General features: G+C 32.2%; 2 protein-coding genes across 2 annotated transcripts in view; one reads left to right on the top strand and one right to left on the bottom strand.

The window, feature by feature from the left end:
• The window catches only part of LOC115880692, a 20,300-nt gene extending 18,141 nt beyond the window's left edge, over positions 1-2,159 (bottom strand). The window contains exon 1 of the mRNA XM_030897974.1: positions 1,764-2,159. Coding sequence (XP_030753834.1) covers positions 1,764-1,993 — 230 coding nt within the window. The 5' untranslated portion in view covers positions 1,994-2,159. The remainder of the gene's footprint in view (positions 1-1,763) is intronic.
• Positions 2,160-15,278: 13,119 nt separating this feature from the next.
• LOC115880691 (insulin-like growth factor-binding protein complex acid labile subunit) lies at positions 15,279-60,711 on the top strand. The gene is given in 5 exon segments (XM_030897973.1): positions 15,279-15,545; positions 29,707-30,075; positions 59,549-60,368; positions 60,418-60,512; positions 60,514-60,711. Coding segments are annotated over 5 exon segments (1,749 nt in total).
• The last annotated feature ends 7,987 nt before the right edge of the window (positions 60,712-68,698 follow it).

Consider the following 68,698-nt stretch of genomic DNA (forward strand, 5'->3'; position numbering starts at 1 on the left):
TAAAGGCGATGTAATAATAAATCAGTCAGGTTAGTATACCACTAATAGAATTTTCGCTTTCAAACTGTGAATACTACTTGTTCTGACACATGCCAAATTCAATTACTTACCCAAAGACAATTTAGTCCCAAACTAATTTACTTACTAAATTGACAGATATAGATTGGAAACGTCATTTGTTCGCATTAAATTGAAATTTATCTAATAAGATAAGAGATAAGATTGGGAAACGTAATGAAACTTGTAATGGAGTCTGATGTAAGTAGGGTAGGTTGGCCAACTGTCCTCTATTCTAGAGAACAGTCCTCTTTTTGCCAGTAGTGTTTTCCTTTATCTCCCGCATTGAAAAATTTATCTTTTTTATACACCAAACTCAAAATCTAAAAAATAATCGTCTACAGCCACAATTCTTAATAAAATTGTTAATCTGGTAACAATGAGTCTTGAGTACTAAATTCCCACTCGTTTATTCAAAAAAAAATTAATATAGTAATTAATAATTAATTCTTTTATAAGTAGTTGTTTTGATATGTTAAAGAAGCACAACATTTATTTCGTTCAATGATACGGAAAATGTTATTATAAATTTTATGCTTCTTTAACCAAAATAACAAAAAATAGCGATGACGTTACTCAAAATTTTGATATTACCGATTAGTTTTTATCATCTGCTGATGGGGCCTCGAATTTAAATTATAATAACTATCTATAGGTAACTATATTACCATAGAAACGCGTTTTGATTTTGGGATTTTCAACTACCCCCCCATTTTCATATTTTTATAATATTTCCTTAAGATATTGGAAGTTTGGAAAAGCATAAATGGAATTAACCATTTTAGATTAAGCAATAACTTTTATGAAGAGTGCATTTTTCTCAAAAAAATAATATTTAAAAATGCATCCTCTTGTAAAGACCTATTGGGGCATATTGTATACAGGGTGGTCCGAATTGTATTCGAGAAACTTGGGCAGCATATTCTGCAGATCAAAAAACAAGATTTTTTTAGTTTGAGATACAGGGTGTAGAAACTTCATTTTTATTTCGATTTTTTCCAAATAATTTCTGAACTATTCTGTCGATTTCTGGAGTAATGGTTCTCGAGATATTTGGACTCGAAATTATCAATACCTGTCATCATTGACATAAATTAAACATTTTATCTAAATAATTATTAGACTGAAGTAACAAATTTGAAGTATTTTTGTGTCGAAAGTTCAACACAAACTGTTTTTTCATACTTTTTGTTATGACAAATTTAAAAAAAAAAATAGAACTTTTTATTTATTTTTTTAACCAAATTTATAATTTCAGTCAAATATCTATTTACTCATCTTTACTTTCTGCCAATAATGACATGTATTGACTATTTCCATTCTAAATATCTTGAGAACGGTTGCTCGTAGCGATTTTTACCAACAGACATTTTTTACGTAAAATATTACGGAAATGTATATTTTTTTACTCGGTATTTTTTACAGGTTAGCTCAGTTAAGTCAGGTTAGACAAAAAGTTATTTCTTTTCAAAACAGTGAAAATACATGTAGAGGATGCCAATCTATTCAAATATCGACTATAGTTCAGAAAATATTTCGAAAAAACCGAAATAAAAATTAAATCTAAACACCCTGTACCCCCGAAACGAAGTATTTAAAACATACATTTATACAAACTTTTTTTATTTATTTTCATTTGCAGAATATGCTGCCAAAGTTGCTCGAATACAATACGGGCCAAACTGTATAACATAAAATTCTTTTACCTGTAAATTAAATCTCCAGTATTTCCATCTCTGCCATCTTGCAAACTCTGCCTCCCATCAACCGCCTCACTCTCCACCCCATCTTTACCAGCAAACTCCTCAAGTACCACATCTAATTCACCCTGTTTCAACACCCTCACGCTTGTCTTAACCCCCTCGTTAGCTTGGCAACATCGCCACATACAAACCAAACCCACCAAAAACACTCCGCTATTTATAATTTGCTTCATACTGCCTCGATGTTGATTCTGTTTTTGTCGAACGATGTTTAAATGCGCTACAAACGCAACGCTGCGGCCCTTTTAAATGTGAAACGAATCAAACTGTTTATACTGTAATCTAAAACCGGTCAAACGCGCCACATTCGAACTTCATTTGCTCCGATAGGCGGCTCATTTATTTTATTAGGTTTATGCAAATGTAATGGCTTTTTTATTTCGAATGGAAATGGGTCGAACTATGATAACGCTGTTTTCGGTAACGTGAGTGAAATCGCTAAGTAATTTCCGGCTGTTGTTATAAACAGGTTTATGGTTGAAAATATACTGTTTTTTAAATAATAACCAGTCAACAACTTTACGTTCTACGTGATTTGGTTATTATCAAAAACTATTTAAATAAAAATACGACCTAAAGGTAGATCTAGAAAAAACGGCGTCCATTTGATTTAAATTGGCATTTACCATACAATTTTTGAAATGAAATTTTTTTATGCGCGCTTCTTGTAATGGAGTTCTTCCTTAAAGCGCTTGCACACACACCGGCAAAATCGGTGCCGGAGCCGGCGCCGGCTTTGCACCCGTTCCGACAGTTGCATTTAATTCTATTGTATTTGCCGGTCCACGACTATTTTGCCGGATCGGAGTATATGTGAAGGAGCTAATTTATTTACATTGCAATCGATTACACATTTTTTGTCCAATTTTCTGTTATGTCTTAGGTTGTGCGTTTCATTGATATGGAAGATGCTCATGACGTATCCATAGTAGCCACTTGTGATCTTGAAGGTTTCGATGAGATCGCCACAATTCTTTGTTCACGCAGAGTATAGTTAGACTCGCCGCCATCTCCAAACGAATCCTAGTGACCCTCCACTGAACATGTTCAAATATTTCAGTCCTTGGCATAATAGGGATTCCATATGCATTGTGCATATTCGATTTTTAGCCTACTGTATGACCTATACAACTTGAGTATCATCTCGCCTGATTTGTTTGCAAATGCTGCTTTGATTATGTAGATCATAGTATTGGCTTGTTTAACTATGCAATTTATATGATACTCCCACTTCCAAATATTCCGCAATTTTAATGCCCAGGTGTTTTTGATGTTTCACATTTGAGACTTAGTATCTTTTATGTGGGTTATTATGACCAATGTGGAGAACGGTGCATTTTGAGTTGTTCAGTGGAATTTTCCAGATATTTATCCACGATTTAATTGTTGGTTGTTTTTTTTAAATAAACTTTTCAAATTTCAATCCTTCATATTTTCTCAATGATTCGACCGATTTTCAAAAACAAAGCGGAGAAATATAAAGACAGAAAGCTCTTTTTTCATTGCGGTGCCACTTGACCCCCTTCCCATTTGAAAAAGTTGGGGGATGACACCCCCGCTTAGAGGGTGGAAGATTTTGCAATCATTTTTAGGGCAAAAGTTGTCCCCCTCACAAACAAAATTGACGTGTTTTTGAATTTTCTGAAAAAAAAAATTACCCTGGTCTTTATGCCTTGCGGAACGTTTTCGATTACACATTTTTTGTCCAATTTTCTGTTATGTCTTAGGTTGTGCGTTTCATTGATATGGAAGATGCTCATGACGTATCCATAGTAGCCACTTGTGATCTTGAAGGTTTCGATGAGATCGCCACAATTCTTTGTTCACGCAGAGTATAGTTAGACTCGCCGCCATCTCCAAACGAATCCTAGTGACCCTCCACTGAACATGTTCAAATATTTCAGTCCTTGGCATAATAGGGATTCCATATGCATTGTGCATATTCGATTTTTAGCCTACTGTATGACCTATACAACTTGAGTATCATCTCGCCTGATTTGTTTGCAAATGCTGCTTTGATTATGTAGATCATAGTATTGGCTTGTTTAACTATGCAATTTATATGATACTCCCACTTCCAAATATTCCGCAATTTTAATGCCCAGGTGTTTTTGATGTTTCACATTTGAGACTTAGTATCTTTTATGTGGGTTATTATGACCAATGTGGAGAACGGTGCATTTTGAGTTGTTCAGTGGAATTTTCCAGATATTTATCCACGATTTAATTGTTGGTTGTTTTTTTTTAAATAAACTTTTCAAATTTCAATCCTTCATATTTTCTCAATGATTCGACCGATTTTCAAAAACAAAGCGGAGAAATATAAAGAATAGAAAGCTCTTTTCATTGCGGTGCCACTTGACCCCCTTCCCATTTGAAAAAGTTGGGGGATGACACCCCCGCTTAGAGGGTGGAAGATTTTGCAATCATTTTTAGGGCAAAAGTTGTCCCCTCACAAACAAAATTGACGTGTTTTTGAATTTTCTGAAAAAAAATTACCCTGGTCTTTATGCCTTGCGGAACGTTTTCGATGGGCCACCCTGTATATTATATAGATTATAGATAACTGTATATTTAATTCACATGTACATTTAATACACAAACAAGTGCTCATTGGGTAAATTTTCTTTTTATGAAATATTTCTTAAACTTTTAAAGGAAAGTTTGTTTTTTACTTATTAGTACGCGTTTTAAAATATTTTTTCTTAATTGTTTTTTACTACTAATTTATACACATATTATCATCCAAGGGGGTCCAGATTATTGTTTCTTTAAACATTTTTTATAGAAACCTTTTATAAAACACTTTGAGTAACTGATCTTCAAAGTATGCTGTCTCTTGATATTAAAGCAGAAAAATTCCAAAACTTTCGCTAGCTACTTATTTTGGTAATAAAATGCACCGCTTCTTAAAAGATACAGAAAGGCTGTAGTGAATATATCTAATTTTCTGCCAAAAGATAAGTTGGCTGATGAGAATTTCGCTGATAAATAAAATTACATGGCGGCAACGAAACTGTGGATAAAAACCTGGAGTTCATCGCGTAATACGATTCGCAAAAATTAAAATAGCACAGCGAATAATTTAATATGCCGAAGTTTTTCGCTCGAGATAACTTTCACATTTTTATTTTCTTCTAATTTTCGTTTAATGAGAATTTTCCGGTGTAATGTTGCTCATTTCATTGCTAAATTTAAAGGAAAAATTAATTCCATCAAAAGCATAGAATGTAAAATCATGCCAAGTCTCGCCAAACAATTATTTTACTATAAAAAGTTGTTAAATCTCATGTAAAACCAAGTCAATTTTTTATATTTAGTTTCTATTTAAGCATCTATTAAACAGTTTTGTAAAAATAAATTGTTAGTATCGAGGGTTGCCTCACTATTGGAATTACATGTACATTTTCTTGGCAGTCGCTGGCAATCATTGGCAGTCTTATGGCAGTCGCCTTTAATAATTACATGGCAGTTATAGGCACTTTTCTTTGTAGTCATTGGCAGCCGCTTGGCAGTAGAAAGATATTTTGGCAGTACGAGTACATTCTTTCCCGGGTGAGATACCTCTCGGTTATACTCTGTTTTTTTTTTCTCAGATTTCGACAGATAGTGACAGAGGAAAAGCGGATGAAGTCCCATATCAATCTATTTATTTTACTAAAAAAAGTTTCTAATATTTTTAACTACGGATGGGTTTAAATATAAATCCGTCATGCGTCGTCTTCTTGTTGTTTTTAACCAGTTTATTGGTGTATTTCAAAAATGACAGATCATATTTCAATTTTATTGGTTTGACGGAACGATGAACAACAAACGGACGCCGATGCGTATGGACTCGCCTTTAGATTTTTAAGGCTTGTCAAAGTCTTGCCAAATTATAGGTTATAATTTTGTGTCAACTTATGTCAAATATCTGCGTTTTGGAAGATGATGCATTTTGATTCGTGTTATTACGTGTGCTTTGTGTCTTTTGAAGTCAAGTGGAGGAAAAATAGAGGGAAAATAACTGTAGACCCAGAGCACAGTTTATAGTTAATACTCGATACACAGATTACTCAGGCAGAAAATCTTATATACCAATAAAGTTACCATTAATAAAGTTTGTATACCATCTCGTCGTAAATAAGTGCATCTCGACATGCTACAAGGATCGTACTAAACATACTACATACTACTGGAGTAGCTGTAAAATATCGACATCACACGATAGGTAAATATAATGCATTTTAGTACTGCAGAAAAATAATGGCAAAAGGTACTGGTTTAAAAAATTAAGATTAATGCTAATTAATCAGCCATTAAAGTATAAAACTTGGTAAGTGTTATTATTAATAAAATAGTTTGTTTTATTTATGTTGTTTTATTTATTCTTATGGGATATTACAAATTTTTATTTGTACATAAGTTATTATGATAAATATAATAATAAATGCGGGAAGTTTCTTGAAGCTTGAAAGTAAGAAATAGTTCTTTTTTATATTTTTTTGGTATGTGGTGTTTTGTTCTTATTTGTTTTGTATTAATACATACAGTTTTTTTAAATAAAATAACTCGATTAAATTTTTAAGTTTTATACAGTTTTTTTTATAAATATTTTGAAGTATTCACTTATCAGTCAAATTTTAAATATATTAATTTCCTGCTATGCGTTCCAGTTGTACCAACTTATTTCTTTGTAAAATAAAATAAACTACTTTGCAATTAAAATCGCAGACACATCTATCACTGTCAATGATCTTGTCGTTGGACAGACTATCGTATCAATTGCACGGCACCATAATAAGTGATACAATAAGTTTTGAATTAATAGAAGCTATACATTGCGATATAAAAACGCAACAAAACGTAATAACAAAATTTGTCCAACGCTGCCGGCGCGCCGTTTTGAATTCTGTCCCTCTGCTATTTTACGAGCGAAGTTTCGAGGGCAAAGTGTGCTACAGTATGAACTTCACCTACGTTTTGTTTAAAATGATTTCCTTGTCTGGAAATTATATCATCGTAAACGTCGCCGGCAGCTGCTCGTTTTCTAAACTAAACGATTCTAATAGTCGAACTGCGCGACGTTTTGCAGTCCTGGAATGGATGACTTACTGTGACGAACTGAAAAGGGTTAAACTTCGGTTCTTGCAGTGTAAGCTGGCTTTTTATCTAGGGTCACATTAACGAGTATAATTAACGCGATATAAATTAAATAGTTATAAAGGGCATATTAGAAAATAAAAGTTATAATTAAAGAAGTCTTTTTAAAAACAGGCTCTTATTTAAATGCTCTAAAAAGAATAAAATAAACTTTAAATTAAATGAAATCCATCAATTTATTATACAGGGTCAAAAAACAATGTATCTAACTTTGGTGAGTTATTTTACAGATAAAAATAAAACAAAAAGTTCCTATGAACATATGCCCTAAAATGCTTGCCGAGGAAGTTACAGCCCTCAATGGCACAAATATTCCTGTGCAAAAACCATTGCTTTTGTTTGTTAAAGATGGGCGAAATTATGAATATGTCGCTAGGTTAATACACACTCATCGCTCTAAAATCAAAAGGGTAGTGGAACGTTTTATACAATACATCATTGAAAAACGGTGTTAACAAGAAGTCGGCAACATTAGGTTCAAGACGACAATGTGAATGTATTAACAACATTGATTTTATCGATGATTAAATGCCTATCATAACTTACAAGATTATGAAATATTATTCAGCTGCATTATTTCAGATTTTATTATAACAAAATCTATGACATTATAATGTAGTTAATACATATATTTCAGACAACTAATACTAATATACATCTCAAGATCTCTACTACCAGAAATCAACCGAAGGATTAAGTTAGCATGGAGTACTTATGGAAGAACCTCAATCATATTTAAATCTAGAATGCCACTTTATCTAAAAAAGAAAACATTCGACCAATGTATACTACAGTCATGGCCTATGCGTGCAAAACCTGGACATTTAAAACGGATATCATAAAGAAACTGCAGGTCGCACAACGCTCAATGGAATGAAATATGCTGGGAACAACCTAGAGAGATCGTAAAAGAATAGAGTGGATATGACAAAAGACCCAGAATCGGTCACAGAATCAAATCCCTCAAGTAACAATAGGCAGGACAACAAAAATGAGAGCATGGTACCCACGAGGAATTAAAAGACTTAACACTTCTTCAGAGACAACACTTAACAGGTCTTCCTCTTAAGACTTCTTAAGAGGAAGACCAAACCTGAGATGGGACCATGATATTAGAAAATTGGCAGGGATAACTCGCACCTGCATAGCCAACAATAGACAACAATAGACTCATCTCAAAGAGAGTATCTAAATATGTGAGGGAGGCTACACAATATTTAGAAATAGGTTGAATAAGCTGAGAATGATGATGATAATGTACTTTATAAATTATAGAGATTTGATACATCAAGTTAATATATTGGATCATCCAATTTAAAATATACAGTTGAATTTAAAAATAATTTTAATTTTTTAGGCAATTTTAAGTATTGTACTTGAAAAATAACTACAGATAAGAATATTTAGGGTAAGTTTCTCGGTTATGACATATTGCCTGTTCGTTTTACATTAATAAGTTGCAGCTAGTGGAGGTTTTTTAATAATTGCACATGCGCACGTGAACTTTTAAATTTATTACCTCTTCTTCAGAATAAAACTAATAGTTTAAATGTGTATAAATTGGTCAGTGAGTCTTAAATAAGTGCAAATATTGTCAGGGGTATAAAAAACATATTTTCTCTCTATCATTTTTCAAATGAGTCCCAAATAACCGAGATATTTGACTTTAAAAATTATTTTTTGCTTAAATTTTGAGAACTATTAAATCTTTTCTGGGTTTTCTTCCTTCTAAATTTAATCTACTATCCATGTTTCCATATTTTGAAGATGTTATCTTTTTTTACTAAAAATTAAAAAAAATCCGAAAAGCTTTTAAAAAAATTCGCAAATTTAAAATTTCTTTTTTGGCGAAAAAAATGTTATAGATGTGTTTCTGGGGTCGAAATATACTACTAAAATATTTGCACTTACTTAAGACTCATCCTGTATTACATCCCTTTCTTGATGAGTGTAAAATTATTTTCTAATGAGTACAATAAACCATTTGAATTTGAATTTAAACAAAAACTAAGAGTGACAAGTGCATCGTCATCAGCTGAAGTTTATCCTGTTTAAACTAGACCATCCTATACAAACCGATCCCATTACTTGTCATAAATTAAGTACCGATAGCCAGATGGATGGCGTAGTATGAAGATATTTGTTATCAACAATGAAGCAATGCAGCAATATGCTATCGATATTACGGCTTTTCAAACATCTATCCGTTGTTGGAGCCGCCCTGCGGCAACACAAATCAGTTAATTGATTGTAGCTAGCTGCTAATTAGCATAGAGCCTATTCAGTTCACGTGATTTAGAATGTCTCCTACATATTTAACAACAAGGGCCTGGCTAAAATATCTACGTTCTTATCGATTATTTATTAATGCGATCGATTGACAAATTAAGTAGAGTGTACTCCGTTTCTTATATTTATTATAGTTTTTAAAGTGAAACTTCTATACGCGCGATAGGAGTAAAAAAATCAAAGCCGTGTGTGACACGCCACGGCCTTGACATGACACATAGACTAATGTCACGTACTAGAGATAGATTGGACACTGATATAAAATAAATGGGTCCGTCATTTAGAGCTACCTGGTGATCCGGAAGAAACTAATGGAGAGTTTTGGCATAACATAATTTTAACGTTCCGTTACTTATTAACGCTAATTAAAACGGTAACGTCATTCAAGCGCAAAATTATTCCTTGTAAAATATAAAATAGTAAATATAGACTTTTTTACTGCCCCAGTTTATGTTTTATTAGATCATTAGAAGTGTAATATAATTACAACAAAATTAAAATTATAAATACATACATTTTAAACACCAACAATAGATCACATAGCGCCTATTTTTTTGATTTAACAACTAAATTATAATATAGTATAAAATATTATAGACTACTAATTAACTGTTACTAAAAATACTATATATTACCAACTATGTACTTACTTATTTATTATTAAACTATTTTTTTATTTGGTTTATAAATTATTATTTCTAAAATGTCAAAATGATTTTAATAAAAAAGTTTAGTATCTAACACGAAAATCATGATCGACTATAAATACCAGAATGCACCAAAGGAATGCACAAACTAATAAAAACACAAACTATAAACACAAATCACTCAAATCCCTGAACTTTCCGACAAATCAGGAATATCTGCATTAATAATTATTTAAATAATGATTTAAAAATAACTTGACGGATCACCAACATTTTGTCAACTAGACAACAACTAGACCATAGACAGTAGTTAACATAGAGACTGTCATGTCATCTTCATAATATAAATTAGAAACCTGTACTTTAATGTCTTTTGCGCCGTCTGGCGATGCGGAAGAAACTAAATTTGTAGTTCTATAAAATTACCATTAAGTGTCTAGGGCATGACATGACATGACCTTGAACATGTCTTGATGCACGAGCTAGCAAGAAAAAAAGTGGTAGAGATCGCACAAATACCAAAAAACTGTTTTGATTTAAAGCTAATATACTTGATACTATACGTGGGTACCAATATCCTCTGGTTGTCTGCTTAGAAGTAAATTTTCACTAGTAATACCACTAAATTATTTCCGGATTTAATTTAACCTCCTGTCGTATTTGATAAGAAAATTCCACACCAAATTGTGTTTGAAAAACAAATAATTAAAATGTATTTTTCTATTTTTGGTCGACTTGATTATTTAGTTACTATGGCAACTAAGTGACACCCAAACCTAAAAACTATTTCAATTTTGAAGCTGTCAATAATAGCTGCGATAATTCTTAATTTCTACTCTTTGTAGTTGCATTAAAATGGCAACCTAGAGCGTAACGTAATATATTCTTCTGTTTTATATCATTTTCGAGTTACTATAAGTGGGAGAAAGTTATAATTTTAACAAATGGTAATGGCTTCTCAGCCTGCCCTATGAGATATTATTGATTTTTACTTGTCGTAGTTACACGATAATGCAGTTTTTTAATGGAACATATTACATTCTTTGATTTTGTATTTACTCTGGGCTACTACAAGTGGTAGAAAATAAAAATTTTATTAGTTCTATAGATACATACATGAACAGATTCAGTTTGTCTTGTTACCAATGGATTCTTAGCCTATAAACTGTTGATTTCTACTGATTGTAGTAGCTCAAAAGTGCCATTTTAGGACCTAAAATATTATATTCTTTCATTTTATAGTTACTTGGGCTTACTACAAGTGTTAGAAAATCATAATTTAAAAGGTTTTTCGGAACGCTGCATGAACAGATTTACAGCCCGTCACAGTTTTAGCAGCTATTTAGACCTTTAAATTGTTGACTTCTGCTCCTTGTAGTTACATGAAAATACCATCTCAAGACACAACACAATATATTCTTTAATTTTACATAAGTTTTGAGTAACTACAAGTGGTAGAAAATTGCTTTTTTGCATTTTTATTAACTTTTTGTAAACGCTTTATTGGTATGGAATTCATAACCAGCGCGCAGCGTCAGCAAGCGTTAATCATAAAAGGCTGTGATCATCGTATTTTGACAGTTCAAAATATCAGAAAAACTCGCATTTTGTTGTAATAAAGAATATTTTGCAGCTTGAAAAACCATCAAAATTCTTTATTTTAAAAATGAACGCTTTGAAAATCATACCACATGCAAAATATGCGTGAAATTGTCTGATGTAATGATCAATCATCGTGCGATGACTTATTTACCCGTATTAATAGAGGATTGTGGCTCCTACTTGAAGAAAGAAAATTTGTTTCGAATTGTTCACGAATATTTGCATCTAAACTACTCAAAATCCGAAGTACTAAATAGAAAAAAGGTGAATAAAATAGTGTCTAAATATTATATATATTTCATTAGACATAGACATTTAATTTAGTCCATTCCAAGTCCTACATTTTCGCCATTAAGAAGAAAAGAGGTGTCCAAAGAATATAGAAAACATTTTAGCTTTGTAATTGAAATGTATCAAAATTATCATATAAACAAATAAAAACCAGACTCTCAAAAGGATATTCTGTCATTATAAACGTCAAAAAATTTCCAGTATAATTCGCTGTTGGATGCCCACAAGGAAATTTTTTTCATTAAAATTTATCCATTGACATGGTGATTGGTCAAAAAAACACGTTTTGATTGGTTAAAAATTACAGGTGTGGAATTTTTATGCATATTTTTATCGATAGTGTGTAGCTTCTGAATAACGGTCTAGGCACAGCATTTAGCTCATTTGCTAGCTCAGATTGAGAATTATTAGAGTTAAGCAACTCGCATTTTCATTGGAGGACATCGTAATATGTATTTCAAATCAATAATCAATGAGAGTATTCGTATAATTTAACAAAATTACTGTAAACCACTATAAATACGAATTGTTGGATTGTTTCGGGTTCAAATTTGTCACTGAGTTGTTGTAAAATCCGTTTCAATGTGTATGTCTTTTTACAAAAATTGTGACGACTGTATCGATATGTTTATGTTATGTGTGTGAATGCCAATGTTGGATATTGGATTATTTTCTTCGCTAAGAATGAAAATAATAAAATTGTAAAAAGAAAACAATAAAAATTAAAATAAAAACTAAAACAAAACGGCCGAAATCTACGTTCAAGTAATAAATTTTGATAAAGACCCTACCAGGTCGAAACGTCAATGAAATTTTTAATATAAAAAAACCGTTTTTCTCATTATTTACCTGACCTAAAGCCAAGAAAAAATTAAATAAAATATATTATTACATTTTTAGTTTCTACGATTAAAATAAAGGTGAATTTGATTAAGTTTTTTACACTTAAACCTTGCCGTTTTTTAAATATTTTCAATTTTGTGAAATTGCAGTATAAATTTTAAGGCTTCATTTCTCCGAGGGTATAAAAGTTTTTAATACTAAATATTTACTGAAGTTTATTTATTGATCAGTTATTGTGTTGCAATAATAAAAACTTTACTACCTTATACAGAGTGTCTAAAAATTTATTTTAAATAATTACTAGCTTTAAACGGCAATAACTTGTTTAATTTAAATGGAACACCCTGTATATTTTATGAGAATCAGATGCACCATTTAATTGTCTATCAAATTGTATTATACCATTTTTACCTATCTCTTCAAGTTTCCGTAGAAAATGCATTTTCTTGTAATTTAGAACTCATTTATCAATATACCCATGGAATACTGACATTTTAGATTATTTTTAAAGTGTACAGATACTAATATTGTCGATATAGTTCGTTTATTTCATTAAAAAAATTAAAAAAAACTGTTTAAATATTTGTTAAAGAGGACCAACTAATATGATTCCAGTATTCAAACTACATTAATTGACTGTTTGCGTTGATTAATAATAATTGCTCCAAATACTAAAAAACTGAATTATGTATGTGTATTAGACAGTGTGGTAAAAAGTAACACATTAAAAATGATATTTAAGTTTTTGACAAATGCTTATTTATAACAACAGAGACGTTCATTTTCATAACTTATATATTAATTGATTTCTGATTCAAATCCACATATATTTATACTAATTTATTAACGAACATAATTAAGTATGTAGTTAATTACTATTTGGGCGGATATACTGGTGGTATATTTAATTAATGGTATACTCTTTTATAAAGATTTAAATAGTTTTTTTTTTGTATACAAATGGGCTAGTAATATTATCGTTTTACTAAAAACTATAATATTACTAGCCTGTACATTTTGTACATTTGTTATTTTAAAAACAATCTAAAATGTCAATATTCCATGGGTATATTGATAAATGAGGTGTAAATTATAAGAAAATGCATTTTCTACGAAAACTTGGAGGAATAGGTAAGAAGTGGTATAATACAATTTGATAGTCAATTAAATTGTGCATCTGATTCTCATAAAATATACAGGGTGATCTATTTAATGTAAATAAGTTATTGCCGTTTAAAGCTTGTAATTATTTAAAATAAATTTTTAGACACTCTGTATAAGGTAGTATAATTTTTATTATTGCAACACAATAACTGATCAATAAATAAACTTCAGTAAATATTTAGTATTAAAAACTTTGATATTATCGGAGAAATGAAGCCTTAAAATTGATACTGCAATTTCGCAAAATTGAAAATATTTCAAAAACGGTAAGGTTTAAGTGTAATAAACCTCAATAAAATTTACCTTTATTTTAATCGTAGAAACTAAAAATGCAATAATATACAGGGTGTTCCATTTAAAAAATACAACTTTGATATTTTTTATTTATTTGGGACACTCTGTATCTTGTAATTTTTTTTTTAAATTGTAGCTCTAATAGTCCTCCAACGAACCCAAAACTTACAATTTGTAAAAATCTAATCATTTAGCTACAATACTCCGTGTCGTATATGGTGAACAGCCCTGTATATTTAGTTTAGTGCATTATTTCTATTTATCATAAAAATTATAAAAAAGTATACCTAATTCGCGTATACCTAGTTCCAAAAAGTATTCAAACATATAAAAATATTTATATTTTCAAAATTTTCAACGAAAATTATAAAGTTACGCTTGAGCGATGTTAAATATGCGGAAATTTCATTCTCGAATTATAAAGTTAGCATTTGGCGTTAGTCAAGCTTCGGTAAATGTTGACACTTTTCTATCAAAACTTCTGGAAACTCCAAAGTTCATACATAAACGAATTTGCATGTGCTTTTAAGTAGATAACTGAATAATATCTTCGATTTTCTACACCACTCACTTCCTCTATGAACTTTCGTTCTTGGTGGCTTCTATTAGAAACGACAAATATTCTCATATTATATACAGGGTTTTCCTTTATATTTAAATAGATCTTTGTAGACTGCGTTTAGGCTTGGTGTATTTTAGTTGATATCAACAAATTCTGACCGCAGCGCTGTATATGGCAGAAATCAGAAATTTTCGCAATATATGTCACGCCGCGCCGGCGCCGTCCCGGTTACAGTTCATGTTGATTGCATTAAAATAATATTGAAATCGTGGCTGTGTCATAATATTTAACCATTTTAGTTTTTGCTAGTGCAGTTATTTTAAAACAGGTACGAGGTTTCAGGTAATAAAAAATAAGCAAAAAAGAATCCGAACTAGGCATCGTGTTGTGTTGTGACAAGGTAGCAATCTATAAAATATATTATTGCTATTTATTGAAATGTGTTTTGTAGTAAATTGATTATAATCCAAGATTGTATCTGCATTCTTGAAATTCCTTTTACAGACACACATCCAGTAGACGTACTTTACGTATTCATTTTTGTAGCTCACCGTGGCACAGTTGCGGGCATTGCTTTTGGGTTTCTACCTATTTACGCATCTTATTGCATTTCTCTTTTGCAGGATGCTGTTGTCCTGCCGGCGTCTGCACCTGCCCAGTCTCGTGGTCATCTGGCTCGTTTGTAGCGGTGTGGCGGCCGGCACCAGCCCCCTGTGTCCCGCGTCCTGCACCTGTCGACCTTCGGACAGGGGTAAGAGAAGGATCTCCTGTTTGGCGGGCGGCCTGACCGATCCCATACCCACCGGACAGATGGACCCCAGGACGGAGGTGCTGGAGATATCGGCGCCGGAGGATAGGAAGAACTGGTTGAGCGTCACTAGTATGTTCCAGGTAATGATATATAAATATGTTATTTGGTAAATATATGAACATAATGGTTGATAACCCCTATAAAAATACATAATTAAGTATTGGTTGACGTATTCAATTAATATCGGTCACTTCAGCTTCATTTAGAATCGCTCGCAATTAGTGGAATAAATTAGGTTTCAATTACACTTCATACTTTTTAGTTTACGATCATTGACACAAAAAACAAAATAAAAATTAATAGAATATCCTACAAACAGCTTCCAGTAGTCAGTTGTATCCATAAAGAAAGCCTAATTTTTAGTTTAAAAACAATAAACTTTTGATGTCTAACTAAATTTTGTCTTGACGGATGATAATCAAAGGCCAAAATGACATTCGTCGCAAATTTTGAAGTATAACTAGTGAAAAAATTAAAAGTTTGTTAACTTTTTCCACTAATTGAAAATTTCTAGCACTAATTTTGATGTTCTGATTGCTTACATTTAAATAACAGGAACAAACTTCGATGCTAATTGAAACCACTAATTTATTCCACTAATTGGGAGGTTCTGAATGACGGTTATCTTTTTAACCGGAAATGGCTAGAACTTTTGATTTTTAAATGGTATCCTCAGAATTTTTGTTTTCTTTATTTGATAGAAAATGATCTTTTGAATAGAATTGCATACCATATGTCATCTTTTGACATTTCCATTTAAAAATCATATTTTAAATTTCAGTTTCAACATGTGAGTGCCACGACCATAAATGTAAAGACAATTTGACGTGAAATACCAAGTACGTGGTACCAAATTATTCGTAAAATATACTAATTTTAAATATACTAATGAGCCACTCTCGTTCTATTTGAAAAAATAGATGAGTTTAATGAGATATGATTAAAAATACGATTTAGGCATCTACTAACTGGTCTGGAAAAAAAATACCGACCATACCATTTAAAAATCAAAAGTTGTACTCATTTTTGATTAAGTTCTCAATAGATTTTTCACACCAGTGTTTAGCATGCTAGCAACTCTTACTTTTGGGCCGGTATTTACATATGTGGAATTCACTTCTACACTGCTTAGGGTTCTTCTTAAGTCGGAGTGAGAAAAACGCGACGGTGCACAGTGGTTCCCAGATAGGTCATTACTTAGAAATATTAATTTCAAAATGTTTGCATGAAACCGTTGCTAATACTTTTCTTATATTCTCCTGTAAACAATACATAATAAATAACAAAATCAAGTAAGCCTAGTGTAGTGCTTTTTTTATTAGAAATGTCACATTTTTGCTACTGGTATCAAGCTGACATAAACAGTTTTCAGATAACGCCAATTAATTACTTATTTTATTAAAATTGATAAAAGCTGTTGCCTTTTCTGTACTGGACGTTCGAAAAGAAGGTAAAAAGAACTGTTTTTTCTTTTTTGTACTTAATTAAACCTAAGTAATATTAGGTTATGGCAATTTATTTGAAGACAACAAAAATAGTATTTTTACATTTTTGCTTGTCACTCTTTAAGACTTTTAACTACTTTCCCTTTCAAATCCTCTTAAGCAGCATGATAATACTTGTTGCTTAAAGTATATTGCATATAAATTAATTGCCACTGGCTGCCGCGAATTGCCACCGGATCTTATACCGGGTGGTTAAAGATTGACTTTTTGTCTTAAAATAAAAGTAACTTATTTTTTTCTCTTCGTGTCAACTTATTTCGTGGACACACTATATATCAATTGACAATAAAATTGTATTTATAAAATGGAATAACTGTCTCTTTTATTTTTTCAACATTTAAAATAAATTTGACCTCTTCAATATGAAAAAACATGTAAATATGTGCAAACATAATCTGTAAACCTTTTCGAATAGTTAGAACTTAAAATTCAAATCACACGAACTGGGCCCAATTTTTTTAATACATATTACATTAAGTTTTTTATATACATTTATTTAGCATTTGTTATAAATTTCTATTAAAAAAGGTGCAGTCAAGCTATATCTAGATATCTAACAGTTATGACCGCGCAGCTAATTAAGGGGAACCACTGTGCGGTGTATTGTTGCAGCGTTGCAATATTCTCAGTGATACAAGTACGCCATTCCCTGTCTAGTGTAATAAAATCACGCTCGAAAGGCGCTTATTTTTAATTCTTTTTTTTTCCGGAAAGATAACTATATAAACTCATTAGATATGTTTCTGGACATCTGAAATCTATGAAGTTATAGAATATCGTTAGGGTGACCATTCTTTTTATAATGAAAAAAGGTCAGTAATCGTGGTATTTTGAAAACTCAACTTCTTAACATATAACACGCGATAACTCAAAAACTACTTTGGATATTGAAACTTTCTTTTTTTTATTTTAAAATTCGGATCTTTGACAAGATGTTTAAATTAAAAAAATTCGACAGGTTTGTTTACTAGAGCTTAAGCTTGTCGAGCACTTAACCGAACCGAAACGAAAAGAGCAGAACGGAAAAAATTCGATTTCTGTTTAAGAAATTAGTAACCAAGAAAAAAAAATCGAAAAAAAGAAACCAAAAAACAGACTTATTTGTTAAAAATTAAGTTTTTTAAATCGTTTATTGTCTTTAGTTAGTTGACATGACTATGGATAAATAAAAGAAATAAAATATCTCTAACATACAGACTATATATCCAAAATTTCCTCTTTTAAACTCGTTCAAAAGTTTATTATTATGGTAGAACAGAGTAAATATTAACAAATAGACTAGAAAGCTGTATGCATAATATATAACGCTTTATGCAAACAATCCACTCTTTGCTAAAAGTAATCATATTCTAACGTCATCTCGTATAAAACTAATTTCCATATAAATGTCAACGGAAAATTCTAATTTTTAGTATAAACTTACCCAATGATATTATCGTCTAATTTAATACTGCCAAGTAAAAACCTAATTAGTCTGTCGTATGGAAAAACTAATTTTTTAGAAATGCTTTATTCGGAAACAAGAATATTTAACGAACAAAAAACGATTTTAATTAGAGAGATATCTGAAAAATCCGATCTCTGCTTTGTACAGTAAAATTTCTGATTAGAATTTTGTCTGCAGTGTTTTTAATTTGTTCCGATTAAATTTAAATATTTTTTACTCATGTTTTAGATAAAATTAAACTTTTCAATAAAAAGATCAAGATGGTGATTAGCATAGCTGACTTACATTTCGTTTCATCTGTGCCGAGTTAATTTTGTTTAATACCTGTTAAAATACAGGGTGTTTCAAAAAACATATGTCATCTCTTGCGGGAAATTCCTCATGTAAAAATAAGATTTATTTTTCATATCAACATAGGTCCGATTCTGCTTTGTTTCGTAGCTACAGGATGTTAAAGACTAATGTTTTTTTTTATTTGTTATAATTTTCTTCCAAGAACATTTAGCGCTTTCAATGGAATTTTGAGGGTAAAAGTTACTATAAATGCGACATATGTTAAAGCTAAAAAAGTGTCGACATATTCACCAGGGACGTGCCTATGGGTTATCACTGGAATATGTTTCTAAAAAAAGCATTTGGCGCTACTGATTTTTTTTCTCTTGTTAGCGAAATAGTGTAAGCAGTTTAAAGCCAATTAAAAAAAAATTAAAGCCAATTTTGTTGATTTCGGCCTCCTTGAAGAGATAACCGCAATTTTATTAATTTGCCTTGATCCAAGTCTAATAGCAACCTTTAAAAAAATAATATCATTAACTTGCGATAATTCTAAATAAGTACTCATTGATTCCTTATCAAAAAATATGAAAAAAAGTTCCTATAAACATGGGTATAAAAATGCATAGTTTTAGAGATAGAGGATGTTAAAACTTACAATTCGGTTTTGTGTAATTATCTTAAATACCATTATTTTTTTATTTGAAATTGCTGTAGGTTTGACTAATAGTAATATTAACTAATAGTAATAATATTTAATACTAAATAGGTAAAATAAGTATATAATTTATTAATTTTATTTTTATTTTAATTTTATTAATTGTTACTATCTCATCAAGGAGGCCGAATTCAACAAAATATCAAGAAATAACTTTTCATTGGCATTAATGGGCCTATACAATTTTGATATGAAAAGAAAAAAGTTGGTGGCGCACCTGTTTTTTTTTATATATATATATATAATATTTCAGTGATAACCCATATGCACGTCCCTGACGAATTTATCGACGCTTTAGCTCGTTTTGAGGTTTAACTTTTACACTCAAAATTTCATTCAAATCACCAAAAGTTGAAAAACTAGAACTTGGAAGACATTTATAATAAATCGAAAGATTATTAAGATTTTAACACCCTGTAGCTACGAAACAAAGCAGAATCGGAGCTATGTTGGTATGAAAAATAAATCTTTTTTTTTACGTGAGGAATTTTCCCACGAGAGATAACACATGTTTTTTAAAACACCCTGTATAATATACGGTAGACTCTTATTAGTGTTATTTTTCATACAATCAATGACATTAATTATTAAAATTGTTAAAAAATATTAATTGTATTTATTATTATTTCAAATAATAATAGATAAGTTTTAATAATTATTTAATATCAAAAATATCAGATACGCTACTGAAATAATTGTATCAAATTGACGTATATTAATTAATTTTGACAAGTTTTAAATAAAATCAAAAATGCAAGAAAAGATAAAATTCCATGGCTATATTAAGAAATGAGGTCATAATTATTATTAATCAACGCAAACAGTTAATTAATGTAGTTTGAATACTGGAATCATATTAATTGGTCCCCTTTAAGAAATATTTAAACTGTTTTTTTTTATTTTTTAATGAAATAAACGAACTATATCGACAATATTAGTATCTGTACTCTTTAAAAATAATCTAAAATGTCAGTATTCCATGGGTATATTGATAAATGAGTTCTAAATTACAAGAAAATGCATTTGCTAAGAAAACATGAAGAGATAGCTAAGAAATGGTATAATACAATTTGACAGACAATTAAATTGTACATCTGATTTTTGTAAAATATACAGGGTCTTCAATTAAATTAAACAAGTTATTGCAGTTTTAAGCTAATCATTTAAAATAAATTTTTGGATACTCTGTAGGTAGGTAGTATAATTTTTATTATTGCACCACAACATTTAGTAAATAGAAACACAATATTTGGTTTTAAGGACTTGAATACGCCTAGAGAAATAAAGCATTAAAATTTTTACTGTATTTTTAAAACGGTAAGATTAAAGTGCAGTGGTAAACCTTAATTAAATTGACCTTTATTTTAATTGCATAAAACTAAAAATGTAATAATATACAGGTTGTTTCATTTAAAAAATCCAACTTTGATATTTTTTTATTTATTTGGGACACTCTGTATCTTTCAAAATAATTTTAAATTATAGCTTTAATAGTCCGAGAATGATCTCGCAACAAAAGTGTATATATTTATTAACCCTAGAACTGGTATTCTGATACACTGATTAAAATTATCAAAAAAAACTTTAAAATATCTATAAAATATTAAGATTTATGTTACGTGTATGATTGACGTGTATGATCAACGTATTACAGTACCACAATTTTTCATAGCGCCAAGAAATATTTCTATTCCAATGATACAGACAGCGCCGCAATTGAATTTAAACGTAGACTTTTGCCTCAGACATTTAAAATTCAAAAAGTCTCAAGCAGAATCCGCGCCTGTCTTTGTCATTTTGCACTGGAGATATAAAACGTCTATATATCATCTTTATCAGATGTTCTTGAAAAGAATAGAGAGCAAACATTTGCATTTAAATAGCACACTATTACGTACGTTTTGACGTTAGCTGTCGAAAATCATCAGTTCGACTCAACCTTGTACCTATACCGGGTGCGTCTCAAAAGTGGCTCACCCCTATAACTTTTTTATTTTTATAGTTAACAAAACAAGATTTGGTATGTTAGTATATAACATAAATTAGGATTGATTGACGTATATAATTGTCTTCGGTCACTTCCGGTTTCACCGGAAATGACTACAACTTTTGATTTTTAAATGACACCCCTGGCATTTTTTTACTTTATTCGATAGAAAATGTCACTCTGAATAGAATGACATATCATATGTCAACTTTTGACATTTTCGCATATGGTTTATTTGAAATTATAACTTGCGGTTCGTAACGAAAATTTTACTCGAAATACCAAGTGTGTGGTATCAAATTATTCGTAAAAAGAGTGATTTTTCCAAGTATGCTGATGAGCCACCCTCGTTCCATTTGAAAAAATTGAGATATGATTAAAAATACGATTTGAGCATTTTCTAACGCACGAGGACAAGACACTAAAAACATTAGACGATCAAATCTATTTTTCCAGAGCTCCTTGATGAAGAATTAGTGTTTTTAATATAGCCATGACACTCTAGATTGAATTTTATAATACAATTTTTTATTAAGCGAGAATGTCAAAAGTTGGTATATGATATGTCATTCTATTCAGAATGTCGTTTTCTATCGAATAAAGTAAAAAAATACCGAGGTTGCCATTTAAAAATCAAAAGTTGTAGTCATTTCCGGTGAAACAGGAAGTGACAAAAAACAGTTGAATACACCAATCAATCCTAATTTATGTTATATACTAACATACCAAATCTCGTTTGTTTTTATTATTTATCTGAAAAAAATAAAAAAGTTATAGGGGTGGGTGAGCCATTTTTGAGACGCATTATAACATCTTGTTTATTTTCCTCTAGATGCATATAACGAGTGTCGGGTTTTGATAGTGTCTGTGCTAAAAGGTGATCCCATCAAAGTTCGTTGTTTAGAGTCCCTAAATAATATACCGGGCAGTGCATCGCCGCGCGCCGTAAAAAAACGTGTTTCACAAAATTTTCTGTGGGCCCTACAGTTCAACCAAAAAATTAAATCCAAAATTGTTTTTGAGTTTCTCAAATACGGTGGGGTGGGGTTTTAGAATTAGAATAAGTGGGAGGGGGGTTAATCACTGCGACTTTACAGATCTATTGTGTCCCCTTTTACTGAGTTATAACTCTCGTACGCGGCGGCGCACAGTGCTTCGAACATATGGCTCTAGAGGACAAAAATCCAAAACTTCTCTTTTATTGTAAGCAATTTATTCAAACTAGGTTTATTTGACACAAATGATGAGTACTCTCGTTGTACTAAATGATGATGTTCTTAGTCCCACGTTTATGAAAAAAAAATCTTATAAATAATAATAATGTTGGAGCTGTGTTCCATCTAAGCAAATAATAAGTTATAGTATGAAAACGGTGTAAGTATTAAATAAATTCCTGTGATAAAAAAGAATTGAAATAACATTAGAACATGATTCCTACAATATAAGCCTAATATAAGATAAAAATGTTTTTTTTTAATGAAAAAAAAAACATTAATGTTATATTTAATTAAAAAAAAACTTAAGATACTATAAATTTACTTTAGGACAACAAAATGCATAGATCGTAACCACTCTGATTCAGGAGAATCACTGCTGACAGAATCTTCCAAATTTATAGTATCCAAATCACAGGTAGATGAAGTATCCTCACATATAAGATATCATTTCTAATATGTTACTTTTTCGCGTTGTTACTGTTCATTTTGTCGGTATGAGGGGTTCGAATGTTAATAGTTACCTCTTTAATAGATCATATCCATATATTATTTTTTCCTTTTCTTGGGTATGAGATTTTATAATAAATTGAAAGATGGACACTTTTTTTTTTTATGCGACGTTTCGCTCCAACATAGTGGACTTTTTCAGGCACAAGTGGTGTCTCATTTGACTGGAAGGTTCATCAATATCTAATAAGAACATATTTTTTGAAATACAAATAATTTTGAGTTCTTGTCCTTATGATCAAGCCAAGTATTAGCCAGATCGGCATTGCTTATCAATTTTACTCCATCTGAAAAGTATTATAAAATAAAGTTTGTCGCTAGCAGACGCAGGTGAACTATACAAAAATTAAAATGTATGAATATGGCAACAAAAATATTCAATAAATACGATATGTTTTGATATGTTTTTTTTAAATGCCTTTTTGAAGTTTGAAAACGTAAAATTTTTATACCCATTTAATAATAATCTTAAAAAATAAATAAAAACTAAACAATCACGAACTTGTTTAGAAATAAATTTAAAGTACATACCTTGTTTAACAATATCCATAGTGGCTTTCAATTAAGTACGTACCCGTTTAACTCCATAATATACAGAACTACTATGAATGTTATTCTTTTCACTGATGAGATAATGATCGCAAAATTTATTTTTAGTGAAAATATTTGCTAACAAAAACGCTGTTTATGAAAAATAATATACAGGATGGTTGAACATTGCTATAAGTATAAAATTATATATTCAGATATTAGTAAATTTTAACTTATTTTTTGATTTTTGTCCATGGGACGAAGCACTGTGTGGCGTGAACTATATATTGATAATTTCTGCTTTTTGCCGTTGAAGCACTGCGACAGAAATTTGTTGAAATCAACTAAAATGCACCAAGCTTTTTAAACTTAATAAAACCGTATACTATAGTCTGTCCAACGAGAAGATCCTTGACAGTGATAGATGTGTCTGTCATTTTAATTTCAAAGTAGTTTATTTTATTTTACAAAGAAATAAGTTGGTACAACTGGAACGCATAGCAGGATATATTTAAAATTTGATTGACAAGATGACAAGTGATTACTTCAAAATATTGTGAAAAAACTGTATAAAACTGAAAAAAATGTAATCGAATTATTTTATTTAATAAAAACGGTATGTGTTAATACAAAACAAACAAGAACAAGACACTACATACCAAAAAAAAAAAATATGAAAAAAGAACTATTATTTACTTTCAAGCTTTATGAAACTACCCGCATTTATGATTATATTTATCAATATAACTTATGTACAAATACAAATGTGTAATATTCCACAGGAATAAATAAAACAACATAGGTAAGTAAAACAAACTATTTTATTAATAATAACACCTACTACTACTACTAAATGTTATACCTTAAAAGGTTGATGAATTAACTTTAATCTTAATTTTTTAAACCAGTACCTTTTGTCATTATTTTCTGCAGTACTAAAATCCATTATTTACCTATCGTGTGATGTCGATATTTTACAGCTACTCCAGTTTTTAGTATGTGTTTAGTTTGATCCTTCTACCATATACACGAGATGCACTTATCTACGACGAAATGGTATACAAACTTTATCGATGGCAACTTCATTGGTGTATAAAACTTTCTGCTTGGGCAGCGTTGAATATAAACCATAAACTGTGCTCTGGGTCTACAGTTAATTTTCACTCGATTTTCCCTCCACTTGACTTCAAATACACAAAAACACACGTAATAATACGAATCAAAATGCATCATCTTCCAAAACGCAGGGTATTTAACAAAAGTTGACACAAAATTCTAACCTATAATTTGGCAAGACTTTGACAAGCGTCAAAAATGACAAAGATCTAAAGGCGAGTTCATACGCATCGGCGTCCGTGTGTCGTTCATCGTTCCGTCAAACCAATAAAATTGAAATACGATCTGTCATTTTTTAAATAAACCAATAAAACTGGTTAAAAACAACAAGACACGACGTATGACGGATTTATATTTAAACCCATCCATAGATAACTTAAAAATTATTAGAAACTTTTTTAGTAAAATAAATAGATTGGTATGGGACGTCATCTGCTTTTCTTCTGTCATCGTCTGTCGAAATCTTACCTGAGAAAAAAAACAGAGTATAGTCCGGTAAATAAAATATCAGACTTATTACCGTAAAACTTTATTTACCGGTCTGAAATATGTAAAGGTATGTTGTACGATACAAGTATAAAATAAAATATTACATTTTATATGGAAAATAAAGACGAGTTTATGTGTGTATCCGTAATACTTTTCTTGTCATTCAACATGTTGTAAGCATGTAGAAATAATGCAGTTTTGTTATGAATTAACATTATGATTCTGAAAGGTTAATTGTTCTTAACATAATTTTGTATTTAGATTTGTAATTGTACTCAAAAATTCCAGCAGAGTGATTCTGAAAAATGTTTTGAAAAAAATTCTGAAAAAAATCTGATTTTCTGTTTAATACCATAATATTTAAATACCGAGTTATTAATTTTTATATCAGTAATTTCTTAAAATTACTTAAATTTTATAAATTAATAATTATATTTGACAAAAATGTAAAATTTATCTTAGTGTTTAATTTAAAAGCTACAAAATCTGAGTCTAAATATTTATTAGATAGAACCATCTGGCAAATAGAACTGCTTTTCTAATAAAGCGAGCCAACTAAAGAACGCCGCTCGCATTCTTGATTAATCGCCAACGTCACAGATTTTAGTTATGCAAATTTGCAATTTTAATTGTCCCAACCGATGGCCATATTTAAATGAAACAAAAAAACTTAATGGATATGCAAATGGGGAAATGGTCATCATACTTTTTACTATTATGTATTCAAACCGTGATGAAGATAAATGTATAAACTCAGATTCAAAGTTCTTGTCGCGCTACTCGCGGCTTATGCTGGATTAAAAATTGTCGGTTATTTAAAATATTTTGTACGTACCACGAGGGAAGTGAAATGAAATAATATGTTTAATATGGCATTAAAATGCGCTATGAAATAATTTTGACAAATTTTAAAGGATGTTAACACCGGGTGCGTTTCGAAAGTGGCTCACCTCTATAACTTTTTTATCTCTAGAGATAAAACGAGATTTGCTGCGTTAGTATATGACATAGATTAGGATTGATTGACGTATTCAGTCGGTTTTGGTCACTTCCTGTTTCACCGGAAATTACTACAACTTTTGATTTTTAAATGACACCCTCGGTATATTTCTATTTTATTCGATAGAAAATGACACTCCGAATAGAATGACATATCACATATCAATTTTTGACATTGAGCGGCAGCTGCGTTAGCGAATGCTCGCGCAGCAGCCGGCGCGTTGCCAAAGTTATATCTCGTAAACAGTGAAATATAAAAAAAGTTACATATCAGTTTGGTAAGTTTTTTAATGCTGTTTAATTTTGGGACAGTATAAAAATGGTGTCACCCGAAAAAATGCAAAAAACTGCGTTTGAGTGATTTTGTAGCCCTCTAATTTTGTCCCCGTAGATTTTAGAGATTTGTTACTCAGAAATGAAATTGATGAGAAGTTAATTCTCTTCACAAACAATTTTTTACCCTACTTGATAAGATAAACGCAATTTTATTAATCACAATTAACAAAATTAAAATAAAAATAAAATTAATAAATTATATATTTTGTATATATTATAATTAAATATTATTTATTTTTAGTTACTATTACTATAAGCCCAACCTAGAGCAATTTCAAATAAAAAATAATGGTATTTAAAATAATTACAAAAAACCAAATTTAAAAAGTTTTAACATCCTGTAACTCTAAAAATAAAAATAAATCCCGAATAACTTATGAAAAGGAATACAAAAATTTTCAAAAATGGAAGCAATTAAAAAATCTACCCTTGCGGTTAAAGTACTTTTTTATCTACTATTTTTGATAGATATAAGGCAATTTTAACAGTTGCTATGGAAAACATATATTTTTTAATATGAAACGTTTTTCTATATTTAGATCATGTTTTTTAAAAAAAGTCATTATTTCTGCTTTTACGGATAAAAAAATATTACTTTTTTAGACATTTATACAAACTGATATAATATTTGACTTAAAAAAAAGCATTTTATTAAGGATCTCGAGGGCATTTTCAAAGTAAACATAAAAACCTGAAGGCAAAGTAATGTTTGGATATGTTATTCTAAAAATACGCAGTCTTAAAAATTAGATTTTCGAATTCATTTATTGAATATTTTTTTAGGAATCTTTTAACTATAATCTATAGTAATATATAAAATCCTTAAGTGACTGACATACTGATTAATCACGATCCTGCTCAAACCACTCAACGTTAGAAGCTCAATTTTGGCATACAGTTTGATTCTAGGGTGTAGAGGTTCGATAAGAAGTGATTTTTCGAAATTCCAGTTCCAAGGGGGTGAAACCACCCTCAAATATTACAATATTTTTTATTTAAAAACGGTCTAAAGTTTCCGAAAAAACGCTTAAACACGTATATTTTATTTTATTTTTTTACATATTTTAAGATTTTTTAAAAATGTATACAGTGTGTTTCGAAAAATCTGGTCATTGATTAATCACGATCCTGCTTATAGCGCTTGACGTAAAAAGCTGATTTTTGGAAAACGGATTGACTTTAGGGTGTAGAGGTTCGATAAGAAGGGATCTTTCGAAACTCGAATTCTAAGGGGGTGAAACCATCCCTCAAATATTAGAATATTTCGAGGAATATTTTTTATTTAAAAACCGGTGAGTTTTTCGGAAAAACTCTTAAACACGTATATTTTATTTTGTTGTTTTACATATTTTAAGATTTTTTAAAAATTTATACAGGGTGTTTCATAAAATATGACCATTGAGTAATCACGATTCTGCTTAAACTGCTTGACGTTTAAAGCTGATTTTTGGCAAACGGATTGTCTATGGGGTGGAGTGGTTCGATAAGGAGGGGTTTCCCGAATCTCAAATTCCAAGAGGGTGAAAACTGAGGGTTTAAAATATTTTGTACGTACCACGAGGGAAGTGAAATGAAATAGTATGTTTAATATGGCATTAAAATGCGCTATGAAATAATTTTGACAGATTTTAAAGGATGCTAACACCGGGTGCGTGGCGAAAAGGGCTCACCTCTATAACTTTTTTATCTTTAGAGATAAAACGAGATTTGCTGCGTTAGTATATGACATAAATTAGGATTGATTGACGTATTCAGTTGTTTTTGTTCACTTCCTGTTTCACCGGAAATGACTACAACTTTTGATTTTTAAATGACACCCTCGGTATATTTCTATTTTATTCGATAGACAATGACACTCCGAATAGAATGACATATCACATGTCAATTTTTGACATTGAGCGGCTGCGTTCTCGAATACTCGCGCAGCAGCCGGCGCGTTGGCAAAGTTATATCTCGTAAACAGTGAAATATAAAAAAGTTACATATCAGTTTGGTAGGTTTTTTAATGCTCTATAATTTTGCGACAGTATAAAAATGGTGTCACCCGAAAAAATGCAAAAACTGCGTTTGAGTGATTTTGTAGCCCTCTAACTTTGTCCTCGTAGGTTTTAGAGATTTGTTACTCAGAAATGAAATTGTAGAGAATTTAATTCTCTTCACAAACAATTTTTTGCCCTACTTGATAAGATAAACGCAATTTTATTAATCACAATTATCAAAATTAAAATAAAAATAAAATTAATGAATTATATATTTTGCCTAATTTGTTATTAAATTAATTATTTTTAGTTACTATTACTATAAGCCCAACCTAGAGCAATTTCAAATAAAAAATAATGGTATTTAAAATAATTACAAAAAACCAAATTTAAAAATTTCTATCATCCTGTAACTCTAAAATTATGCATTTCCATGCTGGGCCTATTATCGTCTCCCTCCCACTGGTCCGCAATCCAGCACTAACTAGTCGAACGACGTCTTTTGACAATGTAGCTGCGAGATTTTTAACGTAATAAGCAATTTTTTCGTGTGCGGAGTAAAAACTTTGTCCATTTGTCCTTTTCTGTTTAGCCAGAAAATAGAATACAAAAAAATTGAATTTCTCAAAAACGCTACCTTTAGCGCACCGAAAAAAAATCTCAATACGATCAGAGAATGTTATAATGATCCTCAGTTCGAGTGAACATCGTAATCCGCTAAGGTAACTTGCAGTATCCTATCGACCGTCATTGATTTCATGAAAGTTGCATACACATTGTGAAAATATATGCAATATATCTCGTAAACAGTAAAACTTAAAAAAGGTACACATTAATTTGATAGGTTTTTTATGCTCTTTACTTTCAAAAACTCTACGACAGTAATAAAAGCTAAATTTCAGCTTTTCCAGTGTATGGAACTGGCAAAGTATGAGAGAGGCGGTAATTTGATCGGAGTCTAGACGTTTTTTTGATGTCAGATTGACTGTACATACGTTTAATAAGTCCTGTTATATTACTTTTTATATTTACGAAAATATCTTCTATTAGAATAAAAGGCCATTACCAGAATTATAACGTTAAATACTATTAATTCGCACGCCTGTTTTAATACATATAATTTGTCCTCTATTACAGCACTTCAAACACCTGGAAGAGCTCCATATCACCAACTCGAACATCAACCAAATCAGCATGCACGCCTTTTGGGGCATCCCCAGCCTCAAGATCCTCGACCTGGGCCTCAACAACATCAGCTCGCTGTTCGACCACAATTTTCGCGGTCTGGTTAATCTGATCGACCTCAATCTGGACGCGAACCGGATCGCCGCGCTGCCAAGTGGCGTGTTCAAGCACTTGACCGAACTGAGGACGTTGAGCCTGCAGAGGAATCTGTTGCGAGAACTGGTGCCGAGGACGTTCCTCAAGCTGGTCAAGTTGCACGCGTTGAGGATTAGTGGCAACAGGTTCGAGGAGTTGGATCCGGAAGCGTTCAAGGAGATTCCGGTAAGTTTGGACTGGTGCTATTTAGGGGATAAAGCGGAGTAATTAGTTTCGGTGGCGTACAGGGTGTCAATAGTGTGCAGGGACAAATTTCAAGAAGTGATTCTTCATCAAAATATATGGAAATTAATAAATTTTTCGGAGCGGGTGGTTGTGATTAATGTAAATATTTCTCGCCTTCGACTTTTCTGCTCTAAATGTTTTGTTTTATTTATATTTGAATTCAAAGGATTTATTTTTAAAGTTACTCTGATATACAGAGTGAGTTTTCTACAATGTTCTCTATGGGTATCTCGGAAACTACTGGAGATAGAAAATCGGTTAAATGGGGAAAGAATGGCAGTAGTGTTGGGTCATAAATATGGGCCTTTCAGATTTTTGAAAAAGTTCATGGCTTACTAGATATTTCGAAAGTAGTATATCTGGCGGGGTTCTGGGCAGATTTGACCTTTTTTTGATATCCAGTTTGACCTTTGCTAAAAATAGTGATAGGATGATGTATTTGAAACGGCGCACTACTGCGCGTGTCTTAACGTGTTGTGCGAATAGGTGACGTAATTTTTCTTTTTGACCTTTTTTGATAGAGTTTGACCTTTACTAAAAATAGTGATAGGATGATGGATTTGAAGCGGCGGACTACTGCACGTGTCTTAACTTGTTGTACGAATAGGTGACGTAATTTTTCTTAATAGTTTTAATAAGTTGACAGTGACGTAATTTACGTGTGGCTGTTGATGAGGTGTTAAAAAAATTTCTGAGTCATAGCCAATTTTTTTTTACTTAGTTAGCAATGGAAACAAGTTCAATCGTCGTTGATCTCAGAAATATCAAATTGTCACATACAAAACTTTGTAAATTAAAATAACCAAAAATTGCAAATATGAATTTTTCAAATAAAGAAAATCGTGTTGAATTGATGGTTCAATTTTTCTTGGCCATACATTTTCGAGGATACGTTACGTACGCTTTTTAGTGAATGGTTTTCAAAACCTGTTAGAAAGTTAAATTTAGAGACTCGCGTATCAATAGAGTGGTTCCACCATGGCTTTCATTATGACACTCCTCCCTTCCCCCTATAATGAAAGAAATGTTAGAAATTATTTCTATCATAATTATTGAAACGCTGGGATAGGAAAAGGTGGACCCATTACTTGAAACCCCTCGATCACCTAACCTACCCATTTTAGATTTTTTATGCTGTATATTTTTTAAACATTTTCTAAAATAACTTAGAGTGTATGTAGTGATATTATGTTTTAAAGTTTTAGTGTGTGTAATGTAAATTGTAAAGAACCGTTTAATATAATATTCTGTTTTTTTATAAGTTATAAATTATATTAATTAAATAAATATCAGAATAAGAATACCATACCAACTAAGTGAAATTAGTCAAGAACGATAAATTGGCTATAACTCAGTCATTTTTCGAAAAAAGCATATTATAGCTTATATCGCTGAAAAGCTTAAAAAATGGCGCCTGTCATGAAGTCATGGCCAACTATGGTTTCCATTTAAAAAAAAAACATAAATTGGTGTCATATATATGTCAAAAATGACAGGCTTTAGAAAAAAAAAACGGAGAACACAATCTCATTAAGGATGCCATTATCTACAATTTCTATATGAAAACTTGTTTTCTATAATAGGCGTTTATAACTTTTACTATTTTAGAGTTTCGACAATATTACATGTTGTAATTTTTTCTAGCCTTGGTTACTTAAATTTTGACGAATTTTATAAAGTATAATTTTGAACAGCCCTAAACAATTACATCGTAATTCCTTCTAAAACTCGTCAAACCTTGAACAAAAGATTCCTAACTACAAAGCGTAATTTCTAGCCCTTATTGCATAATGCCGACTAATCAAACGATCAAATTGTTTTCCATTACCGACAAACTTTAGTTTAGTTTCCGAAATGGCAAATAGATCGATGTCACCGAAACGACTGTCGATAAAGGTTGTTCGAATCCAGAGTTGTTTGCAGATTGTCAGAGTACAATTCCAGAACTCTGGATAATCGATCTGGTTCGGGATGTGCAGCAGTGAATGCATTCCGTAACGGCAAATATTTGTATTATATTGGAAGATGTTACATTATTTTGATTATAGCCGGTGCGTATTTTATCTTTACTAGTTAGACACAATCAAAACTCAAGATGTTTAGGACATAAAATCATAGAAGTATTTTTTCTTGGAGTAAGTCCAACAATGGTCAACGGCATAGGATCAGGCAGGCAAGGAGAAACCACCTGACTAACTTCTCAAGAGCACATCATGAATTGGAATCCCAGGATAAATGTTGTGCCATGCGATCCGAGCGGCAATCGGCATCAGATCGGTTCCTGGCCGACTGATGTGAAATTGGCGACCGGGCAAGTGGATGTAGGCAACCAGGCGACACTTGCGAAATCTACGAGTGGAAGAGACACCCTGAAACTCCGCCAGAGAACCATACTGGGTACATGGAATGTAAGAGGCCTCATACAACTTGGCAAATTACACATTCTCGAAAGAGAAAACATCGACATATGTGGTATAGCAGAGACACACTGGAAAGGTCAGGGCCATTTCGAAACCTCTAATCATGTAATTTATATGTTTGGCCAGGAAAAATCAAGCTCAAATGGGGTAGCCATAATGGTATCGAAAAAAGTGGTGAAATGTGTACAGAATTATGTACCCATCAGCGACTGTTTGATAATGACACAATATCGGCTAAACCTAAAAAGATGCACATTATCCAAGTGTATATGCCTACTTCAGATGCAACAGATGATGAGATCGAACATATGTATAACACAATCGAATCAATAAGTTCGATGATCCCAAACAAAGAACCCCTGATTCTAATTGGAGATTTCAACGCCAAGGTGGGAAAACGGAAGAGGATGATGAAAAAGTGCATGTCGGCACGACAAGAACAAACAAATAAACGACATATGCGATAAGATAGAACAAAATGCAAACTATAGCGAATCTCGAGAGCTTTTTAACAAAATCAAATATTTATCGAATGAGTTTCAGCCTCGAACACAAATTATTCAAGATGAATTTGGAACACTACAACGGATCCTCTGGAGATTGTTGAAGTTTGGAAGAAATACTGCTTAGGGCTGTTTGGCGAAACCGCCAGCACTTCCGACAATAGGGTTGACTTTGGAGATGTAATCAAAGAACCTGCCATACTGTAGCATTTTTTATTTCCTTTAATAAAATTGAATTTAAAAATCTATTTTTATTTAAATTTCTTAGTATTGGCGCCATCTATTTGCTAGATGCCAAAGATACCAAACTCCATTTGTTACAGGTCACTTGTTTCGATATTTAATTTTTATTAGCGCCATCTATTCGCTATATGCCAAACTTCTTTACTTGCATTTCACTTGTCTGTGGTGAAAAGGGTTTTTTTGTTTTCGTTTCTGAAACTGAGAAGAAGGTCTTTTTTCTGGGAATTTGGATCTGAAGAAGACGCGTGTTTTGGCGTCCGACAAATTTTCCAGTGAATCACCTTGTATATTTACATACCTATGAATATGTCTAGCTGAAACTTGAAATTTACTTGAAATGCATTCTGACTCAAAATTTGCCAAACTTCCCCGCATATAATTCGGTAGAAAGTTTGCTCGGTACATTGTTACATTGTTACACCGGATTTCACTGTCTGTCTATTTGCTATTTATTGGTTTTGTTTACGGGTAAAAGTTTTGAATATATCTGGGAGCTGGAGCTTTATGAACAAATACTTTGAAAGACTGTTAACTGAATTTAGTCACGTTTCTAGAGTCGATTTACATATGAAATATACACATAATTGCAAAATTCTAGTGCTTCAGGCATTTTGAAGGTAGTAAGAAGTTAGTTAGAAAAGAATATGTTTAAATCAAATGTTGATTTTATTTAATCAAATAATATGAAATATATACATTATTGCAAGTTTTAGTGATTCAGGCAAGTAGTAGTAATTAGAAAAAATCTACAGAGTTGTTCAACACATACGTCACGGAGTATTATAGCTAAACGATTAGATTTTTACAAATTGTAAGTTTTGGGTTTGGTTTGGTTCAGAAACTTCTTCGAGTGTCTTGCAATGGTCTAGGACACTCTCGAAGAAGTTTCTGAGGGCTTATGATCAAGAAAATCACAGATCTTCCTGGGTCTGAGTAAGAACAATCTTCGGATTGTCACGGGGTTTTTAACAGGACACTGTCTCATCAATGAACACCTCAGTAGATTGAAACTAAGAAGAAACGGCGAATGCAGATTCTGTGGGGAAGATGGTGAAACACCAGTACACCTCATCACTGAGTGCGCCGAGACGACAACCATTCGTGCCATGAATTTTGGTACGACTGATATTGGAGATGGAGAACTACCCTCTATAAAACCGTCCCAGATACTGGCTTTTGTCAAAGCCCTGGGACTGTATGATGAGTTATGATTCAAGAAAGGGGGACACAATGGATCTGTAAGGTCGAAGTGATTAACCCCCCTCCCACTCATTCTAAATTCATTCAAATTCAAGTTTTGGGTTCGTTGAAGGACTATTAGAGCTACAATATAAAAATATTTTTACAAGATACAGAATGTCCCAAATAAGTAAAAATTATTATAGTTGAATTTTTTTAAATGGAACACCCTGTATATTATTCTATTTTTAGATTCTACCACTGAAATAAAAGTAAATTTCATTAAGGTTTATCACACTTAAATCTTACCGTTTTTTAAATATTTTCAATTTTATGAAATTGCAGTAAAAATTTTAAGGCTTCATTTCTCCAAGCGTATCAGAAGTTTCTAATACTAAATATTTACTGAAGTTTATTTATTGATGAGATATTGTTTTGCAATAATAGTAATACTACTACCTTATACAGAGTGTTTAAAAATTTATATTAAATAATTACTAGCTTTAAACGGCAATAAGTTTTTTAATTTAAATGGAACCGGGAAAATATACAGGGTTATTTTACAAGAATCAAATGCACAATTTAATTGTCTATAAAATTGTGCTATATCATTTTTTTACCTATCTCTTTAAGTTTTTGTAAAAAATGCAGAAAAATTTATGATTAATTTAAAAAAATAAAATTTTTCCAAGTTTACTATTTCAGTCAAATAACTATCTACTCAACGTGTTTATTTTTTTATCAATAATGATATGTATTGACTATTTCCATTCTAAATATTTTGAAAATATACGGAAATGTATATTTTTTCACTCAGTAGTTTAATACAGGTACGGACAAAAGTTATTACTCTTCAAAGCAGTTGAAACACATGTAGGTGGCGCCCCCTACTAATAAGAGTCATATTGACATTAAAATCAATTTTTTTCAAGTCAAAAAACTCCCAGACACCAATTTTCATCCAAATATTGACGTTACTTCAGAAATTATTTGGAAAAAATTGAAATAAAAATAAAATTTCTACACCCTGTATCTCCAAAACTAAGCATTTTAGAACATACATTTGTACGAACGTTTTTACTTATTTTTATCTGCAGAATATGTTGCCGAAGATTCCGGAATACAGTTCGGACCACCCTGTATACAGGGTGATTCCTGTAAGTCGGTCATGCTTTCGGGGAATGACCGGGGACATCGAAATATTAATTTTGATATAGCACACTATGGGTCGGAAATTCCTCTTACGCAGAATACAGGGTGTTAAAGTTTTTGAAATATTAATGATATTCTTTAATAGTTTTTTAACAGTTGAAGGTATCGTTATAAAATTTTATTATAGGAGCCTACCTAACAGACACTTTAAATGTAAAAGGAAGAGGTTTTAGTTTCAACCAGTGGCGTAGCTGTGATACGCATCAGGTAATATTTTCAAAAAAAAATAGTACGAAACTGATAAAAATAAAAATTTCGGAGTTTTTTTATTTACTCGGTTTATTTCCAAGAAAAAATGTCTCTTGAAACTTTCTTCTATCTAACACCATTTTGTCACAATTCAAAAATATTTATTTTTTATAATGAGAACCTTAAATATGCGAATTATTATAGCTACCTTAAAACTAAGAATTTTATTATTAACAATAAGAAAAATTCTAGTTTAAGTTTATAATTTTTTAAAAATGTATTTACAGCTAATAGTAAAAAGTTATCCAAGATGAAGGGAGCTAGCGATGCACATGTGTTTCTGCCCTCTAGTTATAATAATTCGCTGTATTTAAGATTCTCATTAAAAAATTTATTTATTTTTAAATTATGACAAAATGGTGTTAGATAGGAGAAAGTTGCAAGAGACATTTTTTCTTGGAAATAAACCAAGTAAATAAAAAAACTACGAAATTTTTATTTTTGTCAGTGGCGTACTATTTTTTTTTAAATTACCCGATGCGTATCACATCTACGCCACTGGTTGAAACTAAAACCTCTTCTTTTTACATTTAAAGTGTCTCTGTGAGGTAGACTCCTATAATGAAATTTTATAACAATACCTTCAACTGTTAAAAAACTATTAAAGAATATCTTTAATTTTTCTAAAACTTTAACACCCTGTATCTTGCGTAAGAAGCATTTCCGACCCATAGTGTGCTATATGAAAATTAATATTTCGACGTCACCCTGGAATCACCCTGTATATTAATGCTGGCAGCACTCATGATACTTGAAAAGGTTAAAATGTACCTGTTCGAAAATTTACATTTTTATCTTTATTACACTCATTTTTCTGAGAGGCTTAGCTAAGCTTTAAAAAGGATCAATGATGTCAAAATAAAATGGAACACCAAATTTTTATAACGCTTTTTTCTAATTTTACTAAATACACTTAATGTATGGATTAATTTTATTTAAGTATCGTATTATGGCATCCAATTTTCAGCGGAACCACCTGAAATTATCTATTTATTTTATAACACGACCTGTGAATGAACGTTATGAATGGGTATGATTATTATACATTTTGTTTACTCCTGTTTCCTTGTTTTGAGAAGATAAAAAGTTAAAATTAAAATTCAACATTATTTTTATTGAAGCATATGCAAAAATAAATATCTTTTTTTAATATGAAACATTTTTCTATATTTACATCATATTTTTTTTTAAAAAATCATTATTTCTGCTTTTACGGATAAAAAAATATTACTTTTTTAGACATTTATAAAAACTGATATAATATTTGACTTAAAAAAGCATTTTATTAAGGATCTCGAGGGTATTTTCAAAATAAACATAAAAATCTGAAGGCAAAGTAATGTTTGGATATGTTATTCTAAAAATACGCAGTCTTAAAAATTAAATTTTCGAATTCATTTATTGAATCTTTTTTAGGATTTAACGTTAGTAATGTATGTTTATAAAGATTTACTGTAACTTACGTAAGTATAGAACTGAATACAAAATAAAATTATGCTAATGCACCGCACTATACTAAAATATTTATTTTAGAATCTGAACGTAAGCATACATTTTAGCATTATTACGTGAGACTGTGCTACAAGCATTATACTGGTTTTCTTTAGAGAATTTTTTGAAGCGTGTGGTACTTTAATATTTCAGCTGAAAGTATCGTGGTTTTGAATAAAAACCACCAAACCAAACAGAAACATGCAGGGTGTTTCAATAAACATAATATGTCATCTATGGTAGGTAGAGTGCTCCATATTTTAATGCTAAAAAAGTGTTGATAGAGTCACCAGGAACGTGCATAATATACAGGATGAGTTTTACATAGGTGCAGATATTTTCTGGGATGGTAGATCTCGATAAAAAAAACATATCTTCTCTTACCGTTTTACAAGTAAGTCCATAATAACCGAGTTATTTTATTTTGAAAATTTCCAAAAAATATGATTTTTGCTTAAATTTTGAGAACCACTGGATCTTTTCTTGATTTTCTTTCTTGTAAATTAAATCTTACAAGGGAAATAGTCAGTGGCGCACTGCTTTTTTTAAATATTCCAATGATAGCCCTGTTGACACTTTTTTAGCATTAAAATATATAGCATCTATAGTAACTTTCACACACAAAATGTCATTCTAATCGCTAAAGGCACTTGAAAAGAAATTATAATAAATTGAAATACAAAAGATTTTAACCTCCTGCATCCACGAAGCAAGGCAACACCGGACCTATGTTGATATAAAACCTACAACCTACAAGACATGGTACATATTTTTAAAAACATCCTTTATATCAATGCTTTATATTAATGTTTCAAAAAAAGCAGGGGGGTGACATGTTTCGGGACTTAAACCATTCCCATAATCAGGCCTAGAAAGCTAAAACAATTATTACAATCAGAATAATAGAAAATTCCAATAGTCAAACAAAGGTCAAAATTATAAAATACGATCACAAAACAAATTAAAAAGCTAAAATTTTTTTAAAAAAAGTTAAAAGGTTATATCTATCGCAATAATTGTTCAATCACAGATAACAATATGGTAAGCTAAATTTGAAAATTAAAACAACTAGACTAAAATCATAAGGTGAGGGGAGCCGTATAATCCACTATAGTTAGATAAATTGACAGAAAAAACAAAAAAGGCAATAATCAAATCAAACCTCAATGCACAATTCAAAAGAAATTTACTTAAACATTAGTTAGATGTATTTTGAGGGATAATTTTTATTTTTTTGTATTAGTAATGTAAGTTAAGAATTGTGATTATTTCAATTTGTATATGTAGATATTTAATTTTGTAGGATAATTTTTTTTTAGTTATATTAGTTAGGAACAAGTTAAGAATGATGTTTATTTTATTAATTTGTATATGTAGAATTTTTATTTATATTTCAAATTTATATATTGTAGAAAATTAATTTTTATTTTAGTTTAATTTTAGAAATTTAATTTTATATTTTAATTTACATATGTAGAAAATTATTTTTATTTTAATTTAATTAAACTTGTGTTCTTTAAAATAAAAGCATACTCACACAAACGTCAACCTAGGAAGTACCACCACTCGGAAGAAATAAAATTAGTTAGAGCTGTTAATATTCACACATCTCTCAATGTAATTATAAATTGTATAACTTATCAAGAAGGAAACCTTTCGTTGTACTACCAAATAAATGTCTATATCATAATTTTCAGACAATCTTATTTAAATTTTATATTTTCATTTTTGACGAGAATAATCGTTCGTCTTATAAGAATGTGTCTGTTATAATATAAAATTAAAATAAAAAAAGGGGTTTTTTAAAAAAAGAAACATATATATACCCTATGATCGAAAAAAAACGGCGTCCAGTTGGCTGGGAAATGAACATCAATGACATTTCCCATATAAATTTACATTTAAAATGACAGCGATCTTCATTCCATAGCCATCGCTGACGCCGTTTTTTCTCGATCATACGGTATTTACAATTGTCTATTTTGGACCTTTATATATTTACAATTGTCTATTTTGGACAGAATCCTGCTTATTTGTTTCCAATTTAGTCAATAGGTAGAGTATAGGTAGGTGTACAGCTTCTCAGCTATACAGGATGAGTCTTAAACTCGATCGTAAATAAGTGCAAATATTTTCAACGCTGGTAGATCTCGATAAATGAAACATAATATTTTCTCTTTACCGTTTTTCAGATAAGTCCAAACTAATCCAGTTATTTTACTTTGAAAATAAAAAAAAATGTTTTTTGGTTAAATTTTGAGAACCAGTGGACCTTTTCTGGGTTTCCTCTCTTGTAAATGAAATCTACCACCTATATTTCCATATTATCAAGGAATTATAATTTTTAAAGATATAGTATAACTAACAAAATTTACAAAAAATTTTTAAAATTTTCAAAATATTTCTTTTACAAAAACCTCATTGACGTGCTTCTGGTGTCGAAATATACTATCCTTAAAAATATTTGCGCTTATTTAAGATTCACACTATATAAAAAATTCCAGTGTTTTTGAAATAAAAAAAATAAAATAGATTACACTTTCAGCATTAGGAACTAAAATATCTACGAATTTTCTTTGTAAAAAGAAGGATGTTTATCAACTACGATTTCAACTTTTTTATCGTATTTTCGACTACATCAATCATTCCCGTCTGTGAAACCTCACAAATAACGAAAAAAACAGGTTTTCTCTCCAAATAACTCCGAGAGGTCACTTTTGGAGTGTGGGGTCCCCAAAGCACGGCCACATTACTTTTGCCCTAATCATGATAGCGCCAGAAAAACCCTTTTACACTCCATATACCTCTGGCAATCTCTCACTTAACAAAAGTTCCAATTACGTGATTAGTAATTTAGCAAACTGGAAGAAAAATAAGGATTTTGTAGTATTTTTCTCAAAAAAGTGTGCTTGTTGCTGAAGAAATATTTATATAACTTTTAAATAAATGTTAACTTGTTTAAGTACCTACTTAGAAGTAAAAATAAGTGATGATAGTTCTTCTGTGTATCAAATATTTATCTAATGTCATATAGTTATTTAAATTTAAAATTTTTCAAGAAAAATTAAATATACCTACCAAGTGCATCTCAAAAATAGCTCACCCTTATAACTTTTTTATTTTTTTCAGTTAAAAAAACGAGATTTGGTATGTTAGTATATGACATAAATTAGGATTGATTGTCGTAGGTATTCAATTATTTTTGGTCACTTCCTGTTTCAGCGGAAATGGAACAATTTTTAAATGGCATCCTTGGTAGGTATATTTTTACTTTATTCGATAAAAAATGGCGCTCTGAATAGAATGACATATCATATGTCAACTTTTGACATTTTTGCTTAAAAAAATCAAATGTTAAATTTCAATCTTCAGAATATCCACGGATTGTTTTTACAAGAGGAAAAACTTTTTTATTATTGATATTTTGAGAAAAATTCATGCTTCATATAATTTTTTGCTTGTTCTAAAACGGTTAATCCCGTTTATACCTTTCCAAACTTCTATACCGTCTTGGAGAAAACTAAAAAAAAAACATGAAAATATAGTTGAATTTCCTAAAAATCCAAACGCGTCTCTATGGTAATATAATATCTTTTTCATTCTTTGATAGATTATTATTGAGAGAATTTTAATTAATGTGATATTTTTTGCTATTTTAAAATGTTAAAGAAGCTCAAAATTTATTTAGTTCAATGCTACGGAAAGAGGGATAATAGTTACCGGAAAATATAATTCTTTAACAACATTAAAAAATATGACATTAATCAAAATTAATTATAACGCTCTATCAAAGAATGAAATCGAAATTATATTACCATAGAAACAATCAAATGCAAATGTTTGAATAATGAACCTATGATGTCGATTACGATTACAATAACTGTCTAGGATAAACACTATAGTCTGTCCAACGAGAAGATCCTTGACAGTGATAGATGTGTCTGTCATTTTAATTTCAAAGTAGTTTATTTTATTTTACAAAGAAATAAGTTGGTACAACTGGAACGCATAGCAGGAAATATTTAAAATTTGATTGACAAGATGACCAGTGATTACTTCAAAATATTGTGAAAAAACTTATAAAACTGAAAAAAGTAATCGAGTTATTTTATTTAATAAAAACGGTATGTGTTAATACAAAACAAACAAGAACAAGACACTACATACCAAAAAAATATAAAAAGAACTATTATTTACTTTTAAGCTTTATGAAACTACCCGCATTTATGATTATATTTATCAATATAACTTATGTACAAATACAAATTTGTAATATTCCACCGGAATAAATAAAACAACATAGGTAAATAAAACAAACTATTTTATTAATAATAACTCCTACCAAATTTTATACCTTAAAGGTTGATTAATTAACTTTAATCTTAATTTTTTTAAACCAGTACCTTTTGACATTATTTTTCTGCAGTACTAAAATCCATTATTTGCCTATCCAGTTTTTAGTATGTGTTTAGTTTGATCCTTCTACCTTATACGAGATGCACTTATCTACGACGAAATTGTATACAAACTTTATCGATGCCAACTTCATTGGTGTATAAGACTTTCTGCCTGGGCAGCGAGTATTAACCATAAACTGTGCTCTGGGTCTACAGTTAATTTTCACTCGATTTTCCTCCACTTGACTTCAAAAGACACAAAACACACGTAATAATACGAATCAAAAATGCATCATCTTCCAAAACGCAGGGTATTTAACAAAAGTTGACACAAAATTATAACCTATAATTTGGCAAGACTTTGACAAGCGTCAAAAAATGACAAAAATCTAAAGGCGAGTTCATACGCATCGGCGTCCGTTTATCGTTCATCGTTCCGTCAAACCAATAAAATTGAAATACGATCTGTCATTTTTTAAATAAACCAATAAAACTGGTTAAAAAACAACAAGACACGACGCATGACGGATTTATATTTAAACCCATCCATAGATAACTTAAAAAAATAATTAGAAACTTTTTTTAGTAAAATAAATAGATTGGTATGGGACGTCATCTGCTTTTCTTCTGTCATCGTCTGTCGAAATCTTACCTGAGAAAAAAAACAGAGTATACACAGTTTCATTGCATACTAAAGCTTCAACCATATTTCAATGTCTATTTTCAATGCATACTAAACCTTAACCAATTATTTTACTCAGTTTGACTTCAATTACTTAAAATGAGTGAAATTTTAAAGACTATTTTGTTATACCAAATGCAAATTGATACAAACGAAGAATTTACAGGGTCCGGCAATAGTACGTCCAGCATCTGTAGTTCTTGCAATAAAAAGTTAGAATTTTGTTTAAGTGCGAACCTAAAGTATGTATTTGAATGTACTTCCAGGAAAATATTTTAATTTCTACAGGGTGGCTGAAAAAGTGTGAGTGGATCAGGATGATTTTTTTTAAATGGAACACCCTCTATATTATTGCGTTTTTGGCTTTCTTTTTGATCACTTTATATAATTCTAAGATTTTATTAAATATGCTTTGATGCTTTCAAAGATATTAATAAGTAAATAAGAAAATATTTTTTCAGCTTTTTTTAAAAAAAATATTAAAAATACAAGAAATGTCCTGAAATGAAAACTGTAACTAACTGTAATCTTAAACCAGACAGGGTGTTCAAAATTCTATGCCAAATTTTTAAAAATATAAGATAGTTTTTCTTTGTTTTTTTGATTGGAACATCCTATATATTATTATTTGCTAGATGGAGAATTAAAAAATGAACACTTTTTGTATAACTGTCACAGTTATCTTATTCAAGTTAGCCTTGTAATCTATCACCATCCATTCAATCTAACCAAACAAACTTAAGAATCGCGATTCGGCCGTCCATCTTTTCACGCCCCATACTCTTTCCATAATCTTCCACTTAGGAAAGTTGGAGATAGCAGTGCGCTAGGAGAAAGAAAAATAAAGCCGTTTTCCACTCCCCTCTCAAATAATCTTCGACGTCCAATTTGTTTTTTATCGACGCGACGACTACTATCATAAACAAAAACTTTTTCGGCATTCGCGATCGTCGCCTGGCTGCTTTTTTTTTGTTTCTGGGGCAATGCCATCGAGATTTACGACGGAAAATAATCTAGATTAGAGACTATAAATTTTCATCGACGTGTTTTTGATTTCAAATGAGATGGATGCCAGGCTTAAGGCAATTATAACGTATATATGCTAAGGACTGGCAAAGGTTTCTTTTGGGTCGAGATTTCCGTATGTAAGAAGAGTACAATGCGTTTATAATGTACTGAACAAGGAGAGAAACTCGTTGCCAAACGTATGAAATGAACCGAGAAACTGGGCACATTGCTAAGAGACGTGGAAGAATATTAGCAGATTTGTTGCGGTCGACCGGTCGTTGCCCAGGCGTTGCCCATATGGTAATTACCGTACTTGTACGGTAATTTCCGCTAATGTACGATATACGGTCCGAACTTATTACCGTACGTAAAAATACGGTATTTTTATACGGTAAAATACGTTTTTGATACGGTAAACTTACCACATTTTGAACAGAAAAAGTCAGGGTTTTGTTTTATTTTGTGGTCAACAGTACTTATTAATGCAGTTATTAATAGAGTAAACGTAATTCATTTCATTACGAGGACCATCCAGATTTACGACGAATGAATGAGAAATTTCACTTAGTTGGCATGGTAACTATTCTTATTCTGTTATGATTTATAACTTACAAAAAGATAGAATATTTTATTAAACGGTTCTTTACAATTTACATTACACAAACTGAAAAAAAAACTAATATTACTACATACTATATGCTATTTTAGCAAAAAAATCGCCATTGTTTTGAGTACATAAAATGCATCTTTTAAAACTGAACTACAAGCTGTTTCCACAGAACGACCGGTCGACTTTAAAAAATTTCTCCCGGACCGCCTCTTCGAGTGCTTCTCTTGATTCATAAGTTCTTTTGTAAACCTCATTGTTAACCATACCGCATAAAAAAATCTAAAATGGATAGGTCAGGTGATCGAGGAGACCCATGCAATTGGTCCACCTCTTCCTATCCCTGAGTTTGCATAATTGTGGTGTAAATAATTTTTAACATTTCTTTCATTATGTCATTATGAGGGGGAGTGTCATAATGAAAGTTATGTTAGAACCACTCTATTGATCCGCAAATATCTAAATTTAACTTTTCTATAAAACGTAAGTAACGTTCACCGGTCAACGTATCCTCGAAAATGTATGGCCAAGAAAAGTTGAACCAATAATTCTACACGCTTTTCTTTATTCGAAAAATTCATATTTACATTTTTTGTTTATTTTAATTTACAAAGTCTGGATGTGACAGTTTTACATTACTGAGAGCAACGACAATTGAACTTGTTCCATGGCTAACTAAGTGAAATTGTTTAAAAATGATGAGAATTGGCTATAATTCAGTAATTTTTCGAAAAAAAAAATTATAGCTCATATCGCTGAAAAGCTTAAAAAATAGCGCTTTTTATGAAGTCATGGCCAACTATGGTTTCCATTTAAAGAACATATGTTTGTGTCATATGTCAAAAATGACATACTTTAGGAAACATTGGAGAACACAAACTCATTAGGGATGTGATTACCTACAACTTTTATCTGAAAACGTTTTGTCTAAAATAGATTATAATGGAATTGACAATTTTTAAAATAGCCAAAATTTTTTTTTCAAGTAAGTTTTTATATATCTAGTAAGCCATGAACTTTTTCAAAAATCTGAAAGGCGCATATTTATGATCCCACAAAACTGCAATTCTTTCTCCTTTCAACCGACTCTCTATCTCCAGTAGTTTCCGAGATACCCATAGAGAACATCGTAGGAAACTCACCCTGTATAAGTATTTTGAAACTTTGACACTAAAATATCAAGAAATGGCAAATGATTATCTCTATCTACTTCAGAAACGTTATGTTGCCATACTACAAAAATCTCATCGACATAAAAATGCGAGCCACGAATGATTGGAACGTTTTTTTCTCTTTATACCACAATGAAATACATGTTTTTATGTTTTAGTTGTGTTATAATAAGGAACTAAAAATGTTAGAATTATTTTGGCCACAAGTTTTGATTGGCGTTATTGACAGGTGACTAGTTCGAAATTTCTACACAGATAGCGCTTAATCGAAACATTTTGGAAACAAGGTTTCCATTTATTATCGATTCATTTTTCGAAACACGAGTTTCTCTCTTTTTAGACACAAATATGTCATAATGTAGATGATTTGTGTCCGACTCCATGTCAATTTTATAAAATAATGAATTAAAATTCCGCCATGTTGGCTAGTGATAAAGTTTTCAACTAAAAATATATGTCTTTATCGGCTGCTGAGCTTTTAAACTCATAAGAACGTGATCTACTTACATTAATTTATATATTTTTATTTTCAGAACCATTGTATAGAAATAAAAATCTTTATTTCAAACAAAAATATTTTGTAGCAACCCATAATGATATATAGAAGGGGCATCAAAAATATGAAGGTACATTAATAAATTAAATGATGATTTTGCTTTTGATAGACATTTTTTGTGCGAGAAAATCTTAAAAAAAAGATATTAAGACAAAAAAATTATGTCGGAGGTCGACATTGTTGATGGTTGTTTTCATTTTGAAATCCACACACAGACATAGATTATTTTAGTTTCTTCACATTTAGAAACAGTGGCTGCTGAAAACGGGAACATCTTGGACACAAATTGCAGAAAATGTTTCGAAATATTTCCTCTAAATGTTTTGATTCCGCATCGAAACATTTCAGGAAACGGCTAGTGCCACCACACTGAAAACACATGTAATAAAGCCATATAAAATAAACACACCGGAAAAATCTAGGGATATCATTTTATTAAAATTAGAAATAAATGTTTTTAATAAATAGAATATAGATATTTGACCTATAACTAGATGATCTGATTTATTTTATTTTTGCTATATTTTGCGATATTTCATGCTTTAATATTTTTTTTATATTTGAATTTGAGTACTTTGAACCTGAAGATATTGGATTCATATTTTATTTATTTAAATAAACCTCGTAAAATATTTTCGACTTTAACTGGCTTATACCCCATTTCCCTGGATTCTCCACTGTAGAAAAGCTACCCGTACTGGCTGAAGTGATCTCTCAAACACTATAAATTTTGGGGGTGGCGCCCGAGAGAAACAAAGACCGCCTGCTCCGCGTTATTAATAGCTCTCTAGAAAAAAAGACTGTTACAAACCATTTGTTTTTTTTTTTAATTTTATTATATCAGAACTGCAAAAAATAAAATTACTGACGATGGCTGGATAAAATTGTAATATCCCTAGACTTGTCCGTATATGGGTTTTGAAAATGTTTTCTATTTGTGGCATACCGTTTCCATTTTGTGTCAAGAAACAGACACGAGTATTAGAAACATTACTTAAAATGTGCTCAAAAATACTACTTAGGGTGCAAACCGTTTCAACGCGAACGAGAGCAGTGAGAATGGTAACATTCGCCAGACTTGGCCTTCTCGGTTCAAGCAATGTTGCCAAACGAACTTAGTAATTTGCCGATGTATCCACCGATAATTTAGATTGTATAAGGTACATTTTAGGTACGGAGTTTTCCCTTTTCGAGAGACCTACCACTCCAAGATTACAGGAAACAAAATAAACTTCAGATCGAATCCGGCAGAGCCTCTTCTATTAAATTTACTTTCAAGTAATAAATTTCGATCGGTTGTTTTCGATTTTCGGTGCGCTGTGGCACCGCCGCCGCCTCTAGCTGCAGTGACCATATTTCACGTCCGGTTTTTCCTTTATGGAAGACGTAATAGGTAACAGAAAATGGGAATTTATTATTACCGCAAGCTGGTCAAAATATAATTTAGTCAGGTTATATATGGCCGGGTGGGACGTTTTAATGGCAGATGGAAAGTTTCCCTAAATTGAATATATAATTTTTTCTTGAAAATCCGTCTTTGAGAATTTATGGGACTGTTTTAGTAACGGACAGTTTTCGATATTGCTTCAGACTTCAGAAGGCTAGCAACATAATTTTATATTTTAAACAGTCAAAATTCAATATGGAACTTTCGATATCTGGCATGTACAACAATTTAGTACGAGAGCTAGCAACAACGCCTGGAAAGCAAGTATTTTAAGAAACAAAAAAAAAAAAAATATCTTTTTACTTGCTCTCTAGTCTGTCAACCGTTGTGGCAGCGGTCAACAACGTATGACATTCCTCGTCCTACTCGCGCCATTCGAAAGAGAGATCTATACTTTTATTATTAGTCCTTTAAATTCTAGTATTGAAATAAATCGAGCAAGTCGACATAGCGCAGTGCGTAAAGTTTCCGACCACGAACCGATGATTCAAGAGTTCGTTTTTTATAAAAATTATGAAAATAAGAGAAAAAATATTTTTATTTTAATATGAATCATAATTTCAACGAAAAAAAAAGTTTTTGTTTTTTTTTTTTTTTTTTTTTTTTTTTTTTTTTTTTTTTTTTTTTTTTTTTTTTTTTTTTTTTAAAAATATTAATTTCTTCAAAAGGTCCAGTGTTTTCAAAATTTAGCACAAAAAAAATATTTTATTTTAGACAATTTTTCTCAAAGATAAAAGTAACTCAGTAATGTATTAAATTTAGTACAATTTATTTTATTACAAAAATTATAAAAAAAGTATATTATTATTATTATGTATATTATAGTATCCCTGAAATATTTGCACTAATTTAAGACCCACCCTGGATAAAATGCATACAATTCTTACGGTACGTGAGGATTAAAAACCTGCAGGTTTTCTTTTCCGAGCACAAGATATTTCTTACGACCACTGATGACTTATGACACACGGATTTTTTTAAAAGCTTTTGTAGTGGGCTTATTACAAAACATCCCCAAACCTTGATCGTTTGTGCACCATAACCTAAGGTAAAACCCAATCTCAATATTTCTCTAAAATGATACAAAGTTCTCGGCAATACGAAGGCTACCACTCCTTAATTGGAAAGTGGTCTCTATAGCACGTTTTACAGTTAGTAGTTTTACAACAAGTTTCATTATAAACGGTCTCGTATATTAGAAATGTAGTATAATCGTTTTCAAAACTGTTAATCTACGATGAGCCGATACGAGGGCGCATTCACAAGATATTCTCATTCTTAAAATATTAAAAATATCAGAGATATCCTCCATAAAAATATAGAGTTCAAAATTATCAGACTGCCCATATTAGTTCGGACGCCGTTGGTTTTAACCGTGCAATCTTCTCTCCTTTAATAATATCACTGACCCAGTGCACTACTAGACACCCAGCCAACAGTAATTCGGTTGCGCTGAATGCCCGGATACCACCAGCATGACAGAAAGTGCCAACAGTTTATTTATGCTGATGATTTGATGCATACATCGGTTTTTACCAATGAATATTCTCAGAGTTGGTTGACAACTTAGTTTATTAAATATACTGTCAAAGTGATAAACACCAACCATATTACAGTTTTGATGTTTTGATGGTGTCAGTTTAAGAAATGTTGTTCAGCGTTGCGATTTTTTCTGCACGCTGTAAGTAGTCGAGCTTTTGCTCAATACGAATCATTGTTCGCCACTCGCTCAAATATTGGTATGGCTTTTGCGTGGGTCAATACAGGCAACAACATATTAATTGCGGGCTGATCATTTTGCCTTTACGCTTAATGAAATAGATACTTGAAACATACCTGCCACTCATTACCGGGCTCATAAATATTTGGTATACTTAAGTTAATAAATATAGCAACACTATTACTCAGCACATTGATTCGTTTACCCTTTGTTGCTTGTTTAGCCAGATAATTTACTTTACTTGCAAATTTCATGAGCACAGTGGCTTGACGAGTAGCAGCTGTGGAATCAATAAAATTGTCAGCGCAACTACTTGATTCTGTTTTGTAAGGCAATGGAAGTAGTCACTGAGGTCTTCAACATAAAATAATAATAATTATACCATTCGATTCTGATACTGATATTTACTCAGAATCTAATGATATGCCTATACCAGCCTGATTTCATTTAATCTGGCTTTCTGGCTCAAGAGCAGGCACAAAGTATTTTGGGATTATTAGAAATATTACATTAAGTCAGTTTTTTGGTCAGTTTGTTGTGGCGCTTACTCACACAGTCATGCGTCTCGCTTAAAAGATTTTAAAAGCTTTTAGACTCTAAGTTTATATAACAAAGATTTCCGGACACAAGTCATGGGACTGTCGACATCACCACTGGTCCCTTTAAAGTAATTAGCCCAACCATTGAATTGTATGATCGATCGAATTTTAAATTGCGAAGCGGTGCCGTCGTTTATTTATTGCGTCAATGTCGAAATGCGACATTGTCATCCGTTTAAACACTTTTAGTTTTAGCTTTTGCCGGGCCTGTGCTGCATATTTAAGCTGTGCTGGGGGCGCCTAGTTTTTTTTAAAGTAAGATGACAGATGCAAAAGACCATCGCAATTCTTTTATTTATGAAAATAAGTTTTTTTTTTTTTTTTTTTTTTTAATATTTTTTAAAAACTTTATTTTATTTATATATTAGTTTAATATATTCAGAGAAAAGTTAATGATGTATAAATATTTGAATCATTTGCTATTATGCTGGTATTTTTGAGCGTGAAACAAACATACTTACCACCAGTAAATTCACCACAAGGCCAGCAGTTTTTAAAGCACCTGCTCATCTGGTGTCATACTTCGTTGACCGCGTGTTGGCAGGCTTGAGAAACGCTTCAGCATCGCTCCATTAATAGCTTATCTAGTTATTGACAGCTTCATTAAAAAAATTACCCCCAGCCTCGCAAAAGGGAAGGATGCCTGGCTTGCAAAGCGACCAGGAGCTTGGCCTCGAGATGTGCAGGCTTGTCACCACAGATGCAGGAGCTGCCAGCGGCCGAGCCTTTTGTTTTCTGTTCTTACGATACGCCAATTCCGGCAGGCAGAATAACCAGCGCAAGGGTACCTGTTAGTCCAGCCGAAACTCCTGCTGAACAGAAGGGAAATAAACAATGATTATCCACGCCAATCTCATCTGTACCAGTTATTTTCTGTTCGACAAGCCTGTTTTGCTCATTTTAAAACACAAGATCAACTGCCAATAATTAAAATTCATTTAAACGAAAAACATGTAGTACAAAACAAAATTGCGCCAACTTAACTGGTCAGTCGCTGCCCAGTCGAAAACCGGCAGGGCCGGGCCAGTAATAACATCGTATTACCGATATTAATATACCTCGTTTCGCCAGATAGCAAAGAAACAGCAGCGCGTAACAGTGCAAGCTCGTCATCATGTTCGAGCCATGCAGAGTCGGTTTCATCGATAATCTGCCCAACTTCATACGCAGATTATGCCAACGAAAGAAGCAACGCGAACTACGCCAAATACGTCAGAATATATGCCAAACACACAGCAGGCACAAAAATACAAATGCAGCTCATGTTCGGCTCTTGTACTTGCGATAGTCGTGAATATCGCCGCAATTTCCTTCCGTAGCTTCAGAACTGCCGCTACGCTAAGGGAGTTTTGCCGTAATTTAATCCCATACAGCAGCAGCGAGTTGGTTATAGCATATTTATACTGCTGTTTCCTTAAAATATTTTGATTGCAGGCAGTAAGTCGGGTCAATTTGCATAATATACCGAATGAGTTACAGGCTGCCTGCTGGCGCCAGGTCAAGCTTGTTCACGTGACTAAAAGTTGATATGAACTGGTACCGCGCCTTAAAAGTGTTTCAGTTACCATGCAGCTTGGTCGAACCGTCCATCATATCAGCCGACTCTGGCAGTGCCCTATCACGGCCGATTCAGCCCGGCCCGAATCGGCGTGAACAGCAGTGTTCAGATTTGGCTCCTTGCCTGACAAATCGGTCACCATCCGCGCCTGGTATCGCTAATCTCTTGAACCGGCAGCGATAAGCCCGCTGATATGGCCCGACGTAATGATATTACTTTATTGGGTTCGTTGGACAACGGATGCATGAAAATCAAGCTTGCCTTAGATTAAGGGACAGCAAGTTTAAAACCTACCTTGAAAATTATATCGTATATTTTTTTCAAAGAGCTGGCCCATGGTACTAAATAGTTTTTTCTATTGTAATATAAAGAATTAATGAAACAGGCCCCACATTCGACATTGTAATTTTCCTGAATATTATTGACTTTAAAATTAATATTGAGTGAGTGAATCCAATCACTGAAGGCTTTATCGAAAAAGGCTTAAATAAAATGCAACAAAGTTTTACTTTAGGAAAAAATGCTTGTAGAGATTGTCATTTAATTTATTAATGTAAAAACTGCTCAATACTTGACCACAATACGATTTATAATGTGCCACCAAATGGGACATGTGATTATCGATTTATATTTTACTTTATCTGCCATAGTGTGACAAAATAAGTTTTTTAAATATTTGGTTCACGAGTCAAAAAAATATGCGCCAGGCAAGTCAGACAGCCAGCATTGTTATTGGAAATTTTAAAGTTTCACTCAACCACCATTGTTTGTTAACTATTTCTTTAATGTGCTATTGAGCCTGGCCAGTTATCATTTCTGGCGATGTAATTTCAACAGGTACAGCTTCTACCAACAGGTCAGACCATTGCTAACCTCAGTGATCACGGCTGTTTCACTTATAAATGGTACGACTGATTATCGATATTGAGATTATTGTCAGTGCGATACTCTTCTGGCTCACTAGTGTTCGTTACGTCTGTCGCTGAGACCTGCATGCAAATTAACGAGTGCTCGGCATATGTGCCAAACGTTATTTTATCGCGCCTGAAAGTCGAATCGCTGCGCGTGATCCACTAAGTCAGTGTATTAAATTTGTTTAGGAAAAGAGGCTTGTTGTGTGAAGAAACAGTCGCATGCTGTAGCTTTTGTCAGATACTGCTTGTTTTACGACAGTGAAATTGTTAATTGTATTCTTAATCATTGTGGAGTCTTGAACGTCGGTAGTTTACTGAAATCTTGGCTCTGACAGATACACAGACAGCCAAACACAGTCAGTCGCTGAAAATATTGTTAAACATTTGCATCTAACATCGATTTGCACTTAAAGATACAGTCAAAGAAATACTTAGCTCCGCCTACAAAGTTAGCCTAGTGAAAAACAGCCTCTTTTCAGGCCAGTGGGAATTTGCTGTTCGATCACAAACTTCAAAATGTCAGAGTTGTTGTCAGGTCAGATAGCGATCTGTTTGACAAGTGTTTGAGCCAACAGGCTCTGAGAAAAGACGATGCTGTATTGTCACAGCAGCCACCCGACTTCTGATATCATAGAAGAACATTCAGCGATGTCGCTTTTTTACACACAACTGAGGAACGCAGTTAATAGTTACCTCAAAGGCCCGCCTCCGTGTTACTGGTCGTTACCGACAAATTCATCATGATTGCTACAGATAAAAGAGCGATCGTGAATGAATGGATATTTACAAACCATTTACGCTTGAAAAATTCCAGTTTATCAACACCACTTTCGACACAAAACAACAGCGTTGTACATGTCATTTGTGGGAGATTTCCATTTATTTTTCATCGGCTTTTTCAGCTGGTTCACCAGACGCGCTGGCTGCTACTGATACCTCCGCGATGGGTTCATGGAGAACCTCATAAATGATCTTGCTGCAATATAAATGCATTTACACTGGGGTTTCACTGAACGCAAATGGAAGACTTTAACACTTGTAAGGCGAACAGAATCAATCATAAGGCTGAGGTGTCGCTTGCCATGAGAAATTTTAAAACACCGTGAGCCACTCAGATCGACGTTAGCTTACCTGCTTTTTTCATTCTGCTTATCATTTCTTCTCTTTGAACAATTGAGCCGATGTAATCGATTTTGAAACCGTATTGGCTTAGTTTGTAAAGAAATATATTGTAAATACAGGGTATCAATAGAACAGCAGCGGTAGAAGAGCTTCGATCATTGTACCGCAGCTGCGCTTAACAAAAATAGCCTGCGCGACCAGTCGATAGTAGCTGCTGATTATCCTCATCCTTCTTACCAACAGCCATTTTCCGATTCAGCGGAAACTGGAAATCTGCTGCCTTACAGATACCATCGTTTTGACTGGCATATATCATCTGTGGTGCCGAACAGCCAACATTTAATGTCACGACTGCATCCGCCACAGCAGAAACCTTTTTTAACATCGACCGAGTACTGACAAGATTTTAATAACTGAAGGCGTTTGCCTTGAAAGTGACATGCCAAAGCCTGGTCAGTTTACCGAAATAGTTCAGCCTGTTGCCTCCAACGAAGAGCTTGATATCCATCATCACCACACCAAATCCCTTTATTTCGTTTTTACTAACCCAAGCACCTGTCTGGCCGTTTATACCTCAGCCATCTTCCAGAAAGTTTTGATTGCTACGTGAGCCAAACAACTCAAAGCAGCTAAGCTGGGTTCACATCCGTTCGAATAAAATACCAAATAAGACATTGACCCAGTTGGATTCTCTCAGTCAGTGTTGAGGCATTGCCGAGCCGACAAAATGATAATGGGAACACAGTCGTCCAGCTGTGAGGCGACATGTCTCAAAATGTCGCGGTCAGGACCGGAGGTTACCTGCCCAGGTGGTTAAATAACAGCACGTCGCAGAGGCAGTTCAAAGCGTGTAAGTTTCGGAATGTAATGTATGTCACAGGCGTCATTGTCGTTGTTTGCATTGTGTCACTACAAAAGCTAAATCCCAGGCACAAAGTGTACCCCTGTGTCAATAGCTGTCTGGTCAATTGCAGCAGTGACGGCAGAACAGCCGACTATTTTGCTGTGCCGTGGGCACAGTTTGCATTTGTGCCGACCACCCAATGACACTTCAGATCATCTTTAGTCATCTTCCATAATGAACGTTAAAGTTAAACGCCATACGGAAAGCTGTTATAATACAAAAGTAACAGCAATATATCTGGAATTTAGTTTTCAGTATGGACGGGTCATTTTTGGTGAGATCCACCGTCATACCTGGGAATCTTAATTTGCCCGTGGTTGTTACTACCTCTTCATGCAGCCACTGTTTATTTCACCGTTTTTGATTGCTCTTAAAAACAATTGCAACGCTCACCACCAGCAGAACTCCAAACAAAACAGTGTAAACGCCGAATGATAACAACACCACCAGAAGCTTGTCGTGAATCACACCCAGGGCCGACAGCGATTACCTTTCAATAGATGTTAGCTCATCGAGAGAACAATAAAATCGTTAATTGACAGAACCGCCTTGTTGAGTCGAAAGATCGCACGTCTCCACGAGAAGCAAATCTTTCGACAGTAACATCATCGGTTGTAAATACATTTAATACCCCGTGCTGCGCTATACGACATATTTGTAAAATCGTCTGCGGGAAAGCTTTCAAACAATATGTTCATTTATACTTCGCATGCATTTTCGTAAAATTTTTATCAGTAAATCGGTTCAAAATATTTATTAAAGGCCTAATTCACCCAGCACTGGCCGCCTACTTATTGAATGCAATTTTCAAGCAGTCTGAGTTCTCGTTTATGTCAATCATTGAAAAACGGTCCAAATTTGACCGAGCATTGTTTAGTTATCTGCATTGAGCCAGGCCGAATTGCTATACCGCAGTTTCAAAGGAGTGAGCCTGCTGTCTATTTGAAGCCATCTCTAGGCTTTACTGTTTTAGTTCAAAATATTCTTGAAAATATGTAGGCGCCACTTGTTAAAACTGTGTCTATTCAAGAAATTTTTCAAAGTAAATATCCTCGGTTTGAACAGTAAGCACAATATGCTGTGCTTATCGAGAATGCCAGCTCGTGTTGGCATGACTCACCCTGGCGGCCGGGTGAATGAGATGGGCGCAGCAGACTGGGATGACACCACAGCTGTCACTTCAGCACCGGAACTTTGATGTTTAAACAGCCGGTATTTTTGCTCGACAGGCCGATTTTCTGTCAGACGACAGCGTCATGTCAATCTCTTTAACATCAGATTGCTTGAAGGTGCCCAATACTGGATTAAGAAATAGTGTAAAAATAATTATTGTGTAGCCCAAATAGGATGATTCATTGGTTAAAGCAGCTGAAATTGAGATATGACAGTGTCATCACTAAAAAGATACGATCAAATTTGCTCTCTGATGTGATATGTTTAAATTGTAAAAATAATGAGCTTTGGCAAAATAATGAGGCGCCATCAGACATTTCTCGGTGAAACAAGAGTGGTCCAAAAAACACTGAATGCTCAATCACGATATGTCAACATGCCAGTCTTTATCTGAAAAAATAAAGGCACTTTTAAAGGTCTCTTTGAGATGCCTTGCATAATTTCTGAAAATGTCTGTCGATCTTCCTTCTTCTGGGGAATTCATAATGCTCATCTACCGAGAATCTAGGTCTCTGTTATGCAAGAGCTCACTACTGCTAATAAACAGCGATGAAGAAAATACCCATTTTTCTTCATCGCTATTTTGTTGTGATAGAGTTAGCGAGTTATCACAGGTAGGTAGCACTACAATTCGGGCATATGGCAGCACAGAGCACATCAACCCAGCCTTTCTATATCCATAGGCTTACGGACATCTATTTTTGTATTGTTTCGGACATTTCTTATTGTACTTTTTTCTCGCAAAATGGTTCTTTTAGTATTTGATAATTTTTTGTCTCTTGTAAAAAAAGACTACCTTGCATAGTTTTTGAGATTTTTTTTCTCCAAAGGGGACCTACAAAATAAACAGTGTTCTCGGTAATAGGCAATGATAGGCCATTGCCAGACAACTACATGAGTTCAGTCTCCCAGTTGCTAGACTTATGAAAATGTAACCTAAGGATCAGAAGAGGACACAATAGATCTGGAAAAGGTCGTAGTGAATCAGGCCGATAGCCACTTCGAAGAATCTATCTACCGCAATGTCTCAAAAGTTGCTTGCAAAAAAGTTACTGGTGTGTAACTATTTTATTTTTTCAGATAAAAAACGAGATTTGGCATGTTAGTATGTGACATAAATTAGATTGATTGACGTATTCAATTGTTTTTACTTCTGTTTCACCGAAAATGTCTACAACTTTTGATTTTTAAAATGGCACCCGGTATTTTTTTTACTTTAAAATCCGGTATTTTTTTTAATTTAAAACGCTATTTTTAATCAGGGCCTTGAAAAATAGATTTGATCGTCTAATGTTTTTAGGGTACTTGTCCTGGCCCGCCAAAAGATGCCCAAATCGTATTTTTAATCATATCTCAATTTTTTCAACTGGAACAACCGGTGGATCATTACCATATTTGGGAAAAGTATTTTTACGAATAATTTGGTACCACACACTTGGTATTTCAAGTCAAATTGTTGTTTTGATGCATGTTGCAATTTCAAATAATCCATATTCGGAAATGTCAAAGTTACATAGCGACATGTCATTCTATTTAGAGTGTCATTTTCAACAAATAAAGTGACAAAATACCGAGTTTTTGTTTAAACATCAAAAGTTGTAGCCATTTCCGGTTAAACAAGAAGTGACCGAAACAATTGAATATGTCAATCAATCCTAATATATGTTGGTATACTAACATACCACATCTCGATTTTTTATCTGAAAAATAAAAAGTTATAGGAGAAGCTGTTTTTAAGCTTCACCCGGTATATACAGGGTGACCTCAAATAAGTGCAAATATTTTGAGGGCTTAGTAGATCCCTGATAAAAGCAAATATATTGTCTCTCTTTTACCGTTTTTTCAAATAAATCTCAAAATAACTGAGTTATTTTACTTTGAAAAATTTCTTTAAATTTTGAGAATCACTGGGATCGTTTTTGAGTTTTTTTGTAAATTTAATGTACTCTACCATTGTTCCATATTTCAAAAAATTCTATTTTGAACTAAAAACTTTTAGTTAAAAATAGAATTAAAAAACTTACAATTCTCAATTTTTTTCGCAAAAAACCTCATAGTTGTGTGTTTGGGGTCGACATATTACCGGTAAAAATACATACACTTATTGAAGACTCACCCCATATATGTAAATGGTCTAAAAAGGGTATAAGAAATGTTGAAAAATATGATAGCGGTTAAAATTTGGAAAATAACCCCCCTATATTCAAGCTAGAAAAATAAGACAACAGGTAGTCTATTTGGAACTTCCTCCTTTACAAACTGCGGTTAGTAGCGGAATTCCGACTAAGAAACTTCCAAAATTCATGAAAGAAGCAAAGTTTGGCCGAGGGCAGATAAACATGAGACGAAATGCGGCCGAATAGTTTAACGCGACGATTATTCTAGGTATTTGTTTTCCAAGGACGAGGTATAGTAGATGCATCGGAATTTCTCATAAAATAAAAGCCAACCGGGCGGAAGGCATCCGATGCTCTTTAGCTATGTTTTAATATTCGGCCCGGGAAAGGTGCAAATTCTGCAAAGATTATCGTAATGGCCTGCTCTCAGTTAAAATTTGGACCATTTTCTTCAATGGTTAAAACAGAATAAAATGAGTCTCCATAGGAAGTTGCCTTATTAGGATTTACTTGAAGAATAATTAGATTCAATGCGGTAAATTCAAAATATTTGAGATGCTTTAAGTGGAAATTAAGGTACTACAATAAAATATTTTAGACCAGTTATTTGTTTATTAACTGATAAAAATTTTATCAGAAAAAGTAATTTTATGCAGAAATAATTCCCTATAAAATTGTAGACATAATAATAAATAGGTACTTGTTTTACAGGACTTTGACAAAAGCCAGTATTTGAGACGGTTACACAAAGGTTAGTCCTCCATCTCCTATATCAGTCGTACCAAAGTTGATAGCACGAATGGTTGTCGTCTTGGTGCACACAATGATGAGGTGTTCTAGTGTTACTCCATTTTGCCACAGAATCTGCAATCGAGGTTCATTGAGGAGACACATTGAGAAGACAGCTCTCATTGAGGAGACAGTGTTCTAAAAAACCGCGACAATCCGAAGATTATCCTTACTTAAATCCCGATCGTAAGTCCTGAGAAATTTCTTCGAGTGTCTTAGACCGTTGTAGGATTTCCATAGCATTGGGAAACAGAACGGTTCTGGTCCAGTTAATCGCGTGTTCTCTGTTTTTCTAGCTAGATCATTTGATTTTTTATTACATTCTCTCGGTGGGCTAGCATCCTGAGTAAGAGGACTTTATTTTAATCACTTAATTTGTTCAGCCCTTACACAAAAAGATTAAGGAAAAAAATTGAAATTCACGGCATCGAACTCAAGTCTCTTGTAAACTTAAGCTTCTACTGAAAAGTTAGTGTACAACTTTTATTGAGCCTCACTAACTCATGTCGAATTCAGCAGAAACCTTTGCTGTTTGGTTTATCTCCTAAATGGGTTTACCTGTTTTGTTTTGGAGTTCTCTTTTGTTAATTGAGCATTTATAATCAACCAATTCTGTTTTTTTTAGAAACAATCAAAAAGTCAAATAGGAACTGATTTGGAAATAAATAGTGATACCATTAAGGAGAGGTAGTACTAAGGCATACGTAACCAACCACGTTAGATTAAGATCTCTAATTTGGGTAGTATGTTGGTGTTGGATCTCTTTTTTTGTTCCAAAAATCTTATTTACGATCCATACTCAGAAGCTTCAGTTCAGATTCTCAATCTTTGATGTCATTAGCTTGGTTTTGTAATTACTTTTGTAATTATAATAGTAATAGCTCCCGTATATAGCGTTTAACGCCTTGAGAGTAGCAAAGTACATCTTGCCATACAAGAGCCGTTCGGTATATAAGGAAGGTAATGTGGCTAACATTACGCTTCAACCGCCTATTATTACCTCAGGATGGTGAATCCCAAGTCTTCATTTAAGGCTGAGTCGACCTAAATACCCAAACTATTTTTTATTTTAATAAAAATAGTCGGCTGATTAAATGCCGGCTGTGGAATTCGAACCCATAACCTTTGAATTGGTAGACGAGAGCTGTACTTTTGTAATTATTTTTTTAAATTTTACTTTGTTACACCAAGAGTTTTAACTTTGTAAGTGTATTTTTAACAATATAAACCGACTTTTGATAGTAACAATAGCTTGACATATTTGAATATAATGCCAGAAAGTCAATTGTTGAATTTAAAATTTGTTTAAGTCAACAACTCACATCTAATTTTATTTTATTTTTTGTTCCAGGAACTACGCACTTTGGAATGCCGTCACTGCGGTCTGCGACGCATTAACACCCAAATCTACCACCTGTTGCCTTATTTAACCCACCTAGACCTAGGCTACAACCGCATCCAGTTCCTGGCCAGCGACGAATTCCAGGACCTCCATCGCCTGCACAGCTTAAAACTGGACGGAAACATGTTCCCGGTTATCTTGGAGTACACTTTTGTCAACCAGCAACAGCTCAAGTACCTCAACTTGGCTAGGAACCGAATAGCTAAGGTCCCTGATACTTCTTTGAAGAATTTGAGCAGTTTGGTCGAACTGGATCTTGGTTATAACAAGCTTAGCAAGACTGAAGGTTTGGTGTTTGTGCATGTGAATAAAACTCTGGAGAGATTAGTGTTAAGTGGGAACAACTTGAAGCAAGAATTTATAAAAAGTATTGTGGGGGTGTTGGGTAAGGTTAGGGATTTGAGTTTAGCTCACATGAAGCTAGCTAGTGTTTCCAGTGGGTTTTTTCCTGACAGAATTCGAAATTTAAACCTTTCGGGAAACAATTTCAGTGAAGTGACCGTCGACATGTTTCCCAGACAGTTATTCTCTTTAGATTTAAGTAAAAACGAAATAAAGGGACTGAATGATAGTGTAGTGTCGTTTCTTGAATACATCAAAAGGGTTGATATAACAGATAATCCATGGACGTGCACCTGGTGTTATATAACAGACCTATTTTTTCGAGTAAACGATACAAACTTATTTCAAAATGCAACATGTGCCTTTCCCAGTGTTCTCAAAGGCAAACGCCTTACGAAGTTAAATTCGGACGAAATTCCGTCTTGTGGTAGTACTGAAAACAACCCCGATAGCTCGAGTTCGATGAACAAAAAAAGGTTTGTTAATAGGGCTGGTCTGTATAGTAACGTTCGCAGTGTTTTCGGTGGTGTTCGTGTGTTCGTGTGTGAAGAGGCACCACAGAAACGGTGAGGCGTGCCAAGCGTGCTGCGGAGTGCCAGGAAAACAACGTGGAGCATCTGCAGACCGCGGCTATATTTAGTAAGAGCGAGATAAGTTTCCAGTTTCCGCTGGATCTGACTGAGAGGAAGTTGTCGGTGTCGACGATTGCTGAGATTAAGAAGGATGAGAGACAGGGGATGTCAAACGGTACTATATCGACTGGTCTTTGAATATTTTTTTTGTTAAAACTTATTGTATATAGTTGTTTTTAAATGATCAGAAAGAGAGATATAGTAACTCCTACCATACAAATGTTCTATACATTGATACCTAATATTTTAATATAATTTCTTTTACAAACTAAAGTTACCGGTACTGCGTTACCAGTACGGTTTTAAAAATCAGTTACCGTAGAAATTAATTGTTCCAAAGGAAATTATTAATAAAAAGCAGAATGAAAAAAGCCTAGGAATTAAATATGTCAATCTACAGGTAGATAAAAAACAGATACAGGGTGTTTTAAAAACATGTGCTATCTCTCGTAGGAAGATTTCATGTAAAAATAAGATTTGTTTTTTATATCAATATATATAGGTCTGATTCTGTTTTGTTTCATAGCTACAGGGTGTTAAAGTCTTAATATTTGTTCGATTTATTATAAGTTTCTTCCAAGTACTTTTAGCGTTTCGAATGAAATTTTGAGGGTATAAGTTACTATAAATGCGACATATTTTACAGCAAAAAAAGGGTCGACATATTCACCAGGGACGTGCATATGGGTTATCACTGGAATATTTTTCTAAAAAGAAACATGTACGTCACTGACTAAGTGTGAAGACTTTAACACCCTGTAGCTACAAAAAAAAAGCAGAATTAGACCGATGTTCACATGAAAAATAAATCTTATTTTTACGTGAGGAATCTCCCCACAAAAGATGGCACATGTTTTCTAAAACACCCTGTATATAACATATTGTTTTTAATGTCAAGGGTTTGAGAGATGTTGTCTAAACCAACAAAGTTTTTTTTTCAAATATAAGTTTTTCTGAATGGTTTGATATAAATATCCATTCATTATGTTTTTGTCGAGAAATGCTTTTATCCATATTTATGTATATCCATGATGGATTTATCATTCAAAAATCAATTGATTAATATAACAGTAGTATTGCTTAAAGAGTAATACCGCATGAGCCTGAATTCGGAGGCGCTCCAGTGTTTGTGTCCGAATTTAGTGAGAAACATGGAACATTTAGGAGTAGCTAGTGCTGCGTTCATAGTTATTTATGAGTTGCTAAAGAAAAAGAGACGACGACATCGTACTAGATGGTCTTCACAATGATATCTTCAAAGAAGTCGAGATTGGAGCCTTAATTTATTGAAATACAGCTCATGTTTAACTTTCCATAAAATAGGTCTTTTCTCAAATTTTTTGATTAATTGTAAACACCTGTCAAACAGATCGAAACATATCCTGACACAATTACAACAAAAAATAAACAACCACGGTTTGTCTTGGTTGATTTCGATCTGTTTTGGAGTTTGTGTCCGAGACAAGCCAAGATTCCCCGCAACATAAGATAAGTTTTGGGTTTACTTCTGAAAATTTTGTTTTTTCCTTGGAAACAGCTTTGTAAAATATTTCACGGAATATTTCTGGAAGTATTTCGTGAAACATTTCTTTATTTAAATAATCTTTAAATTCTTTAAATCGGTCATTTAGAGGTCTAGATGTTTTAACAAGATATTTTTTTCGCCTTTTTTTGTTTGTTGTTCAGTGTTTTGTATCTATTGTTTATCTATTCAGAGTTTTATTTCTTTTTGGACCATAATATCCAAGATTTCTTCAGTAAAACACCGACGTTTTTAAGTTATTACAAATAGTTAAGAACAATTAACAGTAATTTCCCTTATTGGTAAAAATAAACGATATTACTGTTATGACAATTATCTTTGTTTGTTGACAAAACACATATTACGCGGATTCCGATGCGGTGACAATGGCAAATTTATCTTGTTCCCTAAACAAGATTTAATTACGCAAACCAATTGATCACAGCAACTAGTTTCAAACTCTAGCACTCGCCAACAGTTGATTCGACTTCATTAATTTGGCAAACGATATTCGCCGAGGGAGAATTAGCCTGTTTGATAACATTTTAAATATGCCGAGCATAAGCCCAATTAGATTTGCATACTTTTAGGTCGCGCCACTTCAGCGTTTATTAACGAGATAAAATTATTAACGAGACAAATTTAATTGAAAGGGGTATCACTCACTAATAATAATCTCAATATAATCTCAATAAATAAAATAGTCGGATTAGTTACACCATTTATAAGTGAAGAACGTAAGCTGTACTGACCTTATTGATCACTGAGTTGCTGGGTTTGTCTCAGCCCCGAAAATCAGAATACCTATGATATATTGGGATAATTTAGGGAAAACAAATTGTACCCACCAAAATTTAAATTACATGTTTATTAGGAAATATTAATAAGTTTAGATCAATAAAGAACAACTTTATTAAAAGAATAGTTAACTAAAATATTATGGAACGAAGTAGTGGTTGGAATTGAAACTAAGGTAGCTATTTCCATTTATTTACCAATGTATTTATTAACACAATGTCCATATTATTTGCGCAAAATTATCAGATATTTGTATTAGTTTCATTAAGTTTAAATATTTAAAAAATATATTTTTGTCACACACAATAGTAGTTAAAATGGATAAAAACTTCATATAAATCGATAATTATATTATGAGACACATGATATTACACATTTACAATTTAAAATGAAGCGTATTTTTCTTATATCTAAAACCCCTAATACATTTATATATAAATCATTATTGTGATTAAGAAGTGTTTTAATTTTTTAGTTTAATGACGAATATTCTAAATAAAATTAAATGACAATCATATACAAATACATTATGGGGTTAATTTTTTTTCCTAAAATTTAAAAACTTTTAATTGTTGCAGTTTTACGGTTGCAAATTTATTTTCGATAAAATATTAATTGATTGGATTCACTCACTCAATATTAAGTTTTAAGTCCATTTTACTATAATATAAATTATTCGGAAATTTTCATACAACTTCGTCAATTAAATGAATGTTTAAAATTTTGTTTCATTAATTCCATATGCTTTTATATTTACAAATAGAAAATATTTTAGTGGTTGCCATTTTTTTGTATGGGTATGCTGAAAAAATATGCATTATATTAAATTTTCAAATTGAAAGGTTTTTATAAACATATTATGTCCTAAACCACTTAAGCTTGATTTTCATGCATCCGTTGTCCGACGACCAATAAAATTAATATCGTACCATCATATCGTCGGATAACGGATGCATGAAAATCAAGCTTTAGTGGGCAACGACCGAGCTACGTCGAAACACCGGTTCCCATTAGAACACCAAAGTTAAGCAACGTAAGGCGATACTAGTGGATGGACGGGTGACCGGTTTGAAACTCTGTATTGTGCTGTTGTCCAGTAAAGGCAAAAGTGTAAAATCTATAGACACGCACTGCTTATTCACGCCGATTCGAGGCCGGATGAGATCGGATATCTCGTGAGTAAGAGTCGATTTAGACACTTGCCAAGTCGGTAGGCCATTGACCATGATATGGCTAAGGACCTCGGTTCGCATTCCCCGTAAACAAAGTAGGCCCTGTCCAGATTAGCCCTGGCAGCAAAAAAGAGACGTTAACTTCAAATCTTTACTTTAAAACACTTAGTATATAGTTCATATCAAATAAACTTTTAGTCACGTGATTAAGCTTGACTGGCATAGCTGTGACTGGCCTCTATGCAACTCATTCAGATTAAGTAAACTTTGTGTTTTATTGAACTTCAAATTAGAAAGGGCGTGGCATAGCGTTGACCACTTTTACATATTTTCTTTTAATCAAAATATTTTAGGAAACAAAAATAAATTAATTATAAATATATATATATATATATATATATAGAGTTATTATTTACATCAACAAAACTCCCTTTCTTAACAGCACTTAAGGGACATACTGTTTGACCAGCGGATCTGAAGCTACGGAAGGAATGCGAGAAAAAAAATCGATATTGCCACGTTTATCTATAAAATTGCAAAATTGCCAGACATGAACTATACATTTAATATATTTTTATTATATATAATGTGTTTAGCATATATTCTGACTATATTACTAAGGAATTTTAACGTAGTTCATATTGTTCGATATGTTTTATTTAATAACTCATTTCTTTCATTCTGTATAATCTGCTTATTATGAAAGTTGAAGATTTTTCAAAGTTATCATTGGCAAACCGGCATCGCCGCGCATGGCCGCCTATTCATCGAACATGATTGGCGAGAGCACGTCACAGGATTTGTTACCACGCGGTTGCCATGGCTTTTACGCCTTTCCTATTCGCTTGCTTTATCCCCAACTTCACGGTCTCTTCTGAAAAGAGTAGGAATATTGAATACTATTGAAATATCCAGTGGCGGTGTCATTTTTTTTTGATCATTATTACTTTATTTCATTATTTTATACCGGTTTTCCTAAACTTTATTCCTATATTTTCGTATATTTGATAGTTAAGTTGTGTTTTATTGTTTTGTTATATTGTTATAATGTTTTTCGTTCGTAGTTTTTAATTATTAATACCAAGTTTGATCGTATATTTGTGTTTTAAAATGAATAAATTTGTTAAGGGTAAGACGCTACATAGTCAGACAAGAGAAATAATAGCTAATTTATATAGGTAAGTTAATAATAACGTGGATGAAATCTCATTTGGTTTATTTCCTTCTGTTCATAACAGGGTTTGCGATGAAGAAGCTACAGAGAGTTCGCTTAAGTTGCCGCTTAAACGTAAACTTGAGCGGATATTTCTTTATACCGGAGTTAGCGTATCGGCTATAAAAAAATTCACAAAGAAGATAAAAAAAGGCTGAACACTAACCCCGATAAAATGATAGCCAGCTCTGGAAAGAAACGACCACGTGAGACTGCTGTCGAAAAGCTCGACGACTTGGTGACGAAGTGGTCGGGAATTTGATAAATATATTTTATCTCGAATTCAAACTCGTCCCCACAATTAGAAAGCTTTTGCAAAAATTGCAGGAAGAATCGAATTTTCCCTTTGCAGGGAAATGCTTAGGGGTTATTAAAATCAAATGAATTTTTTGGCGTAAATGTCAAAATAACAGATAAATATTAATGGAGCGGCCCATTATATTGCAGAGAGAGATATAAATATATACGCGAAATTCGAAAATATAGCCAAGTATTATCTATTTGGATGAAACATATGGGTAGACAATGACTTAACTTTTAAAAACTGCTGGCGGAGCGATACCATATCTGGTGTAATAGTCAATATTGGATCTACTGGTGAGTAAAATTATGTTTTGTTTGCGCTTCCAAAGTATATTAACAACACATAATAATAAAATGATTCAAAATATTTAAGGAAGCTTTAATAAAAGCTTTTAGTGTTTATCTGCTAACTCAACAGTAACGATTCAAACAGGATAAAGTTTTTTAAAAAAAAATATTAATCTGAATATTATATTTATGATACACATTATTTTCATAAAACACCGTACGCCCATGCCTATTTTATGAATGAAATTGGACGTGTTTTGTTTACAACTGCGTTCCCCTGCCGATACCCCGTAGCTACAGATCCATTGGTCACACTATAGCGGGTCATTACTACCGGTTTCCTGTTCAAAATATTCTAATAAAGTTGCGATGAGTTTTTTTTGCGGCTATTAAGCCATCTTGTACACTTTACACTAAAAGAGGTTCTAAAAAGAACAATGTTTGCATGCAAGGTTTGCTAGTAATAATTTTTAAGCTTAAAATATCACAGCACAATTCATTTAACCAAAAACTCGTAATACAAAACTAAAGTGTTTAAACGGATGACAATGTCATATTTCCTGACATTGTCATAATAAATAAACGCGGCAACTTGACATTTTTTGCAGCAAAGCTACCACCTGAATCCCCAATTTAAAATTCAGTCAGTCAGCCTGGTGCCGAATATGTCCATGGTTGGGAACAATGAATTTAAAAATTGCGCCCTCGATTACGTAACTAAAAGTTTAATTGGTGTCAAATATATTCTAGTTATATTGTGTCAAGAATCTTTGTTATATAGAAACTAGAGTCTAAAAAATACATGTAAATATATTTTAAAATCTTTTAAAGCAATTTATAGTATTCGTTAATTAAATACAATAAATTTATTAAAAAATGACTTATATATGTCTAATAAGTCAAATAAAACTGTGCATATCATTTGCTTGAGCCAAAAATTCCAGATAAATATAAAAATCAACGAATTTATGTTATAGGTATATCATTAGATTTCTGAATTAAATATCAACATTTACATGCAGAATGGATAATTTATAATTAATTATATATTAATTTTATGTTGAAAGTTGCAGCATTAGCCAATATCAGAAGGTATTCTACTTTTATTGCACTTATTTATGCCTAAAACTAGAATCAAATTTCCTAATTAAGCATTGGTATAAATTTTATTGGAATTACAGCACAAACCAACACTTGCAGTTGTTTCATTAAACCGCATAATATCTGTCTCATGAAATTTGCAAATTAAATTAAATTATGCAATTTCATTAAGCAATAAAGGGTAAAATGAATCAATATTATAATTAATAGTGTTGATACATATAATATTTATTACACTTAAAGTTATACCAAATATTTATGGTATTATTTGAAAGTGGCAGACAATGATTCTGTCTCATGAAATTTGCAAATTAAATTAAATTATGCAATTTCATTAAGCAATAAAGGGTAAAATGAATCAATATTATAATTAATAGTGTTGATACATATAATATTTATTACACTTAAAGTTATACCAAATATTTATGGTATTATTTGAAAGTGGCAGACAATGATTCAGTATTGAAACTAAAACAATTTCGGCCTTCCATTGTCTTTATTTTCATTTACTTATACAGCGTTACGGAAGAAGTGTCACTAATCGTGAACCAATCTAATAACAGATTTCTTAAACTTGTTACCAATCAAATGAGCAAAATCAGAATAGTAATATAGTTATTTGTTTTTATCACTTTGTAATTATATTTAATATTAAACTAGAACATCTATAATTTATAACTCTGGCAATTATTTCGGTAAATTTAGTCAAAACCGATCTTATCATCAAATCATTAGCATAAACTGGAATAAAACTATTTAACTGTGTAAACTCTAATTCCTCCACTCTGTCATAAGAGATCATATCCTAACTTACTGAATTGAAGGTTTAGATTTATCCGAGGCATTCAACATTTATAACCCGAAATTACTGTTAACTAGGTTAATGTAAATTAGTGTTGACACTCGTTACGGTGAATATTATTAGTGTCGACGCGTAGAGGAAATATACGGAACGAAAATGACTAGATTTCTGAATAGAATTGTTAAATTCGTTATAATTAAACCACTCTATGCAGTTTAAATTTGTCAGAAGTTATAATGCTCTAGGCACTGAAAAGGCTGTTTATGTTAGTGGTCTTATAAATTATTAAGAACAGGTTTAAACAATATTTTTAACATTTTTAAAATAAAATTGATGCGAGAGCGTTTTAATATATAAAAATATGCCGGGTGTTTTTCAAAAGTGGCTCACCCCAGTAACGTTTTATTTTTTCAAAAAAAAACAAGATTTTGTATGTTAGTGTATGACATAAGCCAGAATTGATTGACTTTTGGTCACTTCCTGTTTCATCGGAAATGACTACAACTTTTTAGGTTTTTAAATAGCATCCTCGCTATTTTTTTACTTTGTCTGATAGAAAATGTTGGTGTTTTGACATTTGCACTTAAAAAAATAATATTTTAAATATTAATCTAGGGAGCGATAGCTATGTTAAAACCACAAATTTTCAATCTAGGGAGCTTTGAAAAAATATATTTGATCGTGTAATGATGTTCATAAATTTCCCTTACAGTTTAAAAGATAGCCAAATCGTATTTTTAATCATAACTCAATTTTTTCAAATGGAAAGATAGTGGCTCATTAGCATATCTCAAAAAACTTATTTTTACTAATAATTTGGTACCAAATACTTGGTATTTCTTTTGAGTCAAATTCTCGTTATGACCACTGTTATTGAACTCTCGACTGCAATTTGAAATACTAAATTTTTATGCGAAAATATCAAA

Source organism: Sitophilus oryzae, unplaced genomic scaffold (assembly GCF_002938485.1).
Source record: "Sitophilus oryzae breed Bouriz unplaced genomic scaffold, Soryzae_2.0 scaffold_1640_pilon_pilon, whole genome shotgun sequence".
In the NCBI taxonomy this organism is placed as follows: domain Eukaryota; kingdom Metazoa; phylum Arthropoda; class Insecta; order Coleoptera; family Curculionidae; genus Sitophilus; species Sitophilus oryzae.